At 48.8% G+C, this 70898-nt stretch overlaps 2 protein-coding genes across 2 annotated transcripts; both read right to left on the bottom strand.

Moving 5' to 3' along the window:
* Window positions 1–40697: 40697 nt before the first annotated feature.
* On the bottom strand, window positions 40698–48327 carry DUSP7 (dual specificity phosphatase 7). The gene is made up of 3 exons (XM_062585524.1): window positions 47753–48327; window positions 45610–46038; window positions 40698–43108 (listed from the first exon to the last, which is right to left on the bottom strand). The coding sequence occupies exons 1-3, from the start codon at window positions 48162–48164 to the stop codon at window positions 42801–42803; spliced, it is 1149 nt and encodes a 382-aa protein (XP_062441508.1). The 5' UTR covers window positions 48165–48327; the 3' UTR covers window positions 40698–42800.
* An 898-nt stretch (window positions 48328–49225) lies between these two features.
* Window positions 49226–67625, bottom strand: LOC134145780 (uncharacterized). The gene is made up of 6 exons (XM_062585662.1): window positions 67544–67625; window positions 64179–64277; window positions 51313–51408; window positions 51078–51234; window positions 50771–50989; window positions 49226–49916 (listed from the first exon to the last, which is right to left on the bottom strand). Exons 2-6 carry the CDS (start codon window positions 64257–64259, stop codon window positions 49852–49854), a joined length of 618 nt encoding a protein of 205 aa, XP_062441646.1. The 5' UTR covers window positions 64260–64277; window positions 67544–67625; the 3' UTR covers window positions 49226–49851.
* Window positions 67626–70898: the final 3273 nt, after the last annotated feature.

Below are 70898 nucleotides of genomic sequence, written 5' to 3'. Positions count from 1 at the left end.
GTGACCTGACTGCAGCAGTCTGGCTCCTAGAAGGTAGCTACACCTGCCCAGCATCAGCAGCAAATCAAGCCCAGAAGCCAAGCGGTCCCTCTGTTCCAGAGGCTATGTCCCCCTGCACAGACACACATCATCTACACCGATCCGATCACAGAATCATAGAATGGTAAGGTTGGAAGGGACCTCTGGGGATCATCTAGTCCAACCCTCAGCATAGCCTGTACAGGGATTGAACCGACGACCTTGACATTAGCAGCACCACGCTCTAACCAACTGAGCTAAACCTAACCCCAAGCAGCTGCACTGGGTCTGTACTCAAATGACACAAGATCCACAGGACAACTGACCTCTGGGTATTCCACTGACCCTCTGCTCCCATGCTTTTAGGTAGCTAGACACCAGGCAACAGCAGTGCCAGATCTTCTCTGGTGCCCCTGTAGGTCACCTCCTTATCTCTGAAACAAAGAAGAGATTTTCCAAGGGGAAACCTACTTTTCTCCCCCTTCTCTCCTTTCTTGATGAAATGCTAGCCAGCCTCTGGAGTCCCCTAGTATGGATGTGTTAGGGCTAATTTTGCAGGAGGACTTATAAAATCCTCACCAGGACACTTTATATTTCAGTTCTGAAGGGCTACAAAAAAACAGAAATTTCAAAAAAAGGGAAGGGGTGGAGAGAAGTTTACTCCCTAACTCCTGACCAACACTGAGCTCTGACCAAAGTAAAGCCAAAACATCACAAGCAAACACTTCCCTTTCCAGGGTTTGAGGAAAAGAGAAACAAGGGTCAGACTTTGAAGGAGAAGAGGAATCACATAGCCCTTTATCTCTCTCCCTGTGGCATCTATTCATAGGTTTCTCTTTCAGGGCCTTAGCAAGATGTGCAAAGGATGCTAGAGACAGTAGCTCTCCATGGCATTTGGGGAATATCCCAAAGAGTCTGAAAGCAGCATCTACAGTGTTGGTTTGCAGTGGGGAGAAGAATCACAGTGTGATCTAGTACTCAAGCAAAGCAGCCAAGTTCATAGAATATTTTTTAACCTCTAATAAATAATAGTTTCCTAAACTTTATTGTGGTCACAAAGTCAGAACTAAATTTGATTTTAAAAAAATGCAATTGTTGTGCACAGAATATTTTGAAAAATGTCACTAAATCCTCAAGAGAAAAACAATGAGTGCCTTTTTTAATGAAAACCAAGCTTACGGATTGCTGGTTTCTGAAAGCAGCCTGGTAACTATTTTTATTTTCCAATATACAAAATAAATACTGGAAGGGACTCATGCTCCCTTCCCTTCCATTACTCCAAACTTCTCCATTTTTCAAAGCATAATAAGAAGGAGTAAAGGAAGCCTGTCCTCTGATTTTAAAAGCAGTAGCTAGCTCCTCAGCAAATTTTGAGGCAGGCAGAGCAGTGGAGAAAGGCCAGGAGACTCTGATGTACTTTGGAGATTGCAATGAATGGACAGAACCTGCTTGTGAAAAAATAGATTGAGAAAGTGCCCAGAGATGGAGCTTATCATGCCATAACTTGAATCTCCCCAAGCAATTCACACACCCATGTCTCTACATGAAAGCAATGAGAAGGGAAGGAAGCACAGTTAGGGTTTGGCACTGCTCAAGGCCTATGCAATTACAGGGAAGAGTAAACATCTTATTCACGTATGAGCAATAGTCCCTCAAGGGAAAACCCTGGTGCTTCCAGCCCTCCCAAGAAGGTCACAAATGGGCACAGGAAACAAGAGGAGACTTGCACAAAGGGAAGGTGCTAAACCTTACTGCCCATGAGTGAGGAACTGAACAGACAGGTCCATGTGCAACAAAATGTTGCACAGATTTCTCAGAGCAAGTTATGTAGTTGTCCAATGCATGAGAAGCTCTGAAGTCACTGAATCTTTTGCTTCTGAAACTTTAAAGAAATTACTCATTCTTTTTTTCCTAACACAGCAATTCTTGCAAAAGTCCTCAGCTTGGCAGGAGCACTTATTTTAGAATGACATCTCCAAATCAAGTTGTGGCTTAAAACAGTAGTCTTTAAATCCGTTTGTTACCTTCAGGGTCAGCAACTCCTGCACAGTCAAGTTTATAGCCTTTCCAGATGTCATTTGCCATTCATTAAGGCCCAACAAGACATGTGGCACTGAGTTGTACAGTGTCTGACCCAAGAAGCTTGTACTCTAAGGAATTACTGACCAGTGGCTGTCAAAAGATCTTCTGCAGCGCTGTGGGAGCTCCCAGGAGACAAGCACTTGTTGTTCTCTTTAGTCACATCCCTGCTGCAGTTCCATGATACTGGGTGACTGTCCTCAGGCTTTGAAGTATTTCCTCCATGACAGGAAGAGGGGAATCATTGTGAGGCTGTCAGCAGATGTTTCTTACTAAGACCAAGGATCCTGAAAATATACCCAAACTCTGGTCAGTCCTCTCTTAACATACTTACATGCACATTACACAAAAGCTAAAAGACTCCTCAAGAACTGAGATTGATAACAAACATCAGCACACAACATTTAGGTACCAAGGGCCTGAGTCCACTTCCAGTTCACTGAAATCTTTCAGTGGGATTGTGAGGGGACAACTGCCAGGTCATTTCTCTAGTACTTGTTTCTAGGACGCCAAGGCTAGTCCAGTTGATGCTATCTAATTAATCTCCATGAGAAATAGAAACCAGCTGGCAGCCCACTAACAACTCTTCCTTCCTGGGCTCAGAAACTATGGCAGCTCCTGCACAGAGAGGCCATTATAAAACATCTATCTGTCCCAAGTGTCATTGCTTACGCCTTTCAAGGCCTAAAAATTGGAGGTGACGGAAGATGAAGAGAAATTTACTGCCATCATGTTAGCAAGTATAGTAACTACATCCTCTTTGCTGCTGTCATACAGCTCCACTGCCTGCTTGGGAAGTTCAGGCAGCCACCCGGCCTGCAGATGTTTCCTCCCTCTGCTCAGCATCCTGCTGGGTGAGGGAGGATCTCTCCACACAAGCACACAGCTGGCAGCACGGGGCCTCACGGCCGAGGTGGCCTAAGGCGGATCGGAGACTCCCCGGTGCAGAGGCCCGAGCAGGCCATTTCCAGCACCCTCCTTTGGCTGCAGATCGGAGGACTAGGGCGCTTCGGCAGCTCCGGGCTCAAAGCACGGAGCGGACCGCTGGGCCCTACGAGCACACGCGACGAGCCGCGGGCACCGAGCCTGGCGGTGAGCAGAGGTCAGCCCAGCTGCCTCACAGCCCACCTATTCTTGCTGACTCTTGTCTGTGAACACTGACTTCTCTTCCTCTGCTAGTTTCCTGGCCCCTCGGAGAGGGGGAAGATGGAGTTTCCTGTTCTGCAGAGCCACAGTTTGACAGAAGCATCCGGACTCTGTCAGGGCTCTGCGGCGGCTGTCACAAGAGCGTCCTTCGCTCTGCCATTGACTCAGCCACAGTCACGTAACAAAACCCACGCCAAGGTGCTGTCCCAGCATCAGGCTCAGGAGGAGGAGGGATAATAAATAGCAATCCCCAATTCTCCGTTCTCTAGCCGCTCTCTCACCACTGCTATGGGCTGAGGCCACAAAAACACGACAGAGGGAACAGGTCTTTCCTGGGAAAGTCCCAGCTGAACTCAATCAGCTCCTAGTTTTGAAGGATGTTCAGACCAGCGGCCACTGAGGGGTCTTCAGAAATACTTCTGTTTCCCTTATGCTGTTGGATATATCCACACATAGAACAGCTTTATGTATTTGTGGTATGAACTACGTTTCAGGGCAGTAATGAGACGATCAAACAAATAGTCCATTCGTATTACGGCATCTGGTGTAAGCTTTCCCATCACTAGCCAAGGCCCAGCCTATCAAGTGAAGCAGTCTCAGCATTAATCTTTAATGATTCTTTTCTCTACTAACGAAGACAAAAACAAAGTGAGGGGACCAAGAATCCAACACATGTAAAAGAAAGAAAATTCCCTGAAGGAACAGCGAAACACACCCTACCATAACCTGGCAGAAGAAACAGAGCGGTCGTTCAGGGGGCTACATGCCTTCCCCAGCAGCACCACGCGGGCAGCCCGAGCAGCCTCACCATGAATAGTGTTAAAAGGTCTCCCCACCGCCCAGTCTGTGCCTGAGGCTCATGTCGCAGTCAGACTGGGAAAGGGGAGGCGAGGACAAGCACGGAGAGGTGAGGCACCAGCACCTCTGCGCTTGTTGGGGGGAGCTGGCTCTCTCCCTTCGGTTTTCACCAAAAGGCAGAGTTAAATTTAGTTCAAAATACGTCAAGACAGGCAGAGTTTTATTTCCAACAGGCCTTGGCTGCTCAGCACAGTACAGCTGCAAGAACCAGGCAGAAGGAGGTGAAAAAAAAAAAGGCTTTGTGGTTAACGGCAAGTGTGCTAACATGGTTAGGAATAAGGGCAGAGAGCATGGCAGAGATAATTACTCTATGAACTGCATTTCTCTCTTGGACAGAACCATTAAAGTATCCTTTGCTACAAAGAACATTTTCCTAGCAGAGTAAAGGCATGCTCTAGTTCGCAAGCAGTGGAGCTACAGAAACCCACTTCCCACCGACCAGCATTGGCCAAAGGACCTGTACTTCTTAGCAACGGGAAGACAGAAAATGAACCATCTCTTGGAGAAGAAAGTGATTTTCTCTTCTCCCCGGACATTAAACCAACCACTCTCCAGTATCCCCCACTTGCGCACCTGCCCCAGCTTTGCAGAGGTGTGACAGAGGTGCTTGCTCCCAGCAGCAATGCAGAGGGGACAAGGGCATCCTGCCACACTTCTCGGAGCCCAGCAGGCAGAACCAAACTGCTCCTGCTGGAAATCCCCCCTGGATCCTACGGAAACACACACAACTGCACACAGCTTTGTTTGAAAGCTGCAGCAGAATAGCCTGCAGCTTGGTGCAGATTATCCCAAATCCCTTGGCTTTAGTGAGCCAGGGACTGCTCCATATCTGCCCCACTAAGAGAGGACTGCTCTTCATCACTGACAACATCCAAGAGCACTTACAAGAACTGCAGCCTTTTAAGGACAGCATAGTCCTTTGCCTGAAACTGCCAAGAGGAAAGGCCCAGGGTAAGATCACAAACAAAAACCCAATTATGGAAGCAGAATTGTCATCAGGTATATATGGTGGCCATAGCAGTGAGGCTAGAGAAGTCACCTTCCTCCAAAAACTGCAGACAGAAGCACTGCTGGTGCATCGCCTTGCAGGCTGGAGCTAGGACTGGGATGTAGTTTCCTCCTGTCTGTTTACATCTTCAGTTTATCCTCGTACCTCTTCCCCAAGAGCACCTTTGCTGATCAAGCAAAGCTCCAGCTAAAGAGCCTTTATTTTTAGCACCAATCACTAGGAGAATCTGAACTTTTTAACAAACCCTTTTTGACCTGGTAACAAACACAGTATTGCTGAGGGAGGAAAAAGGAAAAAAAAAAAAAAGCTGGGGCCGTACCTGTATCTGGGTCAGCATAAATGTCTCTATGTCACCTATTGCCTTCTTTTATGGGAAATGTGGATAATAAATGGTGATTATGGAAAGTGGAGGGGAAGAGGCAATCCTGAGAAATTTATAGACAAGAGAGAAATCACACTAATGGGAAATAACACAGAGCTGCAAAAATGTTATAAAAAAAGCATTAGAAGAGCTCTGTAATTGGGGTTATTAGACACAACCACACCAGACATTTTTTCCCTTTTTGGGTGCATGTCACTGTGATGGATGTCATTTTTGATAGTGATAATAACAGTAAAATACCTGTGTTAAAGCTGAGTACATTAACTTTTATATTGGTGTAATTTATAGCACCGTAAGTTCCCATCATTGAGGAGCAAAAGACAAAATGCTCTTCCTTAGGACGTCGATAATCATACATACGCTTTACAGGAAGAATCTTTCTTTAAATATCTATTTCATGTTAAATAATTCTTTTAACTTTCCATTACTCTTGTCGGGAGACACAGGGAGCAGGAGAAAGAGGTAGGCAATTCACATAGATAACACATCATGAGCTGGATTTGCCTTTGCTCTGTATCGGATGAAGCCACTCACAGCTGCTTTCCCAGCCATGCATACAAGAGATTAGATTGCTACATTGGAAAGGGCAGAACTGACTGGATAGTAGCTTTATTTTTTTTTAAGACTACATAAGCATCAATATGATACTGAAAGCTACATAAAGCATCACCCACTTGCCAAAAGAAGAGATAGACTCTCCAATAGAGAATCTGCTAGCAGCGCTGCACTGATTTACATGGAGAGTTGGAGTCCCTATCTCGCTACGTTTAAATGTTGCTGTACTTGCTACAGCCATTACAGACACGTGCACTTTAGGTGCAGCAAATTATAAATAGAACAAGTCAAGCCCCAACTTGTTTCTAGCCGTTCTCTATTTCCAAAGCTAAAAGATTGCTAAAGAAACAATGAACTTGGTCATTCCTGGGCTGTGAGTAAGTAGAAACCACAGCGAGATCAACAACACACGTGCTAGGCCAGCTTTGAGATCTGCAAGTAAGCAGGAAGGAGGTGTTGTCCAGTGGCTGAGAGAGCTGTGTTTTGTTCTTCCACTGCCTCCAACCATCTCTGTGCCCTTGGGCAAGTCGCTTCATTGACTACTCTTTGCAGAAGGAGAATGCCTCCAGCTAAGCATGGTGATCATGCGGGGACAAACACAATGAGGCCTTGAGGGACTACACCAAGAATAATACCTGCTTCAAGATAAACTAGTTATGAAATGACGTACGGCTGGAAAGCAGACCAAACTACCACTCTCATGGGCAAAAGTGCTCTCAGAGAATCGACTTCAAAACTGTCTGCAAGAGGTTTTGAAACCACTGTAATTTCAAAATTGGGGTGGGCATCCAAGGGTTAAGCTACAGCAGGTTTTAATACCGTGTAAAAATCACAGACTTGTTTCTGCAACTCAGTCCATACATGCAACGCAAGCCAGGCATGACCATTTAGGTGGGCTCCTGCCTTCACACCACCAGTCCTAGCGTCTCTTAGCCAAGAGCCAAGGTCTGTAACAGTGGTGAGAATTTACAGCTCCCTCGGATTGCTCTGCTCCTCAGGGACAAGGGGTTTGCAGGGCACTGAACAAGAAGGTAGCTATACTCATATTTAGTTTTGTTTCTGAAATCAGACAGTTCATTTGCCTATAAAAGGTAGACCTTCCCACCAGTCCTTACATTATGAACACAAAAACCTTGACAAGAGCTGTGTGTAGCAGAAGGAACAGGCACTGAGAAATGCAATCAGCTCCCCCAAGCTGCACTTTCAATTTGCAAATCACAGAATAGCTTCGATGTTAAGAAAGGATGAGATGACTTTGGTTTCTTTCCAAAACAAAATATTGCAGTGTGGCATTACTGAATGCCAACCCACCCAGTTGGAATTCAATTCTTCATTCAAGCCTAAATTTTTTTTTTCCATGTGTTCAGCTGATTAACCAAGGATTCAACTATTTATGCCCTATGTGTTGCTTTTTTGTTGTTTTTTTCTCATCTTAAAGCTGCACTGAACAAGTGACTCTTGTCGACGTACATAAAAGGATTTAGCTGATGCCTCATAGGTGATGGATGACTAGCAGGATTCTCTCTTTCCTTCACCTCTGAGCTCAACTAGCCCAAACCCATCAAAGACCCTGACTTTTCCTTCCTTGTTCTTCGCTTTGTAAGCCAGACTCTGCTCTCCCCCTCTCAGAGCAAGTGCAACTTGCTTTGTGGTCTGGATTTGTTGTCAGATGTGCCAACCACCCTATGGTCTTGGAAAACATCTTTCTGTGTGTGTCTCTCTTGAAACACTAGCAAGGTCTGTTCCTGCCGGTTTCACTGGTGTTATCCAGCCTAACTCTGCTATACTGCACCCAAGGTATCTAAAGATACCTGCCAACTTCCCTGCCTCCTACTGTTTCTTTCACAATACTTATGCTGCTGAGAAAATACTTGCTTTGCATCTGAGAAAAGGTCATTGACTGGTGGTGTCAACCACTCTTCCCTCGAGACAGCAGAAATGGGAGTTAGATCCTAAAAGAGAAAAGCAGCCTGCAGTCATTTTCCTCCTCCCCTGCTTCTTCCCACATCCCATTCAGATGGCATGAAAAGACTCCCAGTGGATCAAAGTCCAAGAAAGGAAGAACATATTTCATGTTCCTCATGAAATCCATCTCTATTGGTCCCCAGGTTGGTCTCGAGTCACTGCTAACTTTCAGCAGGAAGCAAGGCTTGCCCTAAATAAAACCAAGGTGGGTAACAAAACAGGAAGATTCATTTCCTGGAGACCACAGGACTTGTAGCAGCAGCTCCCCAGCCTCAGTGCACTCTCTGAGGACAGTTCTTCAAGATGGCATGAGCAAACACATGAACTGGAACAGGGACTAGTTGTACTTTGCGGCCCTTGCCTTGAAAATATACTTTATTAAGCGTGCTCATTACACCCTTCTGTAGAAGCAGTACCACAACAGCACACCAGCTACATTGCAGGGCTGCAGCACAGCAGAGGATGCAGGATATGAAACAAGTTTGGCAGCACAATCCTTGGTCTAAGGAAGCAATGCATTTTCCTGTACACACCACAGAGCACTTTGTGTAGATTTCAAATTCACTTTTGACCAGTAATCTAGTGGGTTCTCTGTGGTTTCATGTACACATGGAATAAAACAGCACAAACATCATGGTTTCAATGAAAAAATCTCCCAATGTTGTGCAAGGGGCAATACACTGAATTAATAAACCATGTAATTACAATCCTGGAGTATACATCTGTCTGCACACAATGCCCCCCAGTACTGTGACCAGCCACACACAAAAGTTATATCCTGCAAATGCCCATTTGTCTAAGCAACATCAAGCCTAATCCAAAGCCTATTAAACAAATAGTAGGCTAACTGTTGGTTTCAGTAGCTTTGGACAACGTCACTTCAGCTCATAGATAGTTTCATCATTCTTTGCATGCATAAGGATACATCTGCCCATTTAGAGTCGTGAAAAATTTTTCACACAAACGATGGTTGGAGAGAGTGAATGTATCAGGGAGAAAAGTCACTGAAAGAATATATCCTTGTGGAAAGGACCAGGGACAGGAAAGGAGAATTTTAACAAGGTTGAAAATCACTGGTGTATAGATCCCTACCTAGCTTTAAACACCAGTACTGTAACAGCACAGCAGCACAGCTTCACCAAGTGTAGTTCCATCTGCCTCAAATCCTAAGGACAAGGTCTCACAAGACAGTCAACTCAAGTGAAGAACTCATTTTTGCTTGTAACTCCATCTTGCCCCTCTGCTTCTTTCAATACAGTTTGGGCTGTCTGCAAAGCTTATCTGATCCCTTGATGAACTAATTCATAGAATCAGTAAGGTTGGAAGGGACCTCTGGAGATCATCTAGTCCAACGTCCCCGCTCAGCAGGGTCACCTAGAAAAGCCAGCAGTAAATAACCCATAAGAGAAAAAAAAAGTTATAATTTTTAGCTGGTTTAGTGTGCAAAGCTAACTCACAGACGGGCAGATGAGAACTCAAGCAGTTTGCGTTTTGCGAGCTCCGCAGAAAGGACCAAACTTCATTCATTCACCTCCAGAGTCATCCAGCTGTCCTTGCTTCCTGCAGAAGGTTTCGCACACACTCAAGGAGTTGAGTTGCAAATAACAACAATCCACTGTGGAAAATACCATGCAGTGGCTTCAAAAATGAAAAAAAAAAAAAAAAAAAAAAAAAAAAGAAAGTTGTAGCAGGGTCAAGACCTCTAATTTCTCTGAAGTCTTCCTGTTCACCAAATGTGGTATTTCAAGCCAGTCCCTCTCCACTTCCAATAGGCTTACAATCATTAATGATTATTCTTTCTATAGTGCATTTAGCAGCAACTCGGACTGTACCACAGCTTTGCAAAGGTCCCACCAAATTTTCCTTGCAGCCAGCTCCCTGGTACCTAACAGGTGGTCTGCCTGTCATTATTTTCAGCCTCCTAGTGCCAGCCCTGTGGACTCAGTTTACCTGGGCACCTGCAAGACAAAGGTCAGGTAGCTTGGAGATAGAAGAGCTGGAGAAGTTGCTAGAATTAAAAGATTAAGGAACCAGAGTTGCCACTACAACCATCTGTTGCAAGATGGAGCCCCTGTAGAAAGCTGTCTCATTCAACAAGAAGGGCGCAGCAAGGCAAGTACTAGGCTTTTGGTTTGCTCCAGTTCCCTAATCTAGCACAAATGCATTTAGGGGTTTATGGGGTTTTATGGAAGCTTCCAGCAAATCTCAGGGCTTGTTCTTTGAGTTACTGTTTCCCATCTGTTTTTCTTCATTTTATTCTATCACAGAGGCTCCATCATGGGACAAAAGAATGTGACCGGAACAATAGGCAGAACTTGGTGCCTCCAGGACTGCAATGAGTGGCAGAGCTGTCACTGTCAGCATAGGAGCCAGCAGCTATATTTAGCCCCTACTTGCTTATTCCAGATCATATTCACACCCTGCACATGAGAAGTCTGGAGGCTTTCATCACACCTCTGTCCCAAGCACTGCACATCCAGCAGGGCCCCTAAAAATAAAATATTTATTTCCCTTCTAATAAATGCCAACCAGAAGATTTCCTGCTTCTCTATCCCCACAACCACCACTGGTTTCCAAATCCCTATTTCAATGGACTTTTTCTTCATATAAGCAAACTAAACCAAACCATTCTCTCTTCTTGCAAGGAGAGCAGCCTTGGAGAGCACCAGAACTCCAAAGCTTGGACAGCACCGTGCTGCGTGTCGGAGCAGGGCTGCACAAGGAGGGGTAAATGAGTGAGCTCATCCCCCTGCCACATTTGAACCTGAACTAAACTCACTGACCAGACTCACCCACACATGGAGACTTACCCCAAGCCCATGCCACAATACCTGAGTGCAGAACAGCTGAAGGAGAACCAGGTCTGAGTGCTCACCTGGCCTTGACCTGCTGTAGCACATGTACACACCTCTCAGACACACTCGGTAGGAAGAACTGCTGAGCAAAAGCTCACGTCTGAACACAAAACCTTCCTCACTATGTCGCAGGGTACCTCTCTACCACTTTGGAGGCTGAGGAAGTTCTGTTCTGCAGGAAGCCAAGCTACTTGTGGAGGGCTTTCACTGCAGTGCCATTTAACACTTAACTCATTTCCATCATCAAGGCCAGGGGATCCTGCAGAACAAGAAAAAACATTATTTTTCTAGAAACACCTCCGTTAAGAGCTGTGCTCCTTGAAAATGCTTCAAGGCTGTGAGAGCTGGGCCTGTTCAGCCTGGGGAAGAGCAGACTGAGGGGGGATCTGATCAATGTGTACAAGTACCTGAAGGGAGGGTGTCAAGGGGACAGGGACAAACTCTTTTCAGTTGTCCCACGTGACAGGACAAGAGGCAATGGGCAGAAACTGAACCACAGGAAGTTCCGCCTGAACGTGAGGGGGAATTTCTTCCCTGTGAGAGTGACGGAGCACTGGCACAGGTTGCCCAAAGAGGTTGTGGAGTCTCCTTCTCTGAAGATATTCAAGGCCCGCCTGGATGCTACCCTGTCTAACATGCTCTAGGTGACCCTGCTTGAGCAGGGAGGTTGGACTAGATGATCTCCAGAGGACCCTTCCAACCTTACTGATTCTACTCTTTCTACCCTTTCCACAAGGCTTCTAGATTATGGCCAATCTGCACTTTGGATCTCCAGGCCTAAGCCCCCTTCTGAAGAGAGGGATCTCATTCTAAGTATGGCTAGAAATGATCATGATCCTTGGCACAGCAGCCAAACAGGGAAAGTTTTCCCTCCTCACCATCTGTATGAACATCTTGGTGTATAGCCAGGAGCACTGCCTGGGCCCCAGGCTTTAAGCAGTCACTCTGCTGCCTTCTTCAAGCCACATTGTTTTCAGCAAAGGAGAAAAATATCTGAGACTCAGCCTTAGAAAAAGAAACAATAGGAAATCTTGGGTTTCAGTCCCTACTTCTAGATAATTTCTGTATTCTCAGCAGTTACCAGACAACACTCAGAGCAGATACTGAAGGAGCCTTGCAGGAGGCTCAGACTTTAGATATCTACCTGAAGTTTGCAGGCTCAGTCACCCATAGGGTCAGGTGACCCTCCACAACACATTCACCACTGGGGTTGCCATATTGTGGCAACGACTGAGGGTGCATCCCACATATGCTGCGAGTGTGCTGAACAGTTGACAATATATGTCTACTAGATACGACTGGTATTTTCTTACATGCCACGACCCAGCCAGAGCTGCTGCAGAACAGCCAGTTACCTTTGACGTTTGCAGTGCTCAGAATTCAACCAGAAGACATTGCCAAGGTGGGAGAATGTATGCATGCAGGGAAATGTGAATATGTCCTATCCAGGGCAGCAGCATCTCTCCTCACTGACACCTCCTTTAGGCATCTTGCTACGAGATTAGCACTATGTTGTGCAACTATCCTCACCTTCCCCTCACATTTCAGATTTCAGCTGGGTTTTGGCACAACCTGAGGGCCAAACTGCTTGTTTTGGGGAAAAACGAAGGCGTTTCAGCATCTCAGAAGCTAGACTGTAATATTTTAATGCTGAACATGAACATCCACAATGGGTTCTGAGGACTGCCATTCTTCACTGAATTTACCACGGGGCCCATCCTGGGACAGGTCAGTGCCTGCCACAAAATCCTTGCAGACAAGTCTCTGGTAGTCAGGAGCTGCCTAGTCCCACAGATGGAAGAGTATTAATCCTCCTCCAAAGCATTTCTCAAAGCAGTTCTACCAAAGGTTGCTGGAGTCCCAGTAAGACATTTGAGCATGCAGGTGCCTTCTTGTTTTCTTTGCTGCCAACCACACCACTCCTCTAGCACAGTGATACATCTCCAGGGTACACTCCACCCTGCTTTTCCTCCTGTAGACATCCATTAGTGCTTTCTGACAGCCAGTTCACTATCCTTTCCAAAAGCCTTCCCATTGCAAGTAGTAATACTGAAATGATGCTGGATGGGATGCCAGAATTTTATTTTCTTTTTAAAGTATATGTCTTTTCCTGCTAAATCAGTGGTACCTAGCAGTGCCCAGGCACAGATGGAGAAATGACACCCGGTTGTATCACAAATGCCACTAATTTGCTCTGTAGCCTCAAATGTTTTGCAAGTTAAATTTTGCTACTGAGGTATTTGCTTCCAAAGGCTGTTACGAGGCAGCGGTGCCTGCTGAGTGTTCGGAGAAGCCTGGAAAACAGCAGCACAATTATGTGTCTTAGCAGATTGTCTTCCTGGAAGATTGTCTTCCTGGAATCAGCCGCATTCCCACTGTGCTCACCGAACACCTTTATGTGGGCAGCACAGGCACGTCAGCTGCTTTCATCAGCCACACAAATTCCTTCTCCTTTAGCTCTTTCCTCTTCTGGAGTCCAGCTTCCCTTTGCTCGTGCTGAGAAGGGGGTGCCAAGGACAGCTCTCAGAACAACTGGAGCTAGTGCTGGCCAGCAAGCTGTAAACGAGTCCTGTGCGCCTAGCAAGTCCGAAAGGAAGGGAGCGCTTTCCATCTGGCATTCCCACAGGTCTTGAGACAGTAGTTACTTATTCAAGATAGAGGAGAGAAAGGGGCTGGAGTTTCCAGTGGAAGAAACTGGCAGAGAAAAATGCTTCGGGTCTCGTTCAGCCAGCAAAGTTCTGAATAATAGTAATAATAATAATAATAAATCATTCTGCTCCATTTTGCAGCCAAAACCATCCCTCACATCTTCCCCTTCCCTTCCAGACATGCCTCCCAGGAGCAAATTAGATGAAGCTTATAATGTGCAGAAGCTTTGGCTTCCACAGAGGCTTGGAGTTATTATCACCTCAAAACCAGGGCTGTACTGAGACTTAGGCTGAAGGCCAAAGCACCGACACCGAGCAAAGGAGAATTCTTCCACAGAGAGAATTGATCCAGCCAAGAAGAGATGAGGGAAGACCTAAGGCACATACAGGTAACAGCAAGTTTCCTGCAGGTAATACAACAGGTTTCAATGTAGGGAAAAATGACTCCAGCTCTGTCACTCCTAGACTATAGGCATCCTGCTCCACAATACCAGACATACTATTTTCACCATCTTCCGCAGAGTAAGGGCTACCAGCAATCCATCAAGCAGGCCCAGCCTATTCCTGCATCCCTCCTGCTCCACACAACTGAAAGCACAGCTAGCACATGGCTAAAGAGTAAGCAGTCTGCCTCATGACACATGCCCAGAGGAGGAGTGTACTTGCCCTCCGGGGGCTTTTGAGGGGTGTTTTGTATGGTCCCTGCCATGAGGTGGTGGGTTACCACTGACACCTGCATCCTGGAGGAATTGTTCTGCATCATGTGATGATAGAGACCTGAGTGAAAAGCCCCTGCATGTTCCCCAGACATGCCCTTGGTTCTAGCATGAGTGCTTGGATTGATAAATGTACCCACTTCACTCTGCATGGCATCCATAAGCAACCTTCTTTCCAAACTGCCAAACTCTGATACTCACAAGTACTCATGAAAAAACCCACTGGGCGTAAGGGAAGCCTTTCTAAGCCTAGGCTACACGTTGAAAAGGCACACTGACAATGTCTCTCCTCACACCCTCTGCAGACAAGAAGCTCCAGCAGGCTTTGTGGTGCCACTCCAGTATGGAATAAAGAGAGAGGACACACTAGCAGGTCTTCTTGCACCAAGAGAACTGCTTTCCTCTGCCCTCCTCACCAGAAGAAAGAAAAGACTGTCTATCATTGGCATTACAACCACTCCAGGTCGTGTCTCAGCAGCAGGACCACTGCCTCCATATCAGTGTGTTTTGCTCAGTAGTGATCTAGATAGGAGGGGAGGGGAGGTGGGAGGCACAGAGGCTAAGCAGATGTCATGGCTGCCCTGGGATGATGTAGTCTCTGCAACCCGCCAGCACACAAGTCTCTCGTTCAGCCCAAGCCCAGGGTTCAGTGCACCAGCTCCAGCATTGCCCACCCCTACTGCAGGAAGCCCTGGGGTCAAGCTCCAACCCAGCAGAAGTTTGCTTGATACAAAGCAGAAAAGGCCCCAGGCAACCACTAAGATGGGGTGGAGAAGGAACAGGGAAAAACTGCAGGAAAAATGCAAATCAAAAACTCCATGAATGAATATCACTGACGTGGAGGTAACACGGTTCTGCCTACAAAGCATGCCAGCCTCTCCAGGAGCATGGATGAAAGTGGCCATCCAAGCATCCCACACAGAACCCAAGCTCACGTTAGCACTGTGCTTACATGCCTCCTCAAGTGAAAACAACAAGGCATAGCAAGGCAGCTGTATAAACACAGTGCATCAGTTCCAGCATGTGTCCCTCATATCCCACCATCCCAGTGTGGAACAATTGCTGCAGAGCAGCACAGAGCCCACAGAGCAACCAGCCTCCTCCTGTAAGAGCCACATTTCATGTTTCCCTCCTTACTTTCTCCCTCACTTGACCCTCCACTCCATTTGATGCTTCCAAGAGGTGGGAGGAAGGTGTTATTCTTCTGCAAAACATTCTGTCCACAGAGAATATACTTCTTCCTAGGAAGCTATGCAAATCCTGTGCTTCTGTCTTCTTTCAGCTAGCTGGGTATGAAGACATCAGAGATATCAACCTCTGGCAAGTCATGCTTCAGCATTAGTCAAATTCATCCCCAGGACACAAGCATTAATACTAATTATAATGCTATCCCCTAATATCATTATTCTGCAGCTGATTAGCACATGGCTGCATCAGCTACCTGCAACACATTCTATTGAAAGAAACAGATGGCCCAACAGAGACTTTCCACACCCAAGAGGGCATCTTTCTACCCATCGGTCCCACGGCATGCAGAGCATTACCTTGGTATTGACACAGCACTTCCTCTACCTCTTTGAGACACCCAATAGACCTCGAGAAACACAGTTTACAGTCAGGAACACACACCAGAGAAGACCTCTCAGGACATCAGGTCTGCAATCACCAAGGCATGCAATCACAGATATCATCTTCACATAACCAACCCTCTTCTAGAAATGATAAAACTCTTTCTGCAAAGCAATTCAGCTTCTCAACGCTACCTCATTCTGCTCCTCCTGGAGGCCGTTCCACACCATAGCACCACAGCAAATGGGAAACATCTTCTAATATCAGACTGAGATTTATTGCAGGTCCTCATTGTTCGTATGTCACCTTCATCTTTTTGTTTACAGAGCCTTCTCTCATCCAATCTCCTCCTCTTCATTTAGAAGGAAAGAGGGTAAAAAGTTGTTCTCCTAGAAGTCATATTCCCTACAGATACAGGGAATACACATCCTTCCAGGGAGCCATGGAAAAAGCATGATCCTTTCTGGATCCCCAAAGCCTGTGAGAGAAAGGAGGAAGGTATTGTTGGATGCAGGCAAGATATCGCCCTAGCAGACTTGGGCATTAGAAGGAATGGTGATAGTCACAAACTACTGTAAAAATGTACCCCTGCAGCCAGAGAAGAGGCAGAAGCCACATCTCCCACCTCTTATTTGGGTTCCATAAGAAGTCTACAACAATTTGGGGGGTTATCTTAGAGCAGCTCTCTACTGGCAGGTGGGGAGGATCTGTGTTCCCACCTGGCAATTCCACCATCAGACACTAGACCCTGAGGAAGTCATTTATGCACCACTGGGCAGCAAGGCCGAGTGACCTAGCAGTTTTTCAACTGAGTGCAAGGCCTAACATGATAAAGACAAATATGCAGCAGTGAAAGAGACAGTAATGGGCTTAACAGAGCCTTGCAGAGCACAAAGAATAATAAGCACACTTGTAATACCAGACATTTTGACTGGGTAAGGATTATAACCTTAGAGGTAAGTGCAGTCAATGCATATGCACAAACATGTGTGGTCAAGAGTGCAATTTCTATCCTAGCTGAATGTTCCATTGGGCACACATGTTCAACCGTGCACATCACCATTACTGCACAACAAAAACCTCTTTCCCATGAAGCCACACAGACTCCCTTGGGCAGAGGCCAAGCAGTTAAATAAAAAGTCTATCCAGAGTGAGAATTCTTCAGAGATATTTCACCATCTGGAAAGAGGATGGGGTCTTAGGCTGAGAACGCTCAGAGAGCCCGACCTACCGCGGTTAAACACATGCCTTGTCCAACGTTAATTCCTGGGGAAGAGCATCACATTGTTCCCACCGCCTTGCTGCAGCAGTGAGCGAATGGGTCGGATTCTGCTCAACTCTCCAGACAGGAGCACGCGGCTGCAGCCTGGGATAGGATGGCAGCTGGCCATCCAGCATTTACTTTTTAGCAGAGCCAGACTCGCAGTATTGTTGGTAACAAACAAAAGCCATTGCTGTTAGCATGGGCTTCTTCATTTCCTTTTGTTATATTCCTTATCCATGTCAAGTAAATAAAGCTGTAGGCAGCTTCCTTTGAAACACAGGGGTAGTGAAGATTTTATGGAGCTCCAGGAGATAGCATAGCAGCAGCCAAAGTGAAGGTACTACCTCCTTCCATCATTCCCCAAGGAGATCAGGCACTCCCAAGAACCTAGAGAAAAAGAGATCACAGAACCCTGCTTGCAAAAAGCTTTCAATATGCGAGCTGGCTCAGGAGAGCAGTGGTCAGAAAAAAAGGAAGTAGGACTTGGCTGAATTCACAGATTTGCCTCAGGAAGCTGTGTCCTGGTAAAGAGCAATTTTAAATGGCCATGTAAAAATCTTTCTATTTTGTGGTCACATGAGGTCTGCCTCCTGGTGGGCTTCACAGAGTTCAGCTACGGAAAGGCACCACCATATGGATACAATATCAAACGAATGGCTGTTGAGAGACACGGCTCAGGAGAAATGAACACATCCAGATGGAAGCTCTCACCCCGTTCTCTTTCTGCTAAAGAACACAAGCAATGTGGAGGAGCACAAGAAGTCTTTCATTTGGCAGAAATCAACCTGCAGCAGAGCTCTGATCCCTACTCCTTCACTCACGACGGGCTTAAATCAAGCCTTGAGATTCACCTCTCCCTTGAGGTGGCCAGACCAGAGACACAAGCATCTCTCTGGAAGTGAGAGAGGAAGCCAAAACCCACTGCCCTAAATCTCATCTATCAGTCAATGTCCTCAGTCCTTTAGGAAGATGACGGCCCTAGAGGCAGCTCAGCCTTAAGGGGAATCAACTCAGTGGAAGGTCCCATGGTAGAGGAAGGGGAAGGAACACAGGGCACAGTTCTCACTCCCAGAAGAGGGCCTACAGCTGGCAGCCAATGGCCCAAATGTTATTCAGTCTAGATTTAATGTTTATTAGCAGACACAGCTTCTGCTACATCTGTGCCCCTGGCTGCTATGATGTTGTAGCTAGCTGGCTACAGCCAGGAGATGCCTTGGCCTTTTTATCTTCCTATTGCTTTTATGAGGGAGAGATCTTGCTGGTTACTGCTAGGATAGGTATGACAGATGCTTGCACGGTTGAGAAGATTCATAGCTCTGCACGTCACCAAACAGTTCTGTGATTTGCCAGCTCTAGGCCTGTTGTGTTCCAGTTCCTCTCACAAGTTCTCAGAGTGGACCCTAGTTTTATTTGCTGCTGTCTGGGTGCTGCGGGGCTTTATCTCCTTGGTATTTCTGTGTCTGCCTGAATTTTGTTACTCTACATTCATGAGTTTTTGCTGGTCCTTCATCCTCCCTGAGCAAGGCCTTCTTTATTTCTTTAAATTTGCTATTTTAAAAAAGTGGATGCTGAAATGCCTTGTGCCTCTACTCTCCCCTGTTAATTTAGTGACAAGTTCAGTATTTCTCATTTGAAAAGGACCTAAGGAAAGAACTCCAGATACTCTCTTCTCTCTAGCCTTATAAAGAGTCTTTAACACCTCAGCACAAGGGACTACCAATTGTGCAGGTACCCATTGCCTGTGACAGTTATCAAACTAATAGACTAGTTGCTTCATAAGACTGCAAAATACACACATGCTGTACTGAGATATATCATGTGAAGGGAATCTGAAGAAACTTCTTAGTGTTCCAGATGCAATGTGGATGGGAGAAATAGGTTGCTGAGGCCCACATGGCTCTAATACAGTGTTAGGAAGGAAGAGTTAACTGCTTCTGCCTAAGCAGGCCTTGGAAGCAGAGCTTGGTTGGCTGCATACTGGAAATCCTCTTTGCATGCCAGGTGTAACAAGGATCATCTGGTATAAATGTGTCTACCTGAGACACAGATCTTCCAGAGACATGCATTCAGCACAAATGGAGCTTGCTGTCTCCTGGAGGAGCAAGGTCCTCAGTGGAGCAAAGCTGAAAGGAAATTGGATCCAAACCAAAATGTTTGGATGGCACACAATATTTACCAAAATATGTCATTGCTTGTGTAAGCAACACGCCCTTCTCCCTCACTCTGGAAACCATCTGGGCTTCATGTGCAAGCAGTTAAAAATCTAGAGCAAGAGAGCATCTGATGCTGTATCACTCTTGTGATGATAGTTCCCACTCTGCCCTGCCATGAGTGCCCCTGCTTTTGTAGGCATGGGAGTCTCAATCATGCCCTGACATCCTCTGCCTAACAACTGACTCAGAGTTTTCTTCTCTTCTTCTGCAGTGGTAGTAAACAGGCTAGGGTTATTCAGGCACAAGTACGATTAGTTTGCATAGGGCTTTACTGATCAGGTAAGAGGCAAACTCTTCTGCCAGGGCCAGGACACAGTCATTCCACCGGCCAAACCTTCCTCCATTTCTAGCTGGGTCCACAGCCAGAAGCTTTATTGATGCTACTGATTTTTATACCAGCTGGAGTACAAGCCCCTGGGAATGAGGAAGGGATGTTCGGCGTGTCTCTACACTTGAATAGGAAGTGTTTTATCCAAACGAAGCTAAAGGAGCTGAGCACCACTTCAGAGAGGCTTGGGACTGGACAGGGGTCTCCCTGCCCTTCACATAGCCAGGCTGGGGAAATCTTGCTGCTCAGCTGGAAGGGCAGATGAGGCCAGAGGGGGGCAGAGAATAGGCCCCTGCCTGCCTGAAGTAATGAGAGCTTGGCTGTGCTTTTCATTAACTTCTGGGTATGAGCTTAGTTAAAAGTAGCACCTCTAGGGTGGGGTTAGGGTTTCCTCTGCTGTTTTCAAGGCTTTCCTTGTAGCTTCCTCTCTGCCTGTGTGCACACTCTGCGGGTTTTGTTTCTTAAAGGGAGTGTCATATGAGAGCCTCTGCATCTCTGATCTTTCTGGCAGGCTGATCCCTCTTCCTTCCTGAGCTTGATAAACAGTCCAAGAGACTCTGTGTGTGTGTGCGTGTGTGTGTGCACGCCTTTCTGAGATCCATAACTTGCATCTCCAGTTACTGTTTTTTTTATTGAGTTTTTTTTAATCCTTCTGTCACAATTTCTGGTGCTGCTCTGCTTTGCTTTCTCATCTACTACTGCTGTGGTTTATTTGCTGCTGATTGATGTGAAGATATAGATAATATTGAACGCCCATTTCTGAGAACCTCAACTTGTGCTGCTCTGGCCTCACATCCTGATGGCACAGGATTTCCGAGATGTTTATGGTTAGGGTTTCATGGATGCCTGAAAACATATTGAAGTCTGCCAAAAATCAGCCTGCTCTTTGAGTGGTGGCAGTTTCTCACTGGAGTGTGGACTTTGTGGCTTGCAGGTTACCCAAGTGCCCAGTTCAGATAGATGCTGTTAGAAGAAGACCCTCGTAGAGCACCCTAACACAGCAGGGCTCTGGGTCAGAGGAGGACTCTGATGCGTTAGCACGACGTGACTCACTCCCAAACCCCAGCTGTCTCTGACCTAATGTGACTATGCAGTAAAAGAGCCTCTCTTGCTTCCAGCCCCACCAGCTTCTGCTTTTGTGGTCAAAAAGATCTGGCTCTATGTTACTGCTGTTTGAAGGTGGAAACGCACTGTGTGAAAACACCTGCGAGAGCCCAGAAGGTCTGTAGGCATAATCTTTGCACCTCTGCTGAGAGAGGAGTTGGGCCTCACCCAAAAGCCCCTTGGAGCTGTGTAATCCCAATGCCCTCGAAGCTGAAACAGTGCTGGGACTGTTCAGACACTTTGTTCAATCTTTTTACAAACCATGTGTGTCCGTGAACACGTTTCCCACATTTACTTGTTCTGTGGGACTCATAGTATATATCTGAGTATGCTACAGCAATTTCCCAGTCTAATCACATGCCTTGTTGCATTACCACACCAGTGATAGCTGGTTGAACCACACGCCACATCCTTGCAATTGTTTCTGTTACTCACAGTTGACTTATTTATTAAACTTCAGCTTGCTGAGCCTTGCCAGAAGATGAGCAAGATCACCGTCACCCTCCTCACTGTTGATCACAGTGGCAGAGGCCAGGCAAGTAGGCTGTGAGCTTGAGCTGTGAAACAGTCCGGGCTATTTTGTAAGGACATACTTTCTCCAGCAGCCAAGTTCCCTTGCATCTAAACACTAAGGCTAGAGTCCCAGAAGGTATATTCTTGAATTGCAACAGAACTCATAATGGAAAGTAGATTCAAAGTCTAAATTAATTTGTGATTTTAGAGCAGCCAAACAAATATTTTCAGACTTGCTTGTAGCACAGTGCTAGCTGCAATCTCTGCATGCAGGTCTATCTCCGTACCCACCATTGTTTGCAGAACTACCTAAGAGCAATCCATGATAAAAAATAAATAAATAAATTTTTAAAAAGTGGAGTGCCTCTAGATGTAACTAACCCTGCTTGTGGGGGATTTCCTAGATTTGGAACAAATAGCCTGATGGCTCCTGGCTGCTTCAGAGGCCCAACCCACCATCTTGTGCTTCACAAACACTCCTCCAACAAAAGACTTTGACTCCCTGCTTTCAAAGGGGAACAGAAGGCAAGTTCAGACAAAGCTTATGGCTGCTTGCCCAGCCAGGCCTCAGCTAGTCCTTCATAGTAAATATTTGTTCTTAATTACAGTGCCATTTGCCCCAGGAGCTTGCCTGCAATCTGTAGGAGGGAGGGGGATTATGTTGTTGATAGGTAAATAATAGCTCTTTCATCACCAGAAAACCCAATGCGTTTTCCAAAGATGAAAGCCTCTCAAATACTTTCCCCATGGGGTTAGGGTAAGGGTGTTAAACCTTTGTCCCTCTCAAGAGCGTGCAGAAAACTCCCACTAGCTACAGTAGGCTCAGAGAGAGAAAGACAGCAGCTTCACTGCTACAGCTCCCCTTCAGCCCTGCTGGGAGCAGGACTCAGCTCCACCAAGTAGCACTGATTTAGCTCTAGCAAACTGGGAAGTCTGGTGTTCGATGGGATCTGGTCTGCCATCATACCATAAAGTTAGGGTAGAGTCTGCTTCCAACAGGGAATGACAGTGTACAGTACATGCTGCTCTGCCAAGGCCCCCTCCCTGCAGCTTCTCCTAACTGTTACAGCAAGGTATGGAAGCAAGGTGGCCAACATCAGACTCCAAATCTGTGATGGAGCCAAGAACAAACTCCATCTCTCCTTGTCCACTGTTCCAGTAGACAGCCAAGCTCCCTCATGCCTAGCACTTGTAGAGAGAGCTCCCAGTGGCCTGGAGCATCTCCTAGAGAAGTGCAAGGCACTGCCCAACGCAGCGCAGCCATGTGAAGCAATCCCATGGACAAGATTTGGGAAGCAGACAGTTCTCACTCTTCCAGAAAGGTGACAAATGCCGAGTTTTGATCTTCCTATGCTTAGCTTCCCCAATATCAAAAATATTTACCAGCAAAATAAAGGAAAAGAAGGAGCTGAGAAGTGACTTCCTCCCATCCACCATTAGAAAACCCAGTTGACTCTGGGAGGCAGTGAACACAAGCGTTCCCCTTCTCCCCTGTGCCACCTAGCTAATGTTACTGTGAAGGCATCTGGCATCTCAGAGGTCAGAGCCAAGGTAGCTTTAATCTCAGAACATATTATTTTCTTCTTATGGAAGAAATGAGTAGAGATTAAAACCAGTATCTATCCATGTTACAGCCCCTACGTTCCTAATTCATTCCTGACAACCAAATTCAGCAGAGAGAGCAGATGATAAATACCTATAAACACTAAAAATGACAGGAGCCTTCAAAAAGCAAACCCTGAACTTTTAGAAGAGAGTTAGAAATGCAGAAGACTGATAGTGTAACATTTAAAAACTCAAGAAAAACAGACCCATGTTTCCGCCCATCACTCACTAAAGGTTCTTCGCATCTCCCAGCAAGGCAGGAGCAGCTATAGAAATGATACTGCACCTCGAATGTCTAGGAAGTATAAACCCTTCAGCACCACTTCTGCTGCTCTCTCCCTCCTTGTCTTACCATTTTCAAGCAGGTTTGCTGGGTTTGGTTTCGTTCCTCTTTTCAAACACCAAAACCTTTTTAACTTTTTTCTTTAGACTATGCTTAAAAAGAAAAGAAAAAAAAAAGCCAGTGTCACTCTCTCCCCCCAGCTCTAATAGCCTGGCCTGAAATCTGTTGTTAGCATGACATAAACACACAAATATTTGTACAGTTCCTTCATAACTTCATTCATCTCTCTCTACTACAACACTTCAGTCATTTAGCATTTCTCCCATCCTGTCCAAAGCCTTCAAGTTTCTGGACAGAAATTTATATAAGTCTCTGAAAACCCCTAGCCCTATATTCTGTACTAGCACCCTCACAAATGAGTTTGAGAGTTTCAGTCGGAGTCGTGTATGAAACGTACCGTGGTGGAAGCAGTGGGGAAAGAAAAAGGTTTGTTCCATGCATTCGCCCATCTCAAGCAGGACCCTCTAGGGTTAGGAGTTAACTAGCCCCAGGCCTCACACTTGCCTTTTTTTTTTTTTTTTTTACACTAGCCCAGATCCATGAGCAGTTAAGACAAATGGTTCACTGCAGTATCTTCAGCAAAGGACTATGCAGAGCTACAGGAAATGTCCAGCCACAGAGATGTAACAGGTGTCAGGTCTTTTCTCTAGTATGTTGCTATGTCCTACCTACCCAAATCTTTCCAAATCTTTTCCTTACCTCCCTGGATGTTTACTTTGCTTCCTGCCTCTAAATTCATCAGGAAGTCTTCATTACTATTGCAGTAGCTCTAAGCTGCAGGGTCAGAGGTGCATTTTATAGTGTGCCAAAGCAAGGAGTTAATCCTATAGATCTGTGTATTTCTCCAGTCTATGCACACTTAAAGCTCATAAAGAGACACAGTACATTTAGGACAAGAAGTCAACACAGAGGGATGCTTTGAAAGGCCACTTTCATACCAAATGTTTGTTCATTCCTGATAGAGACAGAAGAAACAACGTCAGCATGCAACATAACAATCTCCCAACAAACCATAAGCTTCACCCAGGTCCTCTACCCGTAAGAGGAAAAGGTATCTTAAAACCAGAAATATCATTCACTCCCTGTTGCTTGCTCAGGGTCCTAACTCCCCTGAGCAGTACTGAGCCCCCCAAACCCAGACCACCAGCTTACAACCTTCTCAAAATGGAAAAATGTGGGGTGAGATTAATAAGCTTTTTTCTCCTTGAAAGCCTTGTGGGGAGGGCAGTAAGCATCAGCCAGTTTTCATATATAGGGTCGAAACTGAAAGAAAAAAAGTGTTCCAACAAAACCAAATTACTTTGATCTGAAAGCTTTTTTCCCTATCCTAGTACAGGACAAAACTACCCTAAAATGCTAGCTGGGGAAGAAGTGTGTTTCTCCTAGTCCTGTTCACCAACACAGATACAAACTACTACTGGGGAAGCAGAGAACTGAACCACAGAGATTTCTCACCAAAAAAACCAGCAAGTAAGCCTGCAAAGAGTGATCAGGCAGCAATATTTGTTGGTGACTTCTTGAATGAACTCAGTTTGAGTCTAAAGGAAAAAGCACAGGCCCTTGATCTACACACTCCCTTGAAATAATGAGAGGAAGGATACACACATATTTAAGTTAATTCATTCAAAGTATAGATACCTCTTACCTTTAGGGACACAGAGCATAAACATTCTCCAGAGAATGGAGCAGGGCAGGGAAGAGCAGAAGCACCACTCCCCATCTTTGGGGGCAGGTTTAGCTCAGCTTTAGAGCATGGTGCTGCTAATGGCAAGGTTGTGGGTTCAGTCCCCATATGGGGTATGTTGAGGGTTGAACTAGGTGGTCTCCAAAGGTCTCTTCTAACCTTACCATTACGTGATCTTGTGAGTCACAGCAAAGCCGTAATAGAAGATTCATTAACTAGATTCAGGTGATCCTGTTAGCTTCACAAGTGCTGCACATCAGCCTGCAGTGTAATTAGAGTTGCAAATTCAGAAGGATTCACCAAAACATTTTTCATTAAAACACAGTTGTTGCTAATAGGCCTGACTAAAGTCTTTAGACTATTAGCCTGCTGCACAGAAGTCATAATTATTTCATCCACTTTGCAAAAAGGGCATCAAAGAAACTGCCCGGGATTGTCTGCAGGTTTAGAGGAGCAGGGGAAATTCAGGGAATTCGATGGGAAGTTTCCCTTTGACATCCCCATAGGCTTTTGATCAGGTTTCCAAGTGGAGCACTGTGGATGTCGGGGAGGATGTAGGAACATCAGGCTTACAAAGGAAGGATTTGCCATCGGAAATACATAAAGGCACCACCCAGACATATTAGTTGACTCAGAGTTACTGCCTAAGTCCTAATGTTTACTTACTGCATGAGCCTCAGAGTTTAGTGGTCCACCTGAATTACATGATCTCTATCTGCCGAGGATGTTTGGCCACCCTGCAGCATCTCACAGAAGCAGGGCCTGCATTTCCTCCTCCAGAGGCAGAGCATTTTCCAGTACACACTCAGTCACTCTCACTCTGCACAAGTCTAAAAGGGAAACATCTCCTAACAGAGCAGAGGAGTGTGAGCCAGCATTCTGGTTTCTCACTACACGGATAGACATGGGAACAGGAGGACACATACCAGCTCCAGTTCCTGACCTCACTTCCTCCAGGTTAAGGCAGGTGTGATTCAGGTAACAAAAATGGGCTCAACAAGTCTGGCCACAGGACTGAGAAAGAGCAAGTAATCCAGGCACCTGCTGTCCTGCCTGCGCTCTGTTCCCACTGATGCCACACACACAGAGCGCTCTAGAAGAGGAAAAAGGGCAGAGACACACTGACAGAGAGGGGAGAAGAAAAGATCTTCCTCTTCACCCTCTCCAGCCAGACTTGGTGGGCATAGAACAGGAGCACAGCAGTGTTGGATTCTTCTTTTCTACACCACACTGTACAATCCACTTTTCAGCCCCCTTTGCTCAGAGGTTTACTACCAGTAGATAGAACTACTTTTCCAGTTTCATCCCCACCACACCAGCTGTCATCTGATGACAGCACTCTCTTGCCAAGAGGGAATCAGCAGACAACACCGCACAACTGTTACACCACAAGACTACAATTTCACAGTTCCTGTGCATCAGGGTACCCCATAAGAAACCCTGCCAGACCCTCAGAAACTCGACGCCCACCCCTTAACACGGCTCAATACAGATAGTTCAGCAACAATGTAAAGGGAAGCACAGAAAAGAGAATATGAGAAAAGAGCAAGTGGAAGTGTGTATGCACATGTAGGCTGTGAGGAGGTCAGAAGAGCATTAAAGGTGATAGCCAGTAGCCACCCCTCACCACAGGGACTGCAAAGGAAGAGATCTGCTTGAAATTACCAGTTACCCTAAGTAGAGACACTTCAAGTTTTATGCTCAGGAGATCAAAGACTTTGATACATTCTACCTTGCCTAAGATCTCCGCCTAACTGACCTGATGCTCTCCTGACCACCTGTCCCAGTGCTTGGCCAGAGGGAGGCCCTGTGGGAAGTATGAATGAACCTCTGAAGGGATCTCTCCCAGTAATGTCCTACCAAGATGCACAGTATAAAGGGAAGAAAAGGAATTCTAACCAGTGCAGAAATGTAATGATTTTGAAGTACTTTTGCTTTTTAAAAGAACAGGCTAAATGAACATTTTGAATATCTGAACTGTTCCAAGAGGTGGAGGCCTCTACTCCTTCCACAGCCAAGACACAGACACAGTTCAGCTCATGTCTTGAAGTCCCTTCATTCTTCCACTCCCTGGACTTAAGGGTGACTGACTTAATGGTTTGTACAGCACCCAGCATAGGGCTAGCAATGTAACGCAAATAATTAAACATAAAATCATGGTTGGCAGTTAATAGAAGAGAGGAGTGGTTGGAACAGCTCATAGTGACAGTTTTTTCCTCCTTTGCCCTAATCCTTCCTAAGGAATTGTGCATGGCTTATGCAAACATATTTCAGCTAATAGGTAATCCATGAATGACTCCCTAGGTTGCCTAAAACACACGGCCCTCTTTCTACTTCACAGGTAGGCAACTTCCAAACCCAAGCTCACCTAAAATGGCTATAAAATTTGGATTCCAAATCCTTACAGAAACTGATTTTCTAGGTGCTGCTTATGGGATATCTTAACACTGTTTTGGAAGAACTTTCTTAGTCAGTTTTTAAACTCTAGGCCAGATTTAATTCTCTATTTTAAATTTGAGAGTTATGAAATCGTTTCTAAATTGCAGGCACACATTTCATGGACACTGCTGAAAATAAAATCTTAACATTCTCATGAAGCACTTAAAAAGGGCTACACATACAGCTGGAAGCCCTGTGTGCCATTTCCCTTTGAATCCCTTCTAGGTTCTTTTGCTGCAAGCTTCATCAAGATCTATTGGACATAAAAAGCTTAAATAATTCCTTTTCTGCTACATGACACCAGTTGATACTCAGTTTGCAGACCTTCCATGCCCGCAGTGATAGAAGGTTTGGGGCTCCTAAAGGAATGTGTCTCCAAAATAAAGCTTTTTTTGCATGTTTTCCTATTAACACTTCCATGTATTGCAGTCATTCTTGGTGGATTTTTTTTCATAAAAATAAGCAAGCAAGCAAGCAACAGCTTGAATTAACAAAGTATAGACTCATAAATATTCTCTGTTTTGGGGGGGCAGGTAGAGGAGAGGTTTCTGAGGCAAAGAAAAAGAAAGCATAACAATAGTCACAAATCTGAAAAGGAAACAGGCTAAGTGACTGCTTAAAATCCCTTGCTCCGTGGACACTTGCCCTCTAGCAGGTGCAGTAGGAGCGGTCATATGAAGCAGCGAAAGGGGATACAGTGAGCCCAGACAGCAACTCAAGAGTAAAGTTAGCTGAAAGCCACTGGGCTTTATCAGAAAGACACGCCAACAGCAGAACCACTCGTTCCTCTCAGTTCATGTCTGCAGGAAACGTGATAAAAACGTTCACAGAAAAAATAAATACAGAGTCAGCACTTGTCAGCTTGTTATTTCACACAAAAGCCATGCCACAGAGGTGCTGGCTGGGATCATGTCCTTGATGACTGGGGCAGTACAAGAACACGGAAAGAGAAAGACAGCATCTACCCTAAACCAGTTCTCACTCTGCACTTTGGAGCCAGGCACCTAAAGTTTTGGTCAGAGCCAGGAAATAGGAAGACATGCAGACTAGAGGTAAGCCGTGCTCACCATTCAGAGCTTCGCGCTGTTCACCAGCAGTACCTGACTGCAGGCAACTCAAACTGGCCTTTTGCTCTTTCGCACTGTTTTTCGCTTCATATTCTTATCTGGGTGACTGAGCACACTACGGAAGTTCCTGCCTTCCCTACCCACCTCTGCCAAGTATGGCTATTCACTGAAAGCCCAAGGCCTGGATGCTCACTTAGGACAGGTCGCTGCTTCCCAGAAATTTGTTACTTCCATCAAAGCTGCCCTGGTAGCAAGTTTAATGAAAGAACTATGCCCGGAGCAGAAAGGAGAGGAGCACAAGATCACTCAGACAAGCGAGAGTCTGGCATGCAGTGCCCACCCCATCCTGCTGCCTGAAACACCAGTCCCTCGCAGGGGTGCAAGGGTCCTGTGCATGCTCTGCACCTCCTTCTGACTGGCTGAGTACGGCTTTCTCTTCTCTGGGGCTCCCTAGGCAGCAGGAGGCTGGTGCCTCCAGTTCTCCAAGGGATACCTTCCCTGGTGGGGATGTCTACTAAGTAGTACTCTAGTTTTATCAGCACTGTTCTGTCTGCTTGGCTCTCAGGTAACCCTGTCTAGTTACATGAAGCCAAACTTGCACAAGTCCTGTGGAGCAGTTAAGTATTTGGCATGATGCCTTGTGCCTATGTTTAGAGCAGGCCTTTGTGAAGAAGGCTGGGCAATGAGGTTCTGGTAAAAGCTGACTTGTAAGAAGTTCAGTGCCTGCTCTGCCACCAACGTTCTGCTAGCGGCTCAGCCCACAGACTGCTCACTGCCTGCAGAGGACATCCTGTCCCTGGCAGTCTGGCTGAGCACCCTCTGGCTGGCTCTGTGCTGGCCTGCATGGCCAGCCTGCAGCGCAGGGACTCCCCTTCTTGCACCAGGCAAGAACCTAACAGCACACACAAAACAAGTGATCTGCCATCCGCCTCCTTTCCCCAACAAGCCTAAATCTCTGTCCAGTCCTCCCACCTTCCCAAACCCAAGTGCCTCACTGGGCCACGCAGTGCTTTACAAGAATGCTGTCCCCTTTAGCGTCACAACTCCGTAACCACGGGGCATCTGCCATCTGTAAAGAGGGAAATAGCAGCACTGCAGCTCCTGGCTAGTGATGGATCAATATTGAAACATTCAGGCTACACCAAGGTCAGGGAGAAATCGAACAGATGAAGATTGGCTTCGACCTGTACAAAGGCATGCAGCATCTGCCAAGGAGAACACGGCAAAGGCGGTGAAATGCAATGAGCTCAGTGGAGAGGCTGCTGGTGGGCAATCACAGCATTTTAGCATAGACTGTGGAGCACCAGAGTCAATGTTTTCAGGCCTGACCAGCAACCAGGCAGCATTAAAGCTCCACTTATAAAATTACAAGGTTAATAGATGTCACAAGCACGTTACCAGATGTCATGACTTGCTGGAAGCACATCCCAGAAGACAGCAGAAGCAATTACAAGCATTCTGTTCGCAATGCAGCTGCATCAACCACCCATCAGCACTGCTTATAAACCTTTTATCAATATAAACTTAGCACAAAGGAGGATCTGCTGTGCCTATACCACTGTACATGACCTCTAAGACAGCGCTGTTCTCTGAAAGAGCTTGTTCTAAACACAATCCAAACGCATCAGTGATTTTAAAGTTAAAAAAAAAAGCCATCAAGGCCAAACTGTGTACTACAAGACTTATAACACAGTAGACAACCTTAAATCACATAACATGCAACAGCAATGAAAAAATAGCAGAGAAAATCTCCTGGACAAAGCAGGAATAGAAGCTCACATGGTATGACTTTTTTTTTCCAGGCAAAAGACAACCATCTTGAGAAGGGACCAGAAATGATAGAAAGTGAAAACTAAGATGTAGATACACTTAAGGGCCTTGTCCCAAACCACACAAGAAGCCTGGGACAGACCAAGCCTGGTGAGATCTCATGTTCAAGTTGGACTACCTAAAAGGGACAGAAAGCTTCTAAGAAGCAGCAAAGATTTTGTATATCACCCTAGCTTCATACACTTAGTCCAGGACAAGGCCTGTAAGCCTTCTAAAGGAAGGAGCAGAAATCAGCCCAGACCTGGGCAATTAATAAAACACCAAATATCAACACCACCACCAGGCACCTGCGAGCAAAATAGATGGTAAAAAGCCAAACAAGTCCAAACCCGCAAGGACATGACAGCATTTTCCAGGAACTTGCAACATCACCTTCAGGGTGGGGATGAGTAACCAGTGTCCACACCTTGTTGTACTCATTTATATGGTTATGGGATCATGCTGGAATACCAGCTCCACACAGCTATACAGTAAGGACCCCCACGCACCCCTATGTGGGCAGTTCAGTTCTCACCTATATGCACGCGCTCTCATCCTGCTTGCAAATGGAAGGCAAACGGAGGCATCGTGGGGTCTGCACAGCTGCCATGATGTGTATAAGATAGGGACAGGTAGTAGGCATCCCTTCATTTTAACAGGTTGTTTAAGAAGTTCCATGAAAGCAACTGTCTGGGGAAGATTTCCCACCACAAACAGCCTCAGCACACTCCAGCCAGCCCACATGAAAGCCAAGCATGAGGGATAGGCCAAGTCTCTGGCTGGTACAGGCTCCAGCTACAAGTTTATGTAGGTAAAAGAAATATTCCCTACACCAACCTACTCATGCTTAATTTTTTTTTTTTTTCAGCAATGTCCTCACAACGGTAAACACATGCCTGCGATGGGAATATTACCACGTGTGCTTCAGGAAAAGAAATCACACAGCCCTTTTCTCCTCTTTATTTAGAATTTTATCCAAATCAAAAATGAGAAAGAAAGCACCACATCCATGCACCACAGCTTAAATTAGTATTTCTGAGTGACATGGAAAATGGCTTTTAAAGCATTTCCCTGTCCTTTTCTCAGGCTACACCTCCTCTGGAGACACAAGGCAGAATCTGTCTCATCCCTCCACTGAAGCTGAGATCAAACAGCAGCTTTACTACATCACAAGTTACAATTAAGGTTACTCCTTGTTTAAGATGATCTTTCCCTCACTAAATCCTAACGCATTTCTCCTGGCATTTCTCTTGCTATTGTCTGTATCTAGCCCTGTGTTTATAAGATTAGCCTCAAATTAGGACAGTCTCCTCATTCTTCCTTCTCTCCTACTGCAGCCTCTGGTTCCTGGGAACCTGATCCTATCTTCTACAGAAGTTACTCCCTGTTGATAGGGAATATCTAGTGTATGTGGGCAGGGAAGAGGATAATGAGGATTAAGAGAGAGTCCTTGCTATAATATATCTTCACAGCAGATCAGAAGATTCAGTGGACTTTTGATCAACACAGACATTAGGAACCTGTCTCTCTCTTATGCTCCCACACAGTGTCTCACCCCACTGTGGCATGGGTTAAAGCAACACACAAGGTCTCTGAGGGCAGGATGAGTCCTCCGGCACATCCGACTACATCCCTGTGTTGTCCAGTTCTCCTTAACAGAAGCATGGTGCTTAAGAAGTGATAGGAAAGGACAGATAGGTCGAAGAGAATGTTTTTGGAATTGATTTCTTGCCTACAATGGCAAAACCTACATGGAGGAGCAGGTTTATTGGTCAGTGCAATGCCTTCCATCACCAAAGGAAACCCATTTCTGGGTGACTGAAGCTCATGAAGAACAAAGTCTTCAGGTGTTCCTGTTGATGAGAAGCCCCTCTCCTCGCTTCGGCTGTCCTACACTCGGCACATGTTGCCTTTAGGCAGATATACATTGCTGCTCCCCAGCTATTGCAATGTCCCTTTCAGAGCAGATGTATAATAACCTTAGAAGTTTTTCTGCTCCAGCCATGCACTTTGACAGCTTGCTTCACTAAACTGAGAAAGAGCAGTATCTCTAATCTCCATGAAAGCTGCACATATACAATCACAGTGCACCACAAGAAGGGCTCCCTTCTTCACACCACTTACTCCAGGTCAGCATCTTCCCAGAAGAGCAGGGGAATCAGTGCCACTAACCTTAGTCAGACCAAAGCTCCATCCTGCCCCATGTCCTATTTCAACGATAGCTGATAGCAGCATCTACAGAAAAATATAAGAACAGGGCAAGCATGCATCTAAGTTCCACCACAAACACCTTCCTAGGCTGCAACTATTTGCACCACTCACACTTTCTCAGCCAGGAGATTGAGTATTAGTGTTTAATAGCCCTCAATGCATCTTCCTTGCATTATTTAGTCGAGTCTCCCCCTAGCTGATATAAACTCTTTTGTTCACCACAGATACATACAGTGCCATGATGACATTAAGGTTTGTTCTCAGTTCTTTTCCCAAGAGTTTGTTGGCTTTTTGGACCACTGAGCCTCATTCCCATAGCCCAGGTGACTGCACCTCTGAGATCTCTTTCCTGAGTGACAGTATCCCATTTTGAGCCTACTGTGTTGCATCTCAGATTAAGATGGCTCCCTCTCCCATCTGGATTACTTTGCATTTCTCAGCATCATATACTGCCACTCCACCACTCCACATTACAGGGGCTTTCTGCAACTATTCACTGTTGCTTTCCATTTTTGCTACTCTGAACAGTCAGCAGCTCTGGCACGCAGAAGTCTTTTGTTGCATTTGACTGATGTCCATTCTCCATCGGGAAAGCTGGCCATCTCCCCATAGGTCTTCCTTTCCCATCTTTCAGCTTATTATTTAGCCATTAAAGGGCTTCACAAGAAACCGTGAAAGCACAACAAGACCTCCGGCTCACCAGGGGCTAGCCATTCATGGAGCATCTTGCAAAAGATCCATTTCCCCATAAGCTCTCTCAGCCCTACTCTTCATCTTGCAGGCCTCAGTAATGTCCCAAAGGGAAGCTATGAGTTAGTAAGGAAAGGAAGATAGCTGCACCCCGGGTATACCATAGCTATAACATCTATTCATTGTTTTAGTAGAGAGTAACACAATGCAATGACAGTGGCATGTCTGCCAGGCGTCAAGGAGGCTCTGCTGCTCTGGCAGAGCACCCTTGGCTCTGCTAAATTCAAGACATGCCATATCACTACAAGAATATACTGGAGCTCAAAACATTTTGCTGGAGGAAGCCTGAACAGGTCCCCCCAGGAACACTAACAGGACTTCCTCCTGCAGTGCCCTGGGCTTGGAGCAGACACAAACATGACTGCGATTACTCAGCAAGCTAGCTTGTTCCCAGACTCTGGAAACCATCTGCAGAAAAAAAATGTGGGTCTTCTTAACATCCATTTGCTGGATGCTGTTCCCCAATCCTAGGGAGAGGAACAGGGCTCAGCATTTCCCCCAATCTTCCATCTTGTCACCATCCCTCCAAATTGAACCTGTGGTTTCAAATCTAGACTTCAGTCTTCACCTCCCAACCACGCCATACTTCTGTGAGGTGTTCCTTCAGCCTCCTCCACCCTAGAGCTACCCACATTTCAGTACCCAGAGAACAATCCCTAGGAAAAGCACCTTCCTCTTCTTTCATAGGGAGTGGCTGATTGCTTTAGATAATGATATTAAGTGAGCAAGTTGGACATTGGCAAGAAAGATTCATTCCCACATGGCCTGGGTAGTAATGAGAGTGGTTAAAGACAGGTAATGAGTGGGTGGCACTTGTCAGCTTCATAATGTAGATTATAATTTGTTTATTACTCTTGCTACTGCTTTCGCTGCTGTTGGAATGCAATTAAATAATAGCACCCATGAGTCCTGCTCAGTATCTCTCATCTCTGACCTACAAACATCCCTGGCCCTCCACTGCACAAGCAGTAACATCACACACATGGTAGCATTGCATGGCTGATAGGAAGTATCCCATGTTTCTGAAAGAAAAATGGAGAACTCAGTAGGCAAAACCAAACCTACTTCCATAAGAGACAGGCTCAGGGGAGTTTTGGTAATTCTGAAAAACTAACCAGCATCCAGAGTTTCATTCCTAGTTATTCTCAGACATTGACATCTGGGACTTATTCTGGGACATTAGAGCTTGGATTTTAACACTGAGACAGAGGAAATGCTCCTGTGTACAACTCAGCACTAGCTCCCTCGCCAAGGCCAAGTGGTGGTACAGATGCCTCCCTTGGAAAATGGTGGGCCCCAGAGGCTAGTGTTGGTTGGCCACCACTTTCCCCAGGAGCAGCTGCACCCCAGCCCATCTCCACGCCTCAGTGATCCCTGCTTGATGCACTGAGTGTTTCTGCCTGGCTCAGGGGATGGCTGATCTTGTTAACCAATTGACAGCAACAGTGGCAGCAGCAGCCTCATGTGTTATGAATGATACAGAAGTGCTACCCACAATACAAATGTACCTCTCCAAAGAGGATCATCCTCTCACCTACCTGAGAGGGGCCCTGCAAGTTCAATCCAGGGGATGAGGCAGCACATCCTAGACTGATAATAGCTACTCTAAGAAGAGTATGGACATAGTCAAGGCTACAAGATGGGGCTTTCCTGTGATAGGCAGTGGCAGTTCCATTATGTTGATGGAAAGCTGTATCTCAGTGGTGGCACTGATTCTATCTCAGGAACTGTACCCTGGGAGACAGCGCTTCCAACATGATTAGACTTGTTTTATTAAAAAAGAAAGAAACAAACAAATGTAAATCTTGCTCCACACACAAACATACACACTTCTTTTCACTTTTAGCAGATTTAAAACTAGACTGGGAATCTCTCTATATCAGCCTGAGCAGCTGTCAACACAGGAAAGGAGCAAGCTGGCTGCTTTGGACTTTTTCAAATGAAGCGTTTGTTGTGCAGTTCAGAGCAATTCAGCCATTTATTGGGACCCTTATTGGGTTGACACTCCTCAGCACTGGTGCCGTTGCCATGCTGTGCTGCAGAACTCACCGAATGGAGGCAGACAGGGCCAGCAGAGAACTGCTGCTTCACTAAGTTTCAGTAACAACCCTCCTGCCCCTCCCCAAACCACTTGGGTACTTCCCTTTGCAAAGAAAAACATGCTGCAAGGACATAAATAAAAATCAGCAGGGAATTTCAGCACTGAGCTGCACTATCAGTGCATGTTTGGGCACAAGTAAGCACCCATTGAAGTCAGCAGAAGTTTGGAAAGACAAAACACCTCCCACACAAAGGGGAGACAGAGGAAGCAGTCAGAGCTGCAAGGCAGATAAGCTGCCTGTCAGAACAGGCTTGGACTGTCCTGGCAGGAAGAACTTATCCAGTGAGAGGGAAAGCTATTTGGGGAATGAATAGTGAAGCTTCATGTTAGAAAACAGCTTCCCAAACATCTCTCTAGCTTTCTGCCAAATGGATGCATGGCCAAGACATGCAGGAGCCTGTTTGAACCTCCAATGCAGGATCATTCAAAGGCAACAGACCGAATGGGAGTAAAGCCTAGAGCCAGCAGGGCACGAGTGAAACACGTGGAGGGTGGCGAACATCAGAGATGACAGGGAGAGGGAAGCTGACACTGAGAAGCACTCATTCTGTTGGAGGCTAGGGCAGTTTTCTTCTAGGCTCAGCATCCAGAGGCCTCTCAACCTCATGTCCAAAGGGCTAAACAGTCCTGCTCTGCACAGCTCAGAAAGGATCCTGCCTTGGCTTTCAGAGGGTCCAATCCAAAGTCCCTAGAAATTTTCTAATGACTAGTCCAAGCAGCAGAGAGTCAGCCATCCAGGGAGAGGCAGTGGCAAATTTAGAGTGTGATCCAAACTGTATCACTGGTGCAGGGCTGTAAATCTCCTGCCAAGCACTCAATACCTTTCTGCCAGGTCTGCACAGTAAAACAACTGCTCTAATTCAGAGCAATATCTGGGATAGGAAGTGGGGTTCTTACTCCTGACCCAAAGTCAGAACTCCTCCATTTCCCATATATGCTTCCATTCAAAATCCTCCATACAGAAACATGCTGTTTCCAAGGTGCCACATCTGCAATCAAACTTCCAGTGCCCAGCTTCTCTTTAGCATTGCTTTTTCACCAGTACCTTATCAGTGACCAGGGACTCGCCAATGCAAGTCCGCTCCCTCTCACTTTGTGCAGGGTTTATCATAACAATTCACCTCACAGAAGAAAACAAGGCAAAATCACAAGCAAACTAGACCCAGTCCTTACAAGAAAAAAGAAAAGAAAAAAAAAGGGGGGGGGCAAAGAGAGAGAGAGAGACAACCCAGACCAGAAACAGAGTAAACTTCATAAAAGCAAAACCCCAAATCACAAAGAATCTGCCCTTGAGGCAGTGATGGGAGATGAGAAGAGTGCCTGAATGCAGAGATTTTCAGAGCTACCAAAATAAAGCAGTGACAAACCCAGCAAATGGCTTTACATAAGCCAGATGTTTCTCCAGGGACAGAAAGCAGAAAAATAAATAAATCTGTCTGGATTCTTTTCCCCCGCTCATACCTGATCTCCTCACCAGCTACTTCTTAATGCCCTGTGTTCTCTTGAATACCATGTGCCACAGAGCAGCAAAGAACTCAAACGCATCTCCCTGACCTCTGCAGAGCGGGATGGTCTCCGGTTCCTACATGCCCCAGCGCTCCCGAGACAAAGCTGGGATTCCAGGCTCCTCCGGAAGGACAACGTCTTCTCAGGAGCAGCTGCCCAGGGAGAGTCCAGGAGTCCATCACTGGGTAACGCCAAAAAAAAAAAAAAATAAATAAAAAAGAAGAAGAAGAAGAAGAAGAAGAAGAAAAGCACAAGTTCAGTGTTGAGCACGAACGACTAGAGCAGGATGGAGAAAGAGAGGCCAGAAAGGCTTAGCAGGGGGACGCGGGGATGGCAGGGAAGAGCCCGGAGGCCCCGGGAACTCGCAGGCCCTCGGCGAGCCGCCCCTCGCGGCTGACGCCTCGCAGGCGCCAGCCTCGGCGCCGCTGCGCAGCAAGCCGAGGAGGCAGAGCTTGCCCGGGGGGCGTCACAGCCCCTCTCTGGGCGTTTTGGAGAGGCAAGAGCGCGAAAGCAGAGGCACGGTCAGGCTAGGAGAAGGAAATCGTGCTGGCCGAGGTACCTCCTTCGCACACCAAGCCTCTGTGGCGCAGGCGGCGGCCATGTCAGGGCGGGGCGCGCCGCGGCGAGGAGGGCGACAAAATGGCGGCCGTGGCGGCGGCGGGGAGCTGCGCCGCGGCAGCCACCGGGCCCTCGCCGAGCGGAGGCGGCGCCATGCGAGGCTGCTGCGGCCACAGCCGCCTTTTACTGCTCTCGCTCTGAGTGAGCTGGGCTCCTCTTCCAGCAAAGGCTTCCCCGTCGGAGGTGGCGCAGAGAAGCGGGCAGCAGGACCTTACCTCAGGAGAAGCACAGCTCCTGCGGACGGGCTGGGAAGTGAGAGCAGCCGCAAGCAGACAGCCTGCGGCGGCAGGTAGATCAGTAACACGGCCAGAAAGTCCGAAGAGAGAGCCCTCAAAGAGGGGAGCCTTGCGGCTTGCCCTGAGAAAGACAGAAGGGACGTGGGGGCTGGAGCTGCTCCTGCCCTGGCTCTGCTCAGCTGCCCTCCCTGCCTGGTGGACATTTGCCTCACCTGTGTTCTCACCCCATGTTGCATTTACTCAGCCCAGCACTCAGACCTTGTGTAGGATTGAGAGAAACATCTCCAGATGCACGAGAGCAAATGGCAGAAACCCCACTTCCACACGCTGCTCGAGCAGCCCAGAACATGACGACTGCAGCCTGTGCCAGTTGACTATAAATACAGGAATGTGTTGATTAGCTGAACTATTTAAGTGCCTTCACAACACTGCAAATAGCCTGATCTGCTCACATAAAGGATAAAAAAAGAAAATAACAACAATCCACAAATAACCTGGTTACCCTGGAGATATGAACACCCAAATTCAGATGATGGCGTGAAAAGTCTGCTTTCCATGGGTGTCTCTGGGTGATGCAACAGAAGGCAAGTTCAGAGCTGCAAAGGTTGACTTGCATCACGCTCAAAGCGTGTTTGATGCCACATCAAGAAATAAGGGCCTAGGAGAGGGGCAAGTTTAGACAGGAGAGGGGAAAAAACTACAGCCAGTCCCAAAGCCCCTTCCCCTGAGAAGCCAGGAGGCCGGAAGGAGGGAAAACGTGCGGTACTATGCAAAGAGTTGCTGGAAGCATTCAAAAGCGGCTATGCGGACTTCCCAGCAGGGAGTTGCAGCAGTTTAATTCTGCCTGTGTTAAGAACTTTGTGCTCTTGCTGTGACTTGAAACTGAGGCAGAAACCCTGTGAAAGCAACAAGCTATGGTCCCTCTAGCTGTGAAATTAGAGAGGCAAGACAAAGTCATCCATGGCAAAAAAAAAAAAAGTTCCCACTTTTGTTACCTGAGGGCTTGTGGCATCACAAGTGAAAACCTAGTGGCAGCAGATCTCTCAGCCCAAGCAGGAAACTCCTTGGTTTTGTAGAACAAAGCCCCACACAACATCTTACAAGTGGCTTGTCCGGAATCAATGGGTTAACCAAGGAGCTCCTCCTTGCTGCATGTGGGAAGCGGTATCTCCTTGCCAAATTCCACCGGTCTGAACACAACCAGCTTTCTCATTCAGCCTGCGCTCTTACACTTGGCTAACGCTCGTGCCTGCCACTGCAAGGGAGTGTAGACAGTCCCCACTCTTTCTCTCCTCTCTCCATTCTCTCCAGCATTGCCCCTTTCCTGATGTCAGTTCTTGTCTCCTTAATGACTTAATCTGGCAGGACGTGAGGTTTCTAAAGAAATTCTAAGCCAAGAAGCACAAGGCAAGACATTCTTAAAACACTGACGGCTGAGGACCCAGCCAAGCCCAGTCGGCAGGTCGCTGTCTTCTGTCAAAGCCAGGAAGCTTGAAAGAAGCTCCTTTGGGGTCCTGGAGGAAAGAGCACACTCTGGACACTTTTCAGACAAGCTCTCTCTTGCCTCTGGCAGTGGGACTTCTGAACGCAGCAATGGCAGGGATAGTCACAATAGACTTCCATCTCCCACGATTAGCTACCACAGGAGAGCTGCCTGCCGAGGAACGACACTGCAGCTGGCAGAATACCAGTTCTTCTACCTGGGCCATTACAAAGGACATCTATGCTGTTCCAGGCAGCCATGGCTCAGCTACCATGCAAACTAGTTCACAGAGCTTGCACACCTTCACAGAAAATCATAAGAGGAAGTCAGATGGAAGCAAATATAACCATAAACCTGACAAGCTGTTCTGCACCCCTTTGGCGCGCAGCCAGACTCCAGCATGGTTGCATATCTTCCTCAAGAGCTATTCTACCATGTAATTAGAGGAGAAAACCTAAAGGATTTCTTTTGCCAGTGTACCAGGTAGGTTTTTATTTGTTGAGCCACAAACAGGCCTCTAAATCAATATATAGATTCCCATCATGCAGTTCAGGAGTAAACAAACAAATCCTCACTCACACACACTCACTTGTCCCCTGCTTCAGTCTTTGGCTTGGTGTCCTGCTCTGGGATAGATGCAGCACCTTTCAGTCTGAGCTCTTTCGAGACTAAAACCAGCAATCCTTTGTGCCCAGGCTGTGGGATGAGGGGAAAAAAAAAAACACACCCATACCCACACCCTTAGAGGATCAATTGAAAATCTGAAAGAAGATAGTCACTTAATTTCTTGCCATTTGGATTAAAACAAGGAGTGCTGGGGGGGGGGGGGGGGGACAGAAAACAAGAACACACAGCCACCAAGAAACCCCCCAAACATCCTTAGCGATTCTTTTCAAGCTGGGTCAATGAACGCCACACCAAGTGTTGCTCCAGCACCAGCCAGAGGCACCCTGCTTGCCTCCCTTTTTCTGGAGGACGGGGGTGTGATGCAAACTGCAAATAGCTAATAACCTTTCCTAACTGACCTTCTCAACAGCCCGTTTGCACCAGAAGCCAGGTAACAAGAAGTGCCCGGAGAACTGGCCAGGCCGCACGTGCCGGTGGAAGCCACTGCCTCGGCCCACTGGCTTGAGGGCCTCCCGCTCTCCACGGGCTGCGGGAGAAGTCAGCGGGGGCCTCGCGAGGCCACAACCTGCCGCTTTCCTACAGAAAGGAAACCCGCTATGACAACAGCAGTACAGCAAGCCTGGCCGTGCCGCAGTAGGCCACGCTTAAGTAGCGAACAAAAGCATCTTTGGTTTAACTTTATTTTTGGTGCAGAAGGATGGCTGGGGGGGGGGGTGTCAAAGCTGGTCCCATTCTCAAGCCATTCTTTGTTCCCTGGTTTCCCAATACCCCAATCCTTCTCACCCCCACCCTATCTCCCCCTCTCCATTTTAGCATGGGTCTTAAAAATTAAACTGTGCACGAAACCAAACACCATACTTGAATACTGCCCAGCAAATGCTGCTCATGGTCACAGAAGAACACTAATCAACCATTAAAAAAAAAAAAAAAAAGTGAGGGGGATAAGAAAACAGCATGCCTGGACAGAGGCTAGACAATCATCTGACACGAACATCATTTTTAAAGAAAAAATAATATTTATTTGCAATATAAACAAAGTCCTAATATTGGATCAGTATATGTAAGGTCACTAATTTTCCTTCATAACTCAAAAAGCAGAACCACTCCTCACTAACAAGCTCTCATTTGTAGTAACCAGAAGATGCATCTTTTCCTTTAAAGAAGAAAGACCACGAACAGCACAGGAAGCCTTTACAAACCAGCTTAGCTGTAATGCAATACAGATGCACTGTCAAAAAAATCCCTGAAAAATAAATTCCTCCATGAGGTAAGATGCAATTAGGATATTCTCAATTTGCTCACTCACAACCATACTTACACCCATTCTCCCTTCCAATGACCCACGATCCAAACATTGTTGCAGACAAAAAACCAACAATGAACAAACAAAAAAACCCCAGAAAACAGCTCATTCCAACATTCTGATAATATCTTTAACAAAAAGAACAGTTTCAGGATGTGACAGCGTCAAACATTCCTCCAGAAGGAGATTTTTTTTTTATTATTATTTTTTGGTTTTTTTTTGAAAAAAGTACAAAAAACTGGATATTTAGAAAAAAATCCGTGGCTTTTTTTTTTTTTTTTTTCAGTTACACGAGAGTTAAAGTGGACAGGGAGGGGGGAGAAAGGAGGGACTACATTGCAGCCAATAAAGAAATCTCCAAATCCGTTCTGCCCTCCTCCCATAAAGTATTACCACTTCCTCCCCCTCCCAGCTTGGTACAAGGTGTTTGCCAAACTAGCCAGAAATATAAACAAGTCTTCTCAGAATAGAAGGCACGGCATAAAGTTATTCGAAAGAGAAAAAAGAAAAAACAAATTAGAACCTCTGTTGAAAGCTCCAATCATCTCAGATTTTGCCAGTTAATATATATATTTATATATATATACGTATATAAAAATTCTGTTACAACGCTCTTGTCATTATTTCCACATCTCTTCACTCCCCCCACACGCTCCGTGCGTGGCGATTCAGTCCTGTCCCACTACAATCCTCGCTCTGCTCCAGGCCCTTGCTATGTCCCCCCTCCCGAATCCCCCACCCCACATGCACACACATGGGAAAGAATCAAGTGTGCAAGAGAAACGCCAACATCACAAATACTTTCTTTACTTCGGAAGCTGGAATGATTTCAGGCCAGCTGGATGACATTAAGTCAGTCAACAGGCAGCAGAGAATGAGTGCTCGGCTCAGACATGCTTCTACCAACTCTGGAGGCTACAAGAGTTTTTACCTCTGGCAAGAGCAAACAGTGATTTTGGCAGGGGTGGCATTAAAAGAAAAGAAAAGAAAGAAAGCTTGTGGCTTAGTCACCTTGGCTGAATCAGTGCAGAGTTTGTGATTGTGAGTGCAGGCGTGGTGAAGGGGTTGCGTTTAAGCCCAACTGGCCTTCACACATAACAAAGCTTCCTACTAGATGCTAACAACAACAGCAGCAGCAGCATGTATCTCTCTCTGGAGTACCCAGTAATATGCCAGGACATACCGAGGCTTCACAAAGTGTGCAAAATGCATTTGGTCAATATAAACATTTGATTAAAAAAAATAATAAATGATCAAACAAGAAACAGAATAAAATACTGGTTTTGCAACCTCGTCTGTACAAACAGTCAGGAACTTACATATTTAAAAAGAGTTTGAACCCAAAGCTCGAGTAAGATTTATCTTTTCTAAAAACCAAAAAAAGTAAACTTGGGTTTTAAAACAGTCTTGGGCCAACACCTTTTGATCAAGGTTTCCAAGTGCATAAATCTCCTCGCTTTCTGCCGCCAGCTAACCCCTGGTAGCTCTTCACACGTGTGCGTGCTCTGGCAGTCCCAATGCACCTAGGAAAGCGGTTATTGCGGTAACAGCTGCGTTCAGAACGCTGTAACATCGCCCATGTTAAATAACCCCCTGTAAAAAGACTACCTCTCTGCTTTGATCAGAATCAGGATACTAATGAATGGCATTAGCCTTCTTAAAGCAGCAATCAGACACCTCTGCTCAGAGGAGCGAGCTCTTTCAGAGCTGCCTGGCAAGACAGATACTTTTGTAATAGTTGAAATGCTCAAGAGAAGCGATTCGATGCTGGAGTTCCCGACCAAGCTAAATCCCCTTCATGTGGACTCCAGAGTGTTCAGCTGAAACAGGTTGTGGTTGGTGGGGGTCGTGAAGTACAGCTGTTCACTGGGAGAGCGGTTGTCGCACGGGCTGTTGAGTCCCAGAGTCCTCTCAAAGTCCAGTAGCTGGCCCATGAAGTTAAAGTTTGGGGAGATGTTGGATTTTTTCCGTTTCACAAAGTCATAGGCGTCATTCAGGGACAAGTTGAGTTTTTGCATCAAGTAGGCGACAGTTACTGTTACAGACCGGCTGATGCCAGCGAGGCAGTGAACAAGGATCCCACACTTCTTGGAACGGGCCTCATCTGAAAGACAAGGGGAAGGGGGAGTCTATTATTCCGTACCAAAAACGCGTGGCTTTGGAGCAGGGCCAAGTGGCAGCTGCAAGTTTATAGCACCAGAACGACTGCCAGAACTGGATCCACTGCTCCTACTGACACCATCTCGTGTCCTTTGACATCGCATCCCTCCCAAAAGGGGTCCTGAGAGATCCCCGCTTAGCCAGTGAAGCTGCACATCACCATCCTGCACAGAAAGGCCAAGCACCCCATGCTTCAACATGCCTGAAAAAGTATTAATCAAGCCCGGCAACACATCCCTGCCTAGGAAGTGCTGGGATGGAAACTCCACTCACAGACAAGGGTCACTTGCAAAGGGAAGACGAGCTGGAGATACAGCAGCTCTGTGGAGATCCTGATGGCCGGCCTCATCACGCCCACCACAATGCTAATTAACCAGCAAAGCCTGCACACTCGACATGCGGGTACAACCCCGCACCACGCAGCCTGTTCTCCTCTGCTTTTCCTGTCTTCACCGAGAAGCTACCTGGATCTAGAGGCACCCAACTTAAGCAGAGCCTAAAGCGTAGGAACTTCCCTTATTGTGGAAGTTGTTCTTAGATTCTAAAGAAACACTTCAACACAAACGTTTGTTTGTAGTGAAGGAGAATCCCAAGATGAATGGTAGCAAAGAGGAATGCAGGCAAGAGAACAACTACGAGATTTCCCCTCCCTTGCCACCGACTGAAACACACACACACATTCATTGTCTTTCTCACAGCCGGAACAGCGTGATCCCTTTATGAATTGACATCTTAGTGTTGAAAGAGGGACACGCTGCTGGGAGTGCTGAAGACATACAAACACACAGTGCTGCTTACATCTGGGTGGACCCATTTCAGGTCAGTTGTTTGACTGAGAGCTTGTTCGGGAAGAAGGTGGCAGAAGGAAGAGGAACCTCAGGCAAAAGCAGAGGTAAGAGACACGGGCACCATGAATGTGCCGAAGGGCAAAGAATGTACAGGCAAAAGGAAGAGAAATTCAGACTCCATCTGTAACAGGTTTTCTGTCCCAGCCTTCAATCCCAGGCAAGGGTTTCCAGTATAATGAACAATTACCCTTCAAGCTTACCCAGCCCTCCCCCTAGTTTCTCCTCGTTCAAAATTTTTCTGAGATATTTTTGTCTTTCATCTGACCTACGCCACAGTTCTTGGTGTTTGGTTTTAGAGTGAGGTAATCCTCCATTTCCTGTCATTAAACGAAAAGCACAGGCACGGTGTTCAGAGAGACACTGTCTGACCGGAGCAGATATCCCAACCACCACATGCCAGCAGGGACCCCATACCTCACCTGTGACATTTAATAACACACTCTGTTCTGCAAGCACAGGCAGGACATTAGACGGATCCTTGCTACCACGCTAAAGCAGAAGCTTCTAACAAGAAGCATGTTATTAGAGGGCAGAAGAGGGGAGAAAGGAGAGCACGTGGAGACTGGGTTCTCCGAGGGCTGAAAAAGCAGACAAGGACCATTTCAACTCTTAAAAATGGCAAGTGAGTGAACACAGCTGGGTGTGAAATCATCGGCAATAAAGAAGCCTCCGAATCTGTTGCAGAGACTTCAGTCTGAAGGCAAAGGGTCCATTCTCCTTTACCTAGGTCAATGCCTTTTTAGCAAGATACAAAGCCAAAGGGCTTTTAATAACTAGAGTGGTAAAAACTACCTGTACCATTCACCCCCCATAAATCAGAATCGATTAAGCTAATGACGATCACCAGCAGACAGTGCAGGTCATGCTGGCAGTGACCACTCTGCCAGACATTTCTCACAGACTAAAAAGCAATTTCCAAAGTTAATGCTAGCCCGGGCAAAAAAAGATTTGCCCTCTTGCTCCCTCCAAAGCCATTCAAAACCATCTCAAGGATCGTCTGCACAGCAATTTTTCCAGCTTAGCTCTACAATGCAATTATAATCACTAACTCATTGTGTTGATACCTACCTTAGGAGAAGTATCCATACAAGGAGTTAGTTATGCTAGGGTGACTTACAGCAGGATCATAACTAGACTAGCAAATTCCCTCAGGAAAAGAACCCCCCCAGATTCTACCACAGTTGGGGCTAAGGAACTGCTGGCACCAGTCCCACCACCACTCATTTCTCTGAGTAAAGCAGCCATCCAAAGTTCTCCTCTGCCTTAGTTCAGCTGTTTCACACAAGTGAAAAATCCCCATAAAAGGGCAAGATACAGTGGAGCCCGAGTCCAGCTCGCCACAATCACCATTTTCAGGTGACTAGACTGAGATACTGTAAAAAAGGCTGAATTTTGGAAGGCCCAGACAGGCTCTCTGAATAAGCCAGGCTGATGTACACCAAAGCTGTCACCTGAGAAGCGTGACACAGGGCTTCTTTGTGGCACAGTCTCTGTGCTGACCCTGAAGTCAGGCTAGTGACCAGCGACAGCTCTGGGAAGTAGCTTGCTGCATTCCCAAGCAATGAGTACGAGAAGGGATGTTCCGCCAACTACCTACCGATGAAAGCAATGGCCTCAGGAAAGAACTGCGAGAGGTTCTGACTCCAGTGATCTGAGATGGGGATCTGCTTGTACTTGAACTCTCCGTCGTGCTCAAACATGTTTGGCAGGTTGGGAGTCACATTCAGGATGTACTTAATGCCGTATTTGCCCAGGACATCCAAGTTGGCAGAATCTTTGGCACAGCCCAGGTACAGGTAAGGTAGGATCTGGACTGGAAAGGCAGGCTGATTGTTGGGAATTGGGCTCCCGTCCGACTCGGTGGCACTGCTGGGTTCCCTGTCAGATTCGCCATCTGAACAGTCAGAGCTTATCCGCAGCCCTCCCAGGCCAAGGACAGACGCAGGTGGAGAGTTGCTGGGCGAGGAGCTGTCAAGGTTGGTCTCGCAATGCTCAGAATACTCGGTCTGAAACTTGTTAAAGCCACCTGGGAAGGGGAAGAGGAGAGAGGGAGGGAGAGAGGCAGAAAGGAAGAGATTATATTCTTAAGATTGAGCCTCTTTTCTAAAAATCCTTCTACTTGAAGGCACGTGCATGCTACTTCGCAAGTGTCTGCCAGCAGAAAGCTGGTATACGCTCAGCTTCTCCAAAGCCATCCCTGTGAAAGGCATCTCCCCACGCCCTCTGCTTCCAGAGGGCGGATTGCTACCGGGCGAAGAGGGATAAAGGGAACTTCTGGTGAAGTTCGGTACTGCTTGCGGTAAACGCGGGCCAAACCTCAGTCACGTCAAAGGAAACAAACATGCAAAAATCAAATCAACGGCAAGAGATGCTCAACATTGCCTCAGTCAGGTTCTCAAAGGTACACGGCTGGGACAGTTTAAGCAAGAGCTGTTATGCTACACAAGCAAAAAAGGGGGAAAAAGCACAAGAGCATCTGCCCCCAGAAAGCAAGCAAGGCCTGAACTATCCAACCCAGTCAGCAGAACCCCGTAAAAACCGTTCACCTCCAAACAGGGAGGGCGGCCACAAGCTCTGCCTAAGGGAGCGACCTGCCTGGCTGTTTCCTCGCTGCAGGCAGGCCCCGCAACGGGGCGGCCTCGCGGGATCGCCCCTCATCCGCGCCGCAGGACGCGCGGGACGGACGGGACCTCTGTGCCCGCTGCCAGGTCCTCTTCTCCAGCTCCTCAGCTCAACAGCTTGGGAAGGAAGGGATGAGCAAGCCAAGGAAAAGGCGGGGGGGACTCCACGGCTCTACCTCCTTCGCAGCCGGTATCGCACCGGAGTTTCGCCGCCGCTGTGTGACCGACCCTGACGGGCGGTTCGGCGGGAAGGGCCGCCCGGAGCCGCCGCTGGCGGGTCGGGGGGCGCCGGGCGGCTCCTCGGGCTCCCCCCGCGCCGCCACACAGCGCCCGGGAGCCATTTTGGAATGTTAATTGGAAACATTTCCCACCGAGGCCGCGGGCAAGAGGCAGCGAGCGCGGCCCGGCTCCTCCCCGCCGCGGCCTCCAGGCCGCCCCAAGCCGCCGCTTCCTTCCCGCGGGCGGCGGCGCAGCGCGGCCCCCCGACCGCCGCGCGGAGCGGCCCCCCGGGCAGCGCCGGGGGCGGCGGGGGGGGATGGAGAAAAAAAGCTGCAAGCGGCAACTTCCCGGGCGCCCCCTCCCCCACGCGAGGGCGGCTCATCCCGCTCCGCCGCCTCAACGCCGCCACCCAGCGACCGCCGCCGCCGCGGGGCCCCGGCGAGGGGCGGCGGGCAGCGCCCCCTCCCCCCCCCACCATGCCCCGTACCCGCCCGCTTTCTTCATTCAATCAGGAAAAAATAATGAGTTAAATTAAATTAGGTAAAGGCGGCGGCCCGGCCCGCCGGGGGGCCGCTGGGGCCCCTGCCGCCGTCGGGGCGCCCGCAGCGGATGAAGGCACCGCACGGCGGAAATCCTCCTCCTCCTCCGGCAGGCCCCGGGGGGCTCCCGGGCACGGCACGGCGGGGGCCGGGGCCGCCCTGCCTTCCGCACCGGCGGCGGCGGGGCTCCCCGCGCCGCCGGGCAGGAGCCGCAGGAAGCGGCGCGCTCCCGCCCGCGACCATCTTGTGCGGGGGATCAAAGCGGGACGGAGCGGAGGGAGGGAGGGAGGGAGGGGAAAAGCAGCCCCCCCCGGAGGCAGGGGGCCGCGGCGGGGAGGGGGGGCGCCCGGCCGGCGCTCACCTTTCAGGTAGTAGGCTTTGCAGCCGTCGTCGCGCAGCTTCTGGAGCAGCAGCCCCAGGACGGAGGTGGCGGCGCCGCCGTCCTGCCAGTCGGCGGTGGCCTCGTCGTAGAGCAGCACGGTGTCGGCCTTGCAGCGCTTGACGAAGCGCTCCTTGTCCTCGTGGTTGGGGATGATGGAGCGGATGGGCAGGTTGCCCTTCTTGAGGCGGCGGAGCATGAGCCCGGGGATGGCCAGGTTGATGGCCGTCTCGATGTGGGAGCTCTCGAAGAGCTCGTGGGGGCGGCAGTCGAGCAGCAGCAGCGAGCGGCCGCCGCCCGACTCCAGCTCCTCCTGCAGCCACTCGGCGCTCTTGCACGGCATCGCCGCAGCCATGGGCGCCCGCGGGGAGCTCCCGCAGACCTGCGTTTTCATGGGGCTCGGGGAGGGGCGGCCGCCAGCGCCCGGCCACCCACGCGGCGGCGCCCGGCTCGGCTCGGCTCCGCACGGCCGTCGGTGCGCGCTGCCTGCGGCCCGGAGCGCGGCGGCCCCGCTCTGCCCTACGCGATGCGCCCCATCCCGGCGGCCTCAATTAAAGCGGGGCTTCGCCGCCGGCTCGGCGTGTCATGCCTCGGGAGGCGGGGCGGGCGGCGGGGCCGGCCGAGCGGCGGCCCGGCCCGGCCCGGCCCAGCCCGCCCCGCCCCGCCCCGCCCCGGCCGGGCCCGCCCCGCGCGCACGTCACCGCCCCCGCCCCGCCCCGCCAATGAGCGCCGGGGGCGGGGCCTCCGCAGCGCGGGAAGCGGCGCGGCGCGGCACGGCGCGGCGCGGGGCAGGGACGCGGCCCCCGCTCCGCCCCGACGGGCCTGTCCGGGTTTGAGCGGCCTCAGCGCAGCCCCGATTTCTAACGGCAGCAGCCAGCCCCGCGGGGAAGCGCCACGCAGGCTCGCCAAGCCCTCAGGTTCCCCTCGTCTCCGATGGAGCCTCAGAACGGCAAATTTCATCACGCATCCTCCTGTGTTTTTAGGGTAGTTCCCTTACGAGCATCCACTACTATCAGTGCAACGCCTTCCTACTGCCGTCCCGAAACTTCCAGACAAGAACTTAACAGGCGGCATTGGTCTGCCCTTCACTCCTCAGTGCCTCCTCTCCACACAAGCCGCTCCTCTGATCCCAGAGCTTTTCCGTACCCAGGTGCTTTTCAGTACCTAACATACCATTTTCCTGCCACAAAGTAGGTTTCCTCTTTCTAAGGGGAAGGACGACATTAGAGGTATTTTTGTACAGTTGCTGCTTCTATTACAGCCCGTTTTCACTGTGAGGACGGTCACAGCAGCAGGTTGCCCCGAGTCTCTGCGATCTCCATCCTTAGAGGTTTTTGAGATGCGACTCGCGAGAGCCCTGAGTAACCGGGTCCGACCGCAGAGCTGGCCCTGCGCTGAGCAGGGGGTTGGACTAGAGACCTCCTGAGGTCCCTTCCCACCTGCGTTACCCTGTGATCCTCTGACCTCCAACCTCCCAGCGGCATCAGTGGGAGGGGGAACGGCTCTTGCTCCCCGTCTGGGACAGATGAGACATAAGAAGGAATTTCCTTCGTCTTCAGTACAAGAACAGCATGCAGACGCAGTGGGGTCGCTGCCCTTTTAGTCTATCCCTAAGTGCGGAATCCAGTGAAAATGCACAATCAACACAGCATTTGAACACGTTCTTAGCTTCAAGCGCATAAGTGCCCCATTGCAAAACACTAAGGGATTTCAGGGACCGTGACCAGAACTGCTCGCGGATTTCACTGGGATCAGCGAAATAAAGCTCTTGTTCTACATAGCTTTTTTGTGACTCAAGTGTGCCCGAGAAAGAGGAACAACTAAAGTTGTCCACTTCCCCTTGCCCAGTTTATTTTTGCTGTGGGTTATTGTGGGAAGCTATTGTGATTCAGAGTTGCAGTAGGAAGTTACTAACGCTGCTCTTGCAGCAAAGGATGTTGAGGTTCTTATGCAAGCCTCCGTGAAACGAGCTGACCTTCAGCATGTTTATCAAAGCACCTCCAATTCACAAATGAAACAGCAGCGCCTCGTGCAAGGAAGGTACCGCTGGGTCTCGAGGGCTCGGCCAGAGCCCGGGAACATCACAGGGATCCTCGAGTCCTCCTTGGCTGGGCGACGAGGCATGTGTCACCACCGGCGCGCGGTGCTGCGAAACCAAAGAGAAACGGCTCACCTCCGTTTTGCGGTCGCGTTAGAGACCACAAAAGTTTCAGGGTGGGACAGGCTCCAGGAGCGCGAGCTGCGCAGGAGAGCAGCTCTCGCCCTGCCGGGGGGCGCGGGGGGGACACTGCAGTCCGAGCCTGGCGAGGCCCCCGTGCCTGCCCAGCCAGGAGCCGAGGGCGTCGGGAAGGGAGAGCCGGGGATCGCCTCGCCTCTCCCACCTCCCGGCCCTGCGGAGTCCCGTGAAATCCTAGCGCAATCCCGCCGGGAAGCTGCTCGCAGCAGTCCCGGCCCGCGCTGTGCAGGAGCAAGGTGCGTGCAGCCCCGGCGCGGCCCAGCCCGGCCCGGCCCGGCGCGGCCCGGCCCGGCGCGGCTCGGCTCGGCCCGGCCCGGCGCGGCGCCCTGCCGCCCCCTGGAGGCGGCGGCCCCGCGGCGCCTCCGGCCCCGGCGCACCCGGGCTGCCGCCGCCCAGGGAGCGGCCGCTGCTCGGCCGCGGGCGGGAGGCCGGAGCCGCCCGCCGAGACCGGGGCAGCCCACAGCGCCCAGGCTGCGAGCCGGGGCAGCGCGCTGCGGGCCAGCAGCCCCTCCAGATACGCAGGTCGAGACACCTCCTCCTGGCTGCAGTCCTGCCGCGGGAACACTCCTCTCCAGCAGCCTTCCTACCTGACACCCACAGCGGTGACTGGCATCTTTCAGTGCCCACAGCCGTGTCGTGTCCTCTTGGGTTGCAACCCCCACTCCCATCCTGGTGCTGCATACACTCCCCCCCCCCCGCCCCGGACCACTCCCAGGATCTACATGGTTTTGCTCCCTTGGAAAGAACCGTGTCTTGTCACCTACCCAAGCACCAGCAGGGTGTCCCAGGCTGGCTTGGTTTCAGATCGCTGGTGTCCTCATCTATTCCCTCCTCTTCTGTGATGCTGATCCAGACACTACTGCCGGCTACAGCTACACGTTTCCTCCTGCGCTGCCTCGCACCTTCCACAGTCTCCAGCTGTTGACCCCGCAGCCTGGAAAGCCAGCTGAGCCTGTGACGCCATTCAGAACTTCTCACCACATCTGGAAGGCCCAGGCGCAGGGCTGAGCACACTGGTTGCAAAGTCTAACATCAGGCTACACTGATTCCAGAGGATGTGATAATCCTCACCTCTCTTGTTTTTCATTTTTGCTCTCGTTATTCTTCCCTCCTCCAATGTCATCTGTCTGGAGGACTTCAGCGTATTTGCCGAGCTACCTAGCAAAGGCATCAATCCACACTCTTCCCTTCTGCTCTGCTTTGACGTCTCCTTCATCCCGGTCTTTGTCTCACGTTTTAGAAACAAAAGCCGTAACCATGAATTAGGGCAGGATAAGGGCTAATAGCATGATTAGCAGATGCTTACCTGAAACACCTTCCAGCTCCTGGCTTCACCCCTGTGGTGGGCACTGCTCCCAAGGACATGACAGTCACAAATTCGAGCAGAGGGAGCAGCCGACATCTGAAAAAAAATGGAAGCAGGTGCCACAGCGGTGCCTGCTAGAAACAAAATAATAAAGGCCAACAACAGCAAGCCATGGAGAGCCCAGCACCCAAGGTACCACGCGGAGACTCACAGGGCTGGTTATAACTCAGGTGAGGGCTACGGTTCTCGAGGAGCTGAACAGCAGAGAAAGGTATTTGCAATTAGAGACGGTCAGCAGTTAACAATTTTTTTTTCTCAAAAATTAACATCTGAAAAGCTTGTCTTTGCCTTTAACATGCACTTTCTCAGCAATATTACCCCCCAAAAGACTTCTCCTTCCACTCTCAGCTGACAAAACAGCTCTTGCCAATAACTGTAGGCTGCCGCAGATAAACCTTCCTAGGATTTATCTTCTCATTGCTCAGTCAGCCGTTTGCAGTATCTAATACCGTGCATCAGGTATGATTCATGGCTGAGATATTAGGCCGTATAGCTATTAAGCTCCTTCTAGCAGGAGTCTTCTCCTGTCCTAGGTGCCTGTGGTCATACAGCCATCGAGGACGTTCCTTTCCAACAGCTTAACGATGGACCGGCAGCTCGATGGACCGGCAGCTCGAAGCAATACTTTGCAAGTGGCATTTCAGCTGGCAATTAACTCAAATGACCTGGTCTCCCAGACTGACTTCCTGGGACCCTGAGTGAAATCACAACCCTCTGCACCACAGTTTTCCTGCCTGTAGAGCAGACAGTGTCTCGCAGTCACCTCTGCAAGCACTTGGGTATCTGGGAACCAGGCAGCCCAGCTGCCTGGATGTTAACGTTCACCTTGCAGTGCTGAATTTCTCAGCCTGAGTCACTGTTTCTTTTCTCTCTCTCTTTTTTTTTTTTTAAGGCTTTTAATTTAACTCCAGCTTTCCTTCCTAATTATTTAATTGAGACAGAAGTTATTCTGTCATGGAAGGGCATTTGTTGGTGGTTTACCTCATGTTTCATTAACGCACATAAGAGGTTAACTCCTGGTAGAGAACTAGATGCTTGGTTTTAACAGTAGGGGAAAAAAAAAGCCCAAATTTGCTTTCTACTCCTGCACTAATTTGTGACTATTTTTATCAACATTAACATTGAGCCAGGGTAAAAATACTCCCTAGAAAGTTTAGAATTTACATTTGTCTTCATATATATTCAGCAGAAATCTAGCTCCCCAGCCTCCGCACTGCCTAATCTTGATTCATTAGCTTCACCCGCCCCCAAGAAAAATGTCAGATGACTTTGGCCTGGTGAAGCACTTCACCCACAACCGCTCGGAGGGAAGATCTAGAGCACCGCGCTCTCCTTTTTGTAACAAGCCACCTTCATACTGCAACAGCTCTGACGGTGCAGGTATCTAACTTGCAAATCCGCACAGGTTCCCCCTTCCTAATACAGCCTCGCTGCAGGCAAAGTCTCCGGTGGGCTCCATCCTGAAAGAACGCTGAGCACAGGCAAGCACCTTCTAGATTACACTCCCCCTCCATGGGCCTCCCTTCCGGTCACGCCACCAAACCTCTTTCCTCGTCTTCATTCTTAGTCAGACCTGGAAAGCACATTCACAGCTGAGGAAGCCCCCCAATACCTGCAGCGAAAACACAGGCAAAGATTCCTGCCCTCTGAAGGACCAGATTGCTCAGCTCAGAGCAATCAACGCAAGCTGACCCCATGTAACAGCCTTTCCCTTGGGCGAGTTCTCATCTTTCCTCCACGCAGGTGCCTCCAGGTAGACCCAGCAGCTCTGCGGCAACCTCAGAGGAACAAAGCTGTGTGGAGAGGGCTGCAGGTCTTGGGGCACGTGGCCAGAGACATTAGCTTTGCTTCAGGTATCTCTGCAGCAAAAAACAAAGCTCCAAGAACCCCGTTTTTGTTTTTGTGTGATCATCTCTTAGTGGTCACAGAATCACAGAACAGTTGAGGTTGGAAGGGACCTCTGGATGGTCCAGTCCCACCTCCTGGCTCAAAGCACGGTCAGCTAGAGCAGGTTGCTATGGACAGTCAGGCTTCGAATATCTCCAAGGATGGAAACTCTGTGACACCTTTGGGCAACGTGTTCCAGTGTCTGACCAACCTAACAGAGAAAAAGTTTTTTTCTTATATTTAAATGGAATTTTCTGTATTTCAGTTGCCTCTCATCCTCTCACTGGGCAACTCTAAGTCTACCTCTATCTTCAGGCTTTGAGGAAAGTTCTGCATTTTTACAGAAAAGGGTGTGCTTCTGCCTGTGTGCAGAAAAATTCAATCCGCAGAGCCAAAAACCATCTTACTTGGCAAATACTGGCCCAGCTCTTATCTCAGTGCTTTGACTGGGAGAGCTGGTTGAATGAGAACACAGGAAGTCCTCACGCTTTCTGTGAAACACAGGAGAGAAGAGGTGCTTATGCAGAAAAAGGGACCAAAAGCTCCCAGAGGCCTCCACCAGCAAGTGGAGCAGCCTCTGATCTAGCTAATCAAGGAAAACATCAACGAACAGCGACTGCTTCCCTGCTTTTCCCACTCTGAGCCATTAGCAGGCTCTCTGGGCTCCAGGCTCCTTCCAGGGTATGAACTGAGGACTATTTACCTCTTCACCAATAGGGTTAAAATGAGCAGGACCATGTGTCATCGATCCACTCACCATACGAAATCCTCCCTTGTGGAGGATGAGAGCAGAAAACAGCTCTGATGGTCCCTATGCATTTAACACTCGAGAGTCCATCACGGTAACGATGGAGCAGGACAGGACACTCACTGGACTTAGAAAGCCAGTAATGAACGCCCTCAAGTTCAAGTCTGTCTCAGCTACGTCTCGGAGACAGACGCACAACCTGTAGTTTAATACATACTTACACATCCCATTTCTAGTCATTCCACCTTTTACCTGCCAAGAAAAGCCCTTCCTCCTCAGCACCCCAGAAAGTTAACGCAGGACCTGCTGGTGTAGCTGGGAGCCTCAGCTCGGGCTGCCTGTTGCCCTCCCCGCTCCAAGCGGGATCTGCAGCTTCAGCATCCTTGGCCAGCCCCCCCCCCCCCCCCCCCCCGTACACGTCAGTTCCCCATCAGCTTCTCCCAGGCGGCTGGGCTGTTTTCAAGAAGCAATTTCCTGCAGAGAAATATTTCTTTTTACAAAGCGGCTAAGTGGCGAGCTTCCTGGTGCCGGCTTTTCACAGGAAACAATTGCGAAAGCGGCTTCGCCACCCACCAGCAACTTCTGTAAACGAGCAAGGAGCCCGGCAGGGTGGGCGAGCGCCGCGGTCCCTGCCGGCGAGGCGCCCAGCTCTGCTACGCTAACCCAGCTCCCTGCTGCAACGGGGAGCTTCCTGCCCCAGGAAGCACCTCGTGCCCCCTCGCTCACCTCTCCCAGGCTGCTGCTGGGCTCCGAGGGGAGAGAAGAGCAGCCGGATGGGAAAAGCCGGGATGTGAGAGACTGCTTTAGGGAAGGCAGACGGCAGGAGGGGAGACTCACCCCCTGGGGAAGGTGCTTCGCAGACCCCTCTGGCGCTAAGCCTGCCCCTAAAGTAGAGCAAGGAGCAGGAGGTGAGAAGAGCCAAGGGAAAACACGACGACTTGGCTAGGCTTTGACTAACCCGCATTTGCCGCCTCCCTTCTTTTCAGTAGATTTCAGAGCCTGAGTTCAAGCAGGGCGACCAAATCCTGGGATAGACTTATCTCCCCCGCCGCCCTCCCCGAGCTGGGCAGTCGCAGTACCTAAGCCTTGTCCTCTGAGATGTCTGGATTTGAGATGCTGGAGCTGCTTCTCTGAAATGCAAACCTTGGTCGGCCATCTCCCCAGTCCTGAAACGATGACACGGCACGGCTCGGCTCAGCTCTGCTGCGGCACGTCCAAGGCAGCCCTAGTGGCTTCAGCAGAAGTTATTTTGGATTTACACCGCGACAAGATCAGAATCTGAGACAGCAACAGGACGGCGCACCACATCTCTACCTATCAACAAAAAACCAAACTGTTCACAGCATCAATTAAACTATTCTCTGATCTAGAGATACTGGGCAAAGAGGTTTCACTGGGCTGCAGCTTCTCACCGTGGGTGGCTTCAGAGTCAATGATTGTTCATATCCTTTCATTACAACGCAAATGACAGGTGTTCCAGCCAATGCACGTCGGCAAAAATCTCTGGTTTTCATTCAGCTAGGCTTTCTGGTTTGGATATATTTTTGTGGCTGCTGCTCCTTGCAGCAAAGAATTCATGTATTTTCCCTGCCAATCCTACTGCCTTACTTCAGCTCATACCTTGACCATTGCCTCCACTTTGTTTCCTGGTGGATCCATGCCCAGACGGGGATCACAAAGTGGAGGTGCAATTCCCACCCGACCAGGACACCATCTCCCTGGGAGCAGGGGTCCCAAACTCGCTCTGAGATCAGGCACTGCCGCCTCTCCCAGAAGGGAGATCGCCAGGTGCCGACCAGGCAGGGCCCCTGGCTCCGCAGCACAGTTAGAAACGCAGCGGGCGCCTGTCGCTGGCGGGACCCTGCCTCTGCCCGAGGCAGGGGCGTCTGCCGACTGCCCCGGCCTTGCGACTCAGGCTGCCTACGGGGGAGAGGCCAAGGCCGACACTCAGCCCCGAGCGCCGGCAGCGCAGCCTCCTGCCCTCCGTCGGAGGCCCTCCGCCTGCGCTGTGGCAACACCTCTTTTTCATTGAGAAGTTTTACCACGCATCCATAAAGATGCCCCGGTTCCTCATTTTGTTTCTTGCACTAAGTCCTCTAGTTTTGCAACGCCTCATTGCGATAAAAATAACACTGAACAAAAGCCAGAACCCATTTCTGTGAAGCACTTTGAGAGCACGGGGCTGGGTCCCCTTTCAGAACGCTGGAACATGACTTCCTCCCAGCATGATTAATGCCAAAGCCCAGCTGAACCCCACTGTTTTCCCCCAAAAGTTTCGTTGCCAGAAAGCAAAATTTTGTTGTTTTGAAGATGAAATGTTTCTAGTGACAAGTTATTTCTTGCTTTTTTCTTTACTCACAAAATTCCCCACTTTTTTGTGAACATGTTCAGCAATCCCTAGCAGCCACTAGTCCAGCCTGCTTGGTGCTCTCAGGCACCCTCGCATCTTTTGGATACACAGATACAACCTACAAGCAATGTGACCCAGCAGAGGGAACCGGACTCTCTTCCTGACCCACCACTCTCTCGGGCAGGGCCCTTCCCTTGTCGTGCATCCCATTTCCCCATCCTTAGAACAGGGCTAAAGCCACTCACCACCTTCACACAGCACTTTCCCGGACCCAGGTGTTGGCAATAAATACTTAAAAGACCCACAGGGTGCAAGTCCAGTTTACACCAGTGGCAGCAGTTCACCACTAGGGATTTGCACTGATCTGGCAGGTGCTCTGCCATTTCCTTAGCAGGTCCTACACCTACACCTCCCCTCTCCTTTCCACGCAGACCTCCCTCACGAAGGAGGCTGTGCGGTAGCCCAGTGTTTCTACCTCTACATAGCAACGATATCTTCTCTACAGGGAGGCTACAACCCTGTCAGCACTTAGTAACATAGGAGGAATCAAAGCCTTCTTCCATCTGTACCACAAAATCATGGAGGTTGGCAGAGACCTCTGGAGATCGTCCAGCCCAACTGCCTGGCTCAAAGTAGGGTCAACCAGAGCAGACCGCTCAAGAACATGTCCAGTTGGGGTATCTCCAAGTATGGAGACTCCACAATCTCCCTGGGCAATCTGTTCCAGTGTTCAATCACCCTCTCAGTGAAAAAGATCTTCTTTTCTTATGTTTAAATGGCATTTCCTAGATTTCAGTTTGTGCCCATTGCCACTTATCCTTTCACTGGGCACCCCCAAAGAGAGGCTGGCTCTGTCTTCTTTGCTACCTCCCGTCAGGTATTTATACGCGTTGATAAGGTTCTCCCTGAGCCTTTGCTGTTACAGGAAAAACAATCCCAGCTCTCTCAACCTCTCCTTACGTAACAGATGCTCCAGTCCTTCTGTGGCCTTTTCCTGGACTCACTCCAGTATTTCTAAGTCTCTCATACTGGAAAGCCCAGCACTGGACATGGCAATCCAGATGTGACTTCACCAGGGCTCAGAGAGGGGAAGGATCACCTCCCTCGACCTGCTGACAATGCTCTTCCAATGCAGCCCAAGATAGCATTGGCCTTCTTTGCTACAAGGGTATATTGCTTCATTGGTATATTGGTTCATGGTCAACTTGCCCAACAGGATCCCATGGTCCTTCTATGAAAAGCTGCTTTTCAGCCTGTTTGGCCCCATCCTGCACTGGCACATGGCGTTATTCCTCCCTAGGTGCAGGACCTGGCATTTCCCTTAGTTGAACTTCATGAGGTTCCTGGCAGCAGGTTTCTCCAGCCTGTCGAGATCCCTCTCAATGGCAGGACAGCCCTCTGGTGCATCAGCAACTTCTCTCAGCTTTCTATCAACTATGTACTTGCTGGGGGGTGTACTCTCTTCCATCATCCAGGCCTTTATTGAACTCTGGGGTACACCACTAGTTACTGGTCTCCATACGGACTTTGTGCCACTGATTACAACCCTTTGAGCCCAGTAGTTCAATCTGTTTTCAATCCACCTCACTGTATACTCATCTAGTCCATATTTCAATAGTTTATCAATGAGCATATTACAGGAGACTTCATCGAACACCTTTCTAAAGTCACAATAGACAGCATTTGCTGCTTTCTCCTTGTCCAGCAAGCTACTCCTTTCATCGTAGAAAGCTATCAGTGTGGTCAGGCATGACTTTTCCTTTGCAAATCCAGGCTGACTACTCTCAATCACCTTCTTGTCTGAAATATGGTTGAAAACAGTTTATAGGATTACTTATTTCTTCACCTCCCCAGGGACTGAGATGAGGCTAACCTCAGGGTGGCCCATCTCTGATTGCCACAGCCTTTCAAAGATAGAGAGAGTAGCCCAGTATTGACAGTAGTCAGCTTCCTCAGCACCCACAGATGCATCCCATCAGGTCCCATGGACTTGTGTACATCCAATTTGTTTAAATGCTCCCTTACCTGATCCTCCTCTACTGAGGTAAATCTTCCTTGCTGTAGACTTTCCCACGATTCCCAGGGACCTGGGATTCCAGAAGGCAAGTCTTACTGGTAAAGACCAAGGCAAAGAAGGCACGGAGAACCTCAGTCTTTTCTATGTTTTTTATCACCACATTGCCTGCCCCTTCCAGCAGCGAGCCCACATTTTTCCTAGGCTTCCTTTTGCTGCTGATACACCTGTAAAAGTCTTTTTTGTTGACATTCATTTCCATTGCCAGATTCAACATCAGGTGGGCTCTGACCTTCTTAACACCATCTCTGCATGTTTGGACAATGTCTCTATATTACTCGTGAGTAACCCAACCCTGCTTCCACTTCTTGTATGCTTCCTTTTTTATATTTGAGTCTTGTCAGGAGTTGCTTGTCCATCCATGCAGACCTCCTTCTACCACCCTTGCTTCACTTCCTGCTTGTGGAGACCGATCATTTTGAGCTTGGAGGAGGAGATCCTTGAAAATCAACTAGCTCTCCTGAACCTCTCTTCTCATGTATCCCATGGGATTCTTCCAAGCAGCTCTCTGAACAGGCCAAAGACTGCTCTCCTGAAGTCCAGGGCTGTGATCCTGCTTTGTGCTTTGTTCCCTCCTCTCAGCCTCCTGAACTCCACCACTGCATTTCACATCCTTCTCCAGTACCCTTTTCCAATGTAACCTCCTCGTCAGGCCTGCTTTCAGGTACATCCACGTGGAATAACCTAAGTTAGTTTTATCCATGTTGGCAGTCCTGAGCCAGACAGAGCTGACATCCCCTATTAGGAAGCCAATCACATAACAGCCTCTCTTGCCAAGGCAAGGGGGTAAAAGGCAGGCTACAACAACAGCTGGACTGCCTGGCACAGGGAAGGAAGCATGAGGGTGGCCTGAAGAAGAAGTCCTTGTCCTCTGAACACTATACACCCATCCTGCTGTGCCCACCTGCTGCTGAGTCACAGCAAAGATGCCTGGCTGCCTCTTCTGCTTCTTGTGTGCCTAGCTCCAGCACCCGACCCAGACGGGCAGCTGGTCCTTTTAGGCAACAGCACAGATCTTGCCATATATCCAACTTTCTCCTATACCAACATAACTCTGTCTTGCCTTGCTGTGCTGGGGATGGAGGGAAGATGCCACAATTTCCCCATATTTTCCCCCAAGCTCTGCAGCATGACATTGAGCAATTTATCTATTTTATGGCAGCTGAGCTCTAGAAGCTCTGCTGGAACACCAGTCCAGTCTATAGCTAAAGTAAACAAAGCAGACAAGACACTAGGTGGTATTGGTGCAAGGGAACAATACACAAGCAGTTATTGTCCAAGGCACTTGTTAGATCCTGCCTGAGACACTGTGTGCATTATTATATGCACTGACAGCATCCCTGAAGGGTTCTCAAGGGTCTGGATTTTGCTGTAGTGTGGCTTGGAGGGGCCATCTTTGGAGGAGCAGAGTTCAGAGCCAAAGGGAATTTTGGGGAAGCCTTCCCAGCTGTAATAATAGCCTGGTTTTCACCTATAGCTGCTATAGGTGGGCTGGCCCAGGGATACAAGCAAAGCCTAGTAGGCCAACAGAGCTCCAGATCTTTTATTGGATGAAATGATGGACCTGGGAGCAAAGGATAGGCTTTGAGACATGTACTCCTCCACACCTGAAACTTACACCATGAACCTCCAGCTTCTCCCTGGCTTGGTTTTAAGACATAAAATAAGGTGTGCTCCATGGCACGAACAAGTTGGGAAAGGTGGCTTGGTCGGCCCTGCAGACCAGCTGACAAAGTGTCACAGACCCTCTGTCCCAGAGGAAACGTAGGGTTTCTCACCTCAGCTGCCCATGCACAACTGTGCTGAACACTGCCGGGAGTTGGAGGGAGGGAGGGCACGTCACGGGGACAACTAACTACAGGGATCCTGCAACCAGCTCATGTCATTTCATCACACACACGTGCATTGTGCCTGTGTGTCACTATTTCTTCACTGCCAATGCGAAAAGTGAGGAAGCAGCAATCAGAGAAAGAGGTGACCAGACAACTCGTAAGCAAACACATCCTGACAAATGAGTCACTGGCTTTATGTAAGAAGGAAGACTCATCTCTGGATGGACATGGGCAGGGAGGGCATCGGGCAAACTGGATTCTCCAGGGAGATGCCCGCAGTATGCTTAAATAGCGATTTGCACCTTGCCTTAGAGGCCCATCTGCGATGTCAATCAGTGAGGAGTGAGATCAAAGCAGAGGCTGCCCCGGGAGCGCCACAGGGCTCAGTGCGTGGCGAGCAGGCACCCCAGCCGGCTAGCTCCGACTCTGGAAACCGGCTGCCCGCAAGGGCACGGCCACCAGCCCTGGTGGGAGCTCAGCTAACGTAGGCAGGCTGCTCCCAGGAGCTGGGGCTCTAAGTTTCCACAAAAGCAAGTATAGAAGCTAGTGAAGGTGGCATTTCTCATAGGAAGCATTACTTCCTTAAAAAATACAGATATCTAAGTCAAATAAAACCCACTGGCAAACTGGCATTGAACACACTGAACCAGTTGAGTCAATAGGTAGCACAACAGCAGGTAAGGTAATTTCAAAGGGACAGCAACACGTTATCCCTATGTTTGCCCAGTGACATCTTCAGCTGCTTTGCTTTTAGGAACCAGCCTTCTGTTTAAAAGTTTAGCTACGTTCAATACTGAAAGGCTTTCACTTACTCCCCGTTACCTGTAGCTTTTTGCCTGAGTAGGAGGAGGAGGAGGAACAGTCCTTTAACAACACAGCCAGCCCACCAAAAATGATATATTTTTAAAACTATTCATAAAGGCAGTGAGAGGTAAAAAGGTTGTGTCAGGAGAGGAATCATCTCCGCGTGGGAAACGGGAGACACGAACGCGCCCTTGCTGCTGGGGGCTCGTATCGTGTTCGGACGTTGCCTCTTCCAGGGTTTGCCCTATGCGCTCCCACCAGGCTTTTCTCCACGGCCCTGGCGTGTTTAGACCGTACGGGCAGGGCTGGAGCTGCTGCGTTACCTGGGGCCCTCCAGGGCGAAAGGGCCGTTCCCCAAACGGACGGAAAAGGCGGAGGGAAGAACGGGAGAGGAGCCAGGCCTCGACCAAGCAGCTCGCGAGAGAGGTGCAGCACAGCCAAGGGCGGAAACTAGCCACCTTCTCCATCCCACGAGAGGGATAAAACTGAAAATCGAAGCGCCCTACGCTCCAGGCGTAACTTTAGCTCAGGGATTTTGATTTGCTGATTTTTCCTGGCTAGCAAGGTGTGAATTCTGCTGCTGCTGAGGCAAGGGGTCTTATTTTGGGCTACAGTGAGGACTTACCCTCAACGTAATCACCTCGTGGAGCTGGAGCTCTAAAGGCCGAACTCCATTAGTTGGCAGCAACAGGAAACTTCTGCCCCCAGGTTACTCCTCTGCCATGTGTTTTGCAGGAAGTAACATGTTACAGGGCTTAGACCACATCAGCTGCATTTGTTTAGACTCATGCTCATCCTAGACAGGCTGCGAGGCCCACAGAAAGAAGAAAATCTGAGTGAAATGATCTCAGAGCCCAGACTTGTTGGGTGAAAGGTGGTGGAGATGCAAATTATTAATTTAAAGAACTGGGACAGGAACTATAGATGGCAGGCTGAGCTGTTATCTGTCACATCAGCTGTAAGTCTGGCTCAGTATTTCAAAATAAAATTAGACTCGTGGTATATGTCTTTAAATATTTAAATTACTTTCAGTAATTCATATGGTGACATTTAAACAAAGTACACCAAGCAAACGGCTCCCAGTGCTAAAAGAAAATGTTTGCAGGTAGTAATATTTAATTTAAGAGGGAACAGCTGATATCAAAGCATAATCTTAAGGCTGAATTCAACCTACATTCTTCTTTGAACAAAGAAATGAAAAATAAATCTCTGGTCTGTGAATGTTTAAATACGTAGATTGAGGTGATTAAAGTGATAGTCCCATGCACTCCGACACATCTGCTTAGGCCAGAAAAGTTATCTACACGCCAAAATATTTGCCAGATTAGGGCCTCTGTACGGAGTTGTTCTGCCGGCTCTGTAGAGGAAAGAGCGGGGCAGTTCCTGCTTTCTCCTAGGCTGACGGGAGGCCGAGACGTGCCGGCAGGAACTGCTGCCCAGGATTTGTGCTCCAGACGCTGGGGGCAAACGCTGCCCCGGCTAGTCTGCCATCACGCGACACTTGCAGCCTTTGAAATCACTACCCAGATGTGTGCGTAGTGCAGCAACCGGCCGCAAAGGGCCGGGCTGGGGCCACCACCTCTGTGCCGCGTCTTCCCCTTCCCAAGCGCATTCCCTACAGCCGGCAGAACGGAGTCTGCGTCCGCACCGTGCTCCAGCCCGGAGCCGCGGGAGGAAGCGCCTCCCGGTGCTCTCACCGCGATGTGGCTCAGTCCCGTGCCCGAGCCGCCCCTCTGCCCGCTGCTTGCAACGGGGCACTCCATTCCAGGAGCCGAGGAGCACCGGGCTACCAGGTGTCCACCCGCTGCACCCCTGCCAACCCTCCAGCCGGCCGCTTATCCCTCTGTGCTGCCCTTTCCCCATTCACAGGCCCAACCAATTCTTTTGGGAGCTTGATTTAGTAACTAAAGGCCAAACCTAGCCCTGGTACAAACAAGCAAAACTCAGTGAAGTAAATTTATTTGTGGGCTGAGTTTTGCTGTTGGTGCTCCTGGCCAGTTTGAAGAGCTTAGCTGGATCTATTACATCAGCCACACTGGATTTCATAACATTAGACATTTCAATGAGAGTGACTCATTCTCTCTTGAAATGTATTGTATGTATGAGCAAAGATGATTAACTTTTGCTGAGTGGCATGATTTCTGGGATGGGAACTGCTATTAATTAGGAACAGATCTCAGATGTTCATAAACTCTGTTTTCATGGCCTACTTTGTATATTTTTCTCCATTCTGCTAGTTTTTTTAGCCCAGGATAAATATTAATGTGCATTTCCCTGCTATCTGTCTCTAAGGCAGCCAGACACCAACCTAAGGCGTCTGAATTTTATAGCTAAGCACAGTCTTGGCTTGTCAGTTCCTATGGCCCTGTGGCAAGGCTTGAGCCACCTGCCCAGAAAGCTCCACTTTCACATTGAAACCAAACCAAACAAAATAAAGGGGGCTTCTAACCATTGCAACTGCAGTAGATAATGCAGTAAAAGGAAGTAAAAGAGGCTTAAAAGACTCAGAATGTAAAACAAAAGAACTATCCTTCTCCTGATCCCCGAAACATATACTTCAGAAGAACCTCAGTGGGAGGGGTGCGCTAATCTCATGCTCTGACCCTTGAGGTTTGAGGGTTTGGAGTTAGTGGGACTCTTTTGGATAAAAAGTCTCTCAGGTCCAGGGAGAAATATTCTTCAGTTGCATTGGCTGCAAAGCTGGAAAATTTGCTAGAGCGAAGATGAAATATTCAGTGGCTTCAGATTCCTCCTTGCAGCATGACACCACAGTACTTTATGAAACACCACTCAGCTCTAAGAGTCTGAAGAGCCTTCAGATATTAAAAGCAGTCTGCTTGCAAAAGACAAAAGAGTAAGGAGTGGGACAGATGCTGGTCCTTCTCAACCCTGCTGCGGGCAGCTCCAAGCAGCACCCTGGGGGCTGCAGGGAGGAGGCTGCGGCTGGAGCCCCACCTGGCCAGCATGGATCAGGCTGTTTAGGGTGTCTGGCCAGCTTGTGACTCCCAGCACAATCCCCAAAAGCTGTATGTTCCACCCTTCTCTGGCTCAGTTACTACACCATCGGCAGCAAAACTGTCCCCAGAGTAGCTAAACCATGACCAAACTCACCACCTGGTTAGAAAAGCACTGGACGCAAATTTCTTGTCCTTGGAGAGCTCCTGGCAAAAGTTCTTGATGAAGCACCACCATGCAAGCCAACTTGGACTTCTACAAAGAGAAAGGACAGGCCATGGCTCAGCCTGCTATTCCACCAGCAAGAGTAAAATTCATCTGCTTTGCCCAACACTCCTATGACCATATGCCCTAGCACATCGCTCCTCACATGTCACGCAATGAACTGTGGGCAGGAGTTATTCGAAGGTCACTAGATCAGTGTTTTTCCCTTTTACAGGCAGCTCCTTCCCTTTGAGCTTCTGGACACAGGGATGTAGGTTTGTCCCTGCTTCAAGGTAGGCAGCAATGCAGCTGCAGCTAGTGTTAAGTACAGGCAAAGCCAGAGATATGCAAACCTTCCCTGTATTTGTAACTTGGTCAAGAATAGTTGATTTTTTTTTCAACCAAAACTGACATGGAAGCTCTACACATTTCAACTCGAATGAGAGGTGAACAGTGCAACTGTCTGTGAGGTGGGCCACCCTCACCTCCCCACACTAATACTCCTCACTGACCCAAATTCCCTCCCTTCAGATGACAGGTCATTCTCAAAACAGGAACATGCAGCTGTGGTCAAAGGACCAAGAGGAACTTTTCCTGCATGTTCTTTCTTGACAGCAGCCAGTCCAGAACAAGACCACCGAGATGGTCACAGAGCAAGGAAAGGCTATCTATCTGTACTGCAATGGTCACAGCTAGCTGAAGTTTTCCAGTGAAACATTCTTTTTCTCCTCTTTGGAGGATACCAATTCAAGGAAGTGTAAATGTTTCATGGAAACATGCCCCTTTTGAAGAATCTTTGTCAGAACCTAGGGCATTTTAAGAACTGGAGCATTGCACAAGTTTCCATTGGAAACCTGCCCGAATTCCTACAGTTTCCATCCCCTCTCTCAGAAAGCAGTCTGAATCACTGTCTGCAAGTCCTCACATTAGACTCCCTGTACTCCACGGCATTCCTGAGCTGTCCCAGGACCTCCTAGAGCTCCTGCCCTTCAGGGTAATGATCTGCTTGTTCTCCTCATCCCCTGCAGCATGGGCCACCTGCCCTGCCACTAGGCAGCTTATAGAGACAGTCTGCCTTTCTGGGCTACCAGGCAAGTCCAGGTAACTCCTCTTCGGTTAGGGCTCTGTGACCAGCCCGGTGGCAGGAAACCTGGAAGCACCTGCTGTCCAACCTTGACCATAATATAATTACCATGGCTTCCAGGCTTGCTGTCAAAAAGCTGGGAGGTTTTGGAGGATTAAAAGCCTTTTCCCTTGGGACTCAATGGAGAGGAATATGCGTTTAAAACATGGAGAGGGCTACTTTCTTTCAAGCTCCCTGGAGGACATCGTTTCTAGTGCACAACTTTGAACACCTTTGAGAAAGTGGTTATCTAGAGGTAGGAAAAACATACAGCTTGCCTAATGAAGGACCAGCTGCACTAGTGAAACACCCCCAGCAGACTAAAAGACTCCCTTGTGATTCAGGCACAAGCGTGGGACACGTGAGCCTCTGCCCAAACTCCGGGTGCGCAGCAAAAGCCGAGCAATACAGACCGAAGAGTCTCCTTGGAGACTGACGCAGAAGGGGATTTTCCTCCAGAAACTCATTTTCTCTTCCTTAACAGGCTAAGAAACACCCATACATCCCATCCCATCTCTACCAAAAGACTTGGTAACGCGCCACCTTGACGTTAGAGGAAGCTACAGCGTTGGGAGGGTTGCAGGGTGGTTTTCTTCCCCTCATAGCTATTTTCCTGCTGTGCAGCTCACTTGCTCTTCTAAAAATGAGAGAGAGAGCAACTGTCTCTAAGGCAATTTCCATAACAATGGGAGCATAAGAACAATCCCTGCTGCTATTATGCCTTGCTTGCTCACATACACACACAAAGAGAAACGGGCACTCCGCAATTTCAGCAGAGCAGTGCCTGCGTAAATTTAGGAAAAAGAATACTTAATCAATTTGTTCCCAGTTGCTGTTAGAAAACTACCCCAGGGACCTGCTCTCCTCCCCCCGGCCAAGGGGCGCAGGCTGGAGGCCGTAACGGCCCCCAGGCTCTCCCCTGCACAGCCCGCGGGGGCAGCCCAGTCCCAGGTCATGCCAGACTGTTTGAACCTGTACGCATAAAAACACCCAACACCAAAGGGAGAAAAACAGAGGAAAAGCTTCCAAATCTTCCCCGCTGAAGTGACTGGTGCCCCAGCAGGGCAGTATCAGATAGGCAGGGATGGATCTGGAGGCAAGACCAGGTCTGTGCTTTACCAGCCCTCCCGTTCCAAATTGTGCAGGCGTCCTGGGATGCAGGAGCTGAGAACGGTTTAGAGCGGCTGGTGTGAGACAGGTTCAGTGCCAAATATCCCCAGGGGGAGGGAAATACAGCACTCTGCACCTTCCCTGCCCTGCCGCATGCCCTGCTGCGTGCTCTGCAAGGGGAGAGAGCTTTGGGAAGGAGAAAGGAGAGCCGGGAGGTGTCAGTCCTCCCGCTGCTCTCCGACAAAGCTTGTGTTTTTCCAGAACGCCCCTGCACCTAGCCAGGGCGCCGGTGGGAATCTCAGCTTTCAGTTCCATCGCTAGGAAGGCAGCAGCCCAAACGGCTTCAGACAAAAGCTTGAATAAGCAGATTTCAGGCCCCAGTTTTTTGAAAGCCATGTGTTATAGAAGTCCCTCAAAGTACTACTACTAGAATTCACAGTTCCGGGTGCCCAGCCTTAGCAAAAACTTCCCAAGTTTGTCCCTTCCCAAAATATTTTCCTGTTGACCTACTAAAACTAATATTCAGCTACTGCCTCTGTTTTTAATCATTTGCACCCTGCGATTATGGCTTTGTTTGAATATGTACAGAGCTGAACCTGTTGTCAGACATGCACTAATTTGTATGTTTCTAATTATTTGTTTCCATCTTAAAACCTGTTTTTCAGCAGATTGCAGCTTTATTTTAATACATGTTTGGCTAGAACTTGATATACTAGTTGCCAGTAACTTAGACACAAATGGGCTTGAATTGCACAGGGAGAGCAGAGGGAGAAATGAGACTGAGTCAAATTGAATTAAAGGCCTGCTTATAAAAATGAATAAGGCAAGACCATGAAACAAACCACAGTTTTACATCTCAGAAAATTCTGTTTTTATAATCCTCTGTTTCTACCCCTTGAAACAAAATTATTTCAAATTACATGAAATAAAAACTCACAGTTTGAGTGTGAAAGGGACTCTGAGGCATGGCCAGGCCAAGCTTGCAAAGGGCGCTTGAAACATTTCTTTACATCTGAACACTTCAACTATCTGTACTGCACATGATTAAAGCACTTAGACTCCTATATAATCTGTTTTTACTCACATGGTCAGCATTAGGAACTAGCTCTGAACTGGATAACCGAACCAGGATCAGTTTCCACCCGTTATCCAAGGATGTAAATGTAGCAGCTCAGGCACCGTGCTCAGACTCTTCATTCAAGTAATGGTCTGCCTGAGGTTCTAGCAACAGCATATTATTCCTCCAGAAGCAAGCAGGGCACTTCATTTCTCAGTAATTTTCACACAGGTCTTCATGGGATAGAAGAGGCACCTGAAAGCAAACTTTTAAGTGTTACCCCCAGGCACTGAGCATTGCTGTAACACGCTGTACAGGGTTACTTTCCTTTTTAATCTTTTTTTTTTTTTTTTTTTTTTCTCCTCTCTTCTCTGTAGCCCTTTCGCCTGGGCTAAAGGATTCTGGAGTCTCTGATCTAAAATGCAGATCAGAAAGACTGACTCTGAGACAATTAAACCAAGCAATAAAACATACATTATTTGCTGGCAAGTGCTGACTTTTTAGTGGGGGCCACTTTCTGCATAACGCACAGATCCAGCTGCAAATCTACGCCGGGAGCCAGGCTGCTCCGCGAGAGCGCTGTGATGCCTGCAGCGGGCTAGAGAGAACCTCCCCCATCTCCCAAGTAGGACCTTGGATCAACTGAAGCTGGAGCAGCTACGGAAGAGTCCAGGCCAGATTTTACACGCGATCCTGGGGACTGAGGGAGGAGAGACCCTGGGAGTTTTACTAAGAGCCATGCAGATGTCCAATCGATAGCGATAGCGCTGTTCTTGGCATTAACGCCGAGATGGGGTGAGATCATCCAGACTCCTGGTGATCTGGGTCTCAGCTTGCAGGGGAGGATGCTGAACAGCAGCACCCTTTTGCCTTTTCATGTGTTTCACCCCCAGCTCACGTCCAGCTCCTGGCCATACCACCTGTTCTTTTCCATCCTTCCTTCACATGGTTTTTCCTTCACTGGCATTGGTTAGACAACGTTAACTACCCAATATTTCTTTGTTAAAAGTTTTCCCTGCTCAGTCATGTCAGACTATCTTGCTGGGGAGCTATGAGAAAGCATTTGTTTAAATGGCCATCCTGAGATTGCAGTGACATAAGGCTCCAGTGTGTGGCTTCACATTCAAACCAGTATTGTTTTCTTTCATACGAACCGGGAAGACTAACCAACCCCATAACTGGGTGGCTTAAGAAGAGGCTCACGCCCTGAAAGCCTTCTAGTGAAGGATATGCTGGGTGGATGCAAAAGAGAAGGAAAGGGATGGGGCAGTGGAGGACGCCAAGTCTCCTGCATTGCAGACTAGCATACTACCCACCAGCCCGCACAGACCTGTGGGGCAGTGCCCTGTTACGTGCAATTGAGAGGAGGCCAACACACACAGAGCTCCTACAAGTTACCTCGATTCCCAGTCTAGTCCTGACTTCCACGGCTCCTTCACAATGGCTGCAGCAAAGATAGCAAACCAAATGAAAGCGTTAGGGTAGGCTAGCCCTCTGCTCGTCCTTTCCTCTCCCTAAAAGTCACCTATGGATCCCTAACACAGCACCCTCCAGAGGAGCTGAAGCGAACAGGAAAGTGCTAGATGCATTTAATAGCAAAGAATGCATTGAAGACAGCTTTGCAGCCGTTCCTTCTAAATATAGATGAAACCACTGTTTACATATTTCCAGGCTTGCTCTCTGCACCCTGATGACTTCTGGCAGAGGCAGCAGGCTGGAGGTGTGAGCTGGAATGAAATGGGCTCTGTTCTGATTTTAGGGCTGTCCCAATTCATTAGCGGACTGGAGAGCTAAGTGTAAGGTGATGCGTTTGTTAGCTTTGGCCCTGGGCACCCACCTCCCCGGGTCTCGCTGTTAACTGGGAGCCTAGATCCAAGCACACCCACACAGAGGGAGTTATGGGAACACTAATAGCTGAAGCTGAGGAAAGTCTAATCTCTATAAAGGGAAACACACACAACTAAGCACAGCCTGGAGAGACTTCCCAAACACCACAGCCTCCTCTTGGCCAGGACAGCACAAGGGCAAAGTCATAACAGCACCCAGAGCCTGAGACAGATTTACAGCTGAAATGAATTTTGAGTTCAGTTTCTGCTTCAGCCAGTCCCCAAAGCTCCACCACTCAAACCCGCAGGCTTGTAGGCCAGGCTTGGGACTGACGTGCTGGCACGAAACCATGCTATGCTTTTCAAGCAAAGGAGCAGTGTGTCCTGAGGAGTGGAGACGGAAGAGCGACCAGGACCTCCGAGAGGGGAGAGAGGCTGGTGCTTACAGCTGAACAGGGCTGGCAGAACAGGAGCGAACCTCTCGGCTCCCGCTTCCCCACCAGCACCACTACAGCAGGAAGATCAGGCAGAGCAGCAAGGCAGAGGCTGTTCCCCTCTTCTCACTCCCTGGCCCTTCTCTGTCCCAGTCCACCCCTTGACAGGCAGGGATGCCACAGACTGGCAGAAGCACCCCAAGCTGAACCCTGCACCATCACTGACCCGTGTCTGTGGCACAGGAACGACGTGAGGCTCAGAGGGACACAGTCAGCGAGGTTTGGAGTTGTCTCTCTTGCTGAGCGCTGTGGACGTCAGCACGCGCAAGATGAGTGTTGCACTGCGGCATCAGCTCCCAGCAGCTCCTAGAGATGCAGCAAACTCATTTCGCCTACATCCAAAGGGCTCTAGAATAAAAACAGGCGTTATGAACGCACCAGCCCCAGTCTGCCAGCTCCTCCCTTCACACAGCCTGTGCAGAGCACCATCCCTCTCTGCCGGCCCTGCCAGGAACACTGATAGCTCCGGCACTGCAGAACCGCTTTTGCTGCTAGATCTGTGAGCTCTTTGCAAGAGCAGGGAAGTGTCATCTCCCTCCCTGTCTTATTCCAACCCCTTCTTTTTACATGCGAGGAAAACCAGCAAAAGGAGGCGTGCAAAGCCCATAGCACCCCACAATAAGAGCTCCAGCCTCCTGAACGGTCCCACGGTGTTCCCTTGTGTGATCAACCACGCAGCCCCTGACCCATGGGTTCACAAAATCGACAGCTGTGAGCACAGGCTGGGGTACTGGGGCTGTGCTGGGTGAGCAGTGGTGCAGGAGAGGACATGGATGGAGGAAGATGCTTGTCAGCCTTCCCGGCTGAGTCGTCTGGAGCGAGTGAACTACAGACTGTACATACAACTCTGCATGCTTGGACAGGCATCACCACCGGGCACCAGCACAGCCTGCCAGCCCTCCCTGTTGGGCACACCACAGTGGGAGGATCCTGCCCCAGACCCAAGTACCAGCCTGTGCCTTTGAAGAGTGGCTTCTGCTCTGTTCTCTGCCAGAGCAGCCCACGAAGTACTTGTAGATAGCTCATCTCCAAAGACTTGCTGAAAGTAATACACCAATTCAC

The sequence above is a fragment of the Rhea pennata genome, chromosome 12, assembly GCF_028389875.1.
Source record: "Rhea pennata isolate bPtePen1 chromosome 12, bPtePen1.pri, whole genome shotgun sequence".
Classification (NCBI taxonomy): domain Eukaryota; kingdom Metazoa; phylum Chordata; class Aves; order Rheiformes; family Rheidae; genus Rhea; species Rhea pennata.
The sequence above is the reverse complement of the archived record's forward strand: the minus strand, read 5'-3'. Positions and strand labels throughout refer to the sequence as shown.

Coding starts and splice junctions, on each gene's coding strand:
- DUSP7 (XM_062585524.1), bottom strand. CDS start 48,164: ATGAAAACGCAGGTCTGCGGGAGCTCCCCGCGGGCGCCCATGGCTGCG. Junction 46,039..47,752: donor CAAAGCCTACTACCTGAAAG/GTGAGCGCCGGC, acceptor TCCCCTTCCCAG/GTGGCTTTAACAAGTTTCAG. Junction 43,109..45,609: donor TGAGGCCATTGCTTTCATCG/GTAGGTAGTTGG, acceptor CTTGTCTTTCAG/ATGAGGCCCGTTCCAAGAAG.
- LOC134145780 (XM_062585662.1), bottom strand. CDS start 64,259: ATGGTGGTGCTTCATCAAGAACTTTTGCCAGGAGCTCTCCAAGGACAA. Junction 51,235..51,312: donor GGAGCTGGAAGGTGTTTCAG/GTAAGCATCTGC, acceptor CTAAAACGTGAG/ACAAAGACCGGGATGAAGGA. Junction 49,917..50,770: donor GACACCCTGCTGGTGCTTGG/GTAGGTGACAAG, acceptor TTGGTTTCGCAG/CACCGCGCGCCGGTGGTGAC.